The following is a 72,089-nucleotide window of genomic DNA, read 5'->3' as shown; positions in this document are numbered from 1 at the left end:
TCTAGGTTCCTTCACTGATTTAGTTCTTTGCCTAACTCCCTTCAGTGATGGATTGAGATATGGAAGTGTAAGCTGAATAAACCCTTTCCTCCTCAAGTGGCATTTGGTCACAGTGTTTCATCATAGCCACAGAAACTCCAACTAAAACAGAAGTTGGAACCAGGATCATGAAGTATGGCTATCACAGGCATGGCCATGAGTTTTCAGGAACATTCGGAAAGGACTTTGGAATTTTGGGCTGGGAAAAAAAAAACAGAATGCTCAGAGCTCAGTGAAAAGTTTATAGGGTCCTAGAAGATAATGCTGAGAGCAATGCAGACAATGGAAGCCTGGCTGTGAAGTTAGAGAGGGAATCACAGACTCTATCATGGCCATTCATGTGACATTTGACTTAGGAATCTGTGGAAGTGAAACCTTTGCTTTTCCCGGGACAACCAAAATCTTCTGGGAAGTGCTTCTTCAGGACACAGAAGCAAGCTATTTTACAAAGGCACCCGAGCTTGCACCTCATGCCGCTAGCTGAATTTGGTAGGTATGAGAGCCCTTTTGGTAGTAGTACTTGTCATGAAGAGAAGGTGAGGCTTGACACTGTGAGAGGCCGGAACAAGCCGGTGAGAGTCCAGCCTCAGTAGCAGTGGAAACCTCAGGATTGAAGGAGTCATGAAGAGAGACTGAGGCTTGGCACAGTGTGGCTGGGTTAGAGTCCCTGAAAAAATTGCAGGAGAGTGAGGTGCAGCCAAGTTGCATAGGAGACCCAAGAAGTTTGAAATACATGGAAAAAATAGATAAAAAGGACAGATATAAAGCTCAGGGGAAGATCACAATAATAGCATGGCTCAAGAAAGAATATCAGGGACGGAAGACAAGGAAGAAGAATTGGATCATTAAATTAGAGTCAATAATATATTAAAAATCATAAATGGAACATAAAAGACTATTGGGCTGCCACAAGAACTCTAAACCTGAAAATTGTGGACATAAAAGGAGAAGCATTCCACATTAAGGGCATAGAAAATATTATCAATAAAATCATAAAAGAAATTCCCCCAATTCTATAGAAAGAGATGCCCATGTAGGTGCCAGAGGAACACAGAAGTCCAAATATATAGGACCAGAAAATAAACATTCACATCTCTTACTGTAGTCAAAACACTAAATATAGAATGAAGAATGGATATTGAAAGCTGCAATAGAAAAGGAATGACTCAAATATAGATGCAGGCCATTAGAGTAACAGTCAAATTTTCAGTGGAAATTCTAAAAGCCTTCTGGCATGGAAAAAGTATTTCAAGTTCCAAAAGGCCGCAGCTGCCAACACACTCTACTACTACCCCAAGAGCAATTATCTGTTATAATAGAAGGAGAAATAAAAACTTTCCATCATCTTGTGGGGGTGGTAGAAACAGGGCAAAAGAACGCTTGTCTCTATGGAGGATATTGGAGGAAGTACTCTGGACTGAAGAGAAGCACAAACATATCCAAGAAGCCAAGGAGGAAAAGAATAATCCCAGGAGACGCAACAAGTAAAAGAAGATACTATACAAATCAATGAAATAACAGAAATTAAGACATATATTTTAAGAATAAATCAGAATATCAACCAAAACACACAGACTAGAAGGTTAAATCAGAAAAACAGACCTCTTCTTTTTGCTGCTTTCAAGAAACAAATTTTACTCTTAAAGACCAATATTACCTGAGGGTGAAAGTATAGACAAAAAATTTCCAAACAAATTGAATCAGGAAGCATTCATGCGTGAAAATGCTAACCAATGACAAAATAAATTTTAAACCAGAAATAGTGAGAAGAGATAAATTAGTTTGGGATGATTAAAATACCAACTAAACCATTAAGACGAGATCAGATTCTAAGCATATATGCACCAAACACAGAATCAACTAGATATAAAATTACATATTAATTAACACACTTTAACATAGCCTAATGCACTAACAGTAGATGAGTTCAACGTCCCACTGTCACCAATACACAGGTCATCCAGACAAAGGATAAATGGAGAAACCTTGGAGTTAAATGACATCATTTAACAGAGATCTAAAGAACTTTGCATTCAAGTACTACAAAATACATAATTTTCTTTTGTACATGGAATTTATTCTGAAATAAATCAATATGAGAACACAAATCAAATCTTAAAGGTTATAAAAATTGAAACAACTTTTTGTAGTTAATGTAATTACAAAGGAATAAAGCCAGAAATCAACAATAAGAAAACTACATAAAATACACAAATTCAATGACAGTAAATAGCACATAATTGAATGATGAATAGGTCATTGATGAAATCAAGAACGAAAAGATGAAATTCTTAGAAATGAATGAAAATGAAAATACAATATACAAAACCTACAAAATATAATGAAGGCAGCCGTAGGAGAAACTTTTATAACTATAGCTGCCTAATTACAAAATCTGAGAGATCTCTAATTAAAAAAAAACTTCATGATGTATTATAAGATATTGGAAAAACAAGAACAAACCAAACCCATATTAGTCAATGGAAAGAAATGATTAAGATATGGACAGAAATCAGTGATGTAGAAATAAACCAACAATAAAAGGAATTACTTGGAAATGACCTTGGATTGGTTGAGTATGTTATTAGCACCTACAAAGCCCTGGGTTTGATCCTCGTATTATATAAATTGAGTATGGTATAAGTTCTAGGTGGATTACATCTATAATCCCAGCATTCAGGAGATTGAGGCAAGAGGACATGAAGTTCAAGTTCAGGAAAGCAAGATGGCTCTGTGGGTAGAAATATCTGTAACTTAAAAAGTGATGAAAACCTGACTTCAATACTGGGAAACAATGTGGAAGGAGAACTAAGTCCCAAAGTTATCTTCTGAACTACACACACACACACACACACACACACACACACACACACACACACTAATTTAAAGCAAAAAGAAATACAGGTTATCCTCAGGAAGAGTTTAAATCCATTTTAGGATACACAAGACACTGTCTTAATACAAACAAACAAACAAACATGACAAACGAGACTAAAAAAATTCTTGGCCAATTTAACCAAAAGAAAGAGATGAAAAGACATAAATGAATTCAGATGATGAATAAGAGTAGAAAGAAAAAGGAAAACATATAACAACTCTTATAACAGATGCCAATGAAATCTAGAAAAATCATACGTACATATCTTAAAAACATGTATTCTACCCAATTGTAAAATCTAAAAGACCTGAATGCATTTCTAGGTGACTTGACTTACTTAAACCAAATGAGATAAGTGTGTGTGTGTGTGTGTGTGTGTGTGTGTGTGTGTGTGTGCAAAAACAGTAATAATAAATCTCCTGACTAAAAATGCTCTGGTTGAATTCAAAACAGAATTTTGCCAGACCTTTAAAGAACTAAAACCTATACTTCTTAAAATATTCAATAAAGCAGAAAATAATCCCAAAAGTCCTCTATAAAACACTTGTAAACCACATTTGAGAGTATATTAGAAAAGATTGTCCACTGACATTAGTTTGTCTTCATTTCAGGGATGCAGGGATGGACGCAAATACACAAATCAATACTGTAATTCGTCTCATAAATGGACTCAAGGACAGAAATTGCATAATACAGGAGATGCAGGACAGGCTTTGACAAAACACACCCTCATTATAAAAACTCTGGACAGATTAGGGTTGGGGGTGGATATACCTGAACACAGTAAAGGCTGTGAGTGCAAACCTGTAGTCAACTTTATGCTAAAAGAAGAAAATTTTAAAGAATTCCCACTAAATTCAGGAACAAAAGAAAAATATGCACTCTCTTTATTTCTAAGCAATGTAGTGCTCAAGATTTATCAAGGTTAATATTAATTATCAATGACAACATCACCAAGGAAACAAGCTTATTTGCACACCCTTGAGGGATTATCTAGTTTACATTAGTCTCTAGCCAGGCTTGTGGAGGGTTATCTAGATCAGGTTAGCCTCTGGTCAGGCATGTGGAGGGTTATCTAGATCAGGTTAGCCTCTGGTCAGGCATGTGGAGGATTATCTAGATCAGGTTAGCCTCTGGTCAGGCATGTGAGTTTGAACAGCAGTGTCTTGCATGGTTGAATAATTCTGCTTTCAGAAGCCATAGGTTTTTAAACAAAAATCCCAATGCCTGGTGTGACATCTTCCTAAGAGTTGTTGACCAAAAAGGTTCCAGAGGCTTCCATTTCTCCTGGTTGCCCATTATAACTAGGTGGTAAGACTGTATTGCTGAGATATCACACATGTTGGATGAATAACACAGAAATGAAGCCGGAGGTAAACTGGAAGCTTCCTTCCTGGTAGCTAATGTTCTTAATGCTAAAAGGTGCATGTAGGGATAAGCCCTCCCCTTGGGGGCGGGCTGCCCTCGGGCGTATGTTTACTGATATATTGGGCAGGCAGAGGCTGCGCGCCCCTTCCCTTCCTCTCCTGTCTCCGCTGGCTACTCTGCTGGAACCTTGGTTTCGTGAGTCTGGTTTTGTTATTAAACTTGCTCAAATACCTATTATCTTTGGTGATTATTAATCCGACCGCTGCATTTGGCACCCACGTGGGGCACAGCACCCGCTCTTTAGACCCGCTGTGTCCACAGCAGATCCTGGGCGGAGGCGGTCAGCCACTCAAGGCTGCCGACTCCCCCGCCAGCAGCCGCACTCCCCCGCCAGCAGCCGCGCGGCCCCGAACGCGATCGCCACAGCGCCTGCTTGCGCAATCGCGGCCCCGAACACGGTCGCCACAGCGTGTGCTTGCTCGCCCGCCCGCTTTAGGTCAGCAGGCACGGCTTTGTTCCAGCGATCGCCACAGCTCCTGCTCGCCTGCTCGCCCGCCCGCCCGCCCGCTTCCGCGCACCTCCCCCACACCGGTTCTAGGCTGCTGCGGCTGGCAGGCAGCTCTTTGTGTTCCTCTCGCAGAGCCAGAGGACTTAACCCCTCCCTCTCTGCCTTGGCGTTTGGAACTGAACAGGGAAGCTTAAATATTTGCGGTTTTACAACACAAACCGCCACATTGGGCCCCAAGGGGTCACTTTGCATAAATTTCAGTCTTGAGGTTCATTTCAGATCAACTCTCCACGTGGATTCAAGTGGACTCTTTCGCCACCTCTGGCAGGAACCAGTCATTACAGGTAAAATTTTTTTTTTCCTTTTATAAATAAAATGTCTGACAATATCACCGCTCCCAACTTCAATAACCTTTTTGAGTGTGCCATGTGGGAGATCCTACAAGAGGTGTCTAGCACCCCACATCTATGGATCCTTCTGGGATTAGTAGTTTTCCTTGGTTTTAAGTGGTTTGACAACAAAAGTCTGATAGAGTCTTTAAGAGACGAATCCAGGATTCTTAAGGCAGAGGTTGAACATCTAAAAACTATTGGAGATGAATCCAGGATTCTTAAGGCAGAGGTTGAACATCTAAAAACGATTGGAGATGAATCCAGGATTCTTAAGGCAGAGGTTGAACATCTAAAAACTATTGGAGATGAATCCAGGATTCTTAAGGCAGAGGTTGAACATCTACAAACGATTAAGCATGACAATGATCTTCTCATGAATCAGTTTAAAGTTCTACAGGAAGAGAACAGAACTTTGTTTAACAAGACAATGGTGACTGAAAAAAACTTAGAAAAGGTTCAGGCTGATATTAAGGAGAAATTTATTATTATGGAAGAAGGAACAGCTGATTTAAATCGTAAATTTCATCAGTCACTTTCTGAAGGGACTGAAACATTATCTCAGAGAATTAAATCGGTTGAATGGGAAAATCAACTTTTGTCTAAAGCTTATGACAGAGTGGTGGAAAGATTGTCAATACAAGAAGGCACGGTTTATGCCATAAAAATCATGTCCAAAGATGAGAACTTATCTCTAACGGACAAACTTCATACTTTAGAATCCTCAATGAGGGCTTTGGAACATAATTCTGGACAGGAGATACAGACATTGCAGAAGGCAATGGTGAATAGAATTGAAAAGATTGAGGAATTTCTAAATTCTGATTCTGATGAGGAAGAACAAACGGTAGAAAGGAAAGTTTTAACTACATCTGTGGGTAAATCCCTCCGGGACAATTTCCACAAATCTCTATCTACACCTCTACCTGCCTTTCCAGTAATAACGACAGAGAAGGTGATTGGTTCCAAAAACCCTAGGATCCTTAAGGAAGATACATGGGAGCCTGTCCGTATAAATGATCTCAAAGAAATTAAACAGGCTGTCACGGCTTTCGGGATGCACTCCTCTTTTGTTAAAGAGATGCTAAAATCTTGGGCCATAATGAGCAGACCAACGCCTTTAGACTGGACCCAGATGACCTCTGCAGTCCTTGAGAGTGGGACGCATTTAAGATGGAAATGCTTATTCAGGCAAGAGGCTAGACTTTTAGAACAGCAAGAAAAGGCGAAGGGAAGTGACATCTCCCTAGATAAAATTCTAGGTGAAGGACTCTTTTCCGATCCTCAGGAACAAGCTAATTTGGATGAAAGCATACTCTCCATATGCACTACAGCAGCCTTAAGGGCTTGGGACAGGGTACAAGACCCAGGACAGAGAATGGAATCATTTGTTACGATTAAACAAGGTCAGAGAGAACCCTTTAGTGATTTTTTACAAAGACTTACTAAGGCTGTACAAATAGGGATACCTGACCCTGACACAAGACGTATAATGATTGAGTCTTTGGCTTATGAAAATGCAAATGTGGAATGCAAAAAGATTTTGGGGCCTTTAAGGTTCAGATCAGCACCCTTGGAAGAATGGGTCTTGCATACACTGGATGTTGATACATTTGATTATGGCACTGAAGCATGGGTAGAGGAAGCAATTTCCAATGGTAAAAGGAGACATCAGAATACCAAATGTTTTAATTGTGGCAAAATGGGTCATATGAGAAGGAATTGTAAACAACGGACCTTCAGAAACAATAATAATGCGTCTTCTAGAAATAACAGAAATAGAAGGACTCAGCCTTCAGGTTTATGTAGAAGATGTGGAAAGGGTAGACATTGGACGAATGAGTGTAGATCTACAAGAGATAGACAAGGAAACCTGATACAGACGGGAAACGTGAGAGGGGGGGCCTCACAGGCCCCCATGGCAAACATGGTCCAGTCATTTCCAGTTTCTGCAGAGAACGTGCCTCGTCAGGACAATTAGGAAACCTCATGCCTACTGTTACAAACGATAATGAGCAGAAAGATGAGTTACGTGTGTTTTGGCAAACTTCTATAAATGATCAAAGACCTAAGCTGAAAGTGTGTGTAAATGGCATTTTTATTACTGGCCTGCTGGACACAGGTGCTGATGTAAGTATCATTACCCCAGAATCTTGGCATCCATATTGGCCTCTTCAGAATGTAAATGTTCAGTTCCTGGGAATTGGAACCCTATCTCGAGTAAGACAGAGCACGAGATGGGTTGAATGTATAGGGCCTGAGGGACAAATAGGGAAATTAAGGCCATATGTAGCCAGTATTGCAATGAATTTATGGGGTCGTGACCTATTACAACAATGGAATACCCAAATTAACATTCCTGCTAATTCTAGAGCCTATATTTCTGAGAATAATATTAAAAGATATTACAAACGGAGAAAACCGGCCATTCGGGCCGTACAAGAACAAACAATTGAAACTCCTTCAGAGATACCAACAGCATTGCCTCTAAAATGGTTGACTGAGAAACCAATATGGACAAAACAATGGCCTCTAGCTGAGGAAAAGTTACAGGCTTTAGAACAGCTGGTACAAGAGCAATTAGATGCTGGACATATAGAGGAATCTACCAGTCCTTGGAATTCTCCTGTATTTGTGGTTAAGAAAAAATCAGGTAAATGGAGAATGGTGACAGATCTCAGAGCTATCAACAAAGTTATTCAACCTATGGGTCCTCTGCAATCTGGAATCCCTTTGCCCTCTTTATTACCAAAAGGATGGCCTCTTATAGTTATTGATTTAAAGGATTGTTTTTTCACCATACCTTTACAAAAAGAAGATAGAGAAAAATTTGCCTTCACGGTGCCTACTTACAACAATTCTCAACCTTCCAAGAGATACCACTGGGCCGTCCTCCCCCAGGGTATGTTAAATAGCCCCTCCTTGTGCCAATATTTTGTGAACCAACCATTGCAAATAGTACGCAAGAAGTTTCCTGAATCTATAATATTCCACTACATGGACGACATCTTGTTATCCGATTCAAACATGGATACCTTGAACAGACTGTTTGAAGAAATAAAGATACTTTTACCTAAATGGGGATTGCAAATTGCTCCTGAGAAGATACAGAAGGGAGATTCTGTTAATTATTTAGGTTATAAAATAGGTTTGCAAAAAATTAAGACACAAAAGGCACAAATTAGGAGAGATCGCTTACGGACTCTTAATGACTTTCAAAGACTGTTAGGAGACATTTCCAGTCTACGACCAACTATTGGGATAACACCTGATCTAATAATTCATCTGAACAAAACCTTGGAAGGTGATAAAGATTTAAACAGTCCCAGAGAATTAACAGCTGAAGCAGAAAAGGAACTGACGATGATTGAGGAAAAATTACAACAGGCACATGTGGACAGGGTGAATCCAGAGCTCGATTGTATTCTCGTCATATTACCATCCAAAATTTCTCCTACAGGAATTTTAATGCAGAGAGATGATATTATCTTGGAATGGATCTTTTTACCACATAAACCAAGTAAAAAACTGAAAACTTATGTGGAAAAAGTCGCCGAGTTAATTATAAAAGGAAAGCTGAGACTTCGTCAATTAGCAGGCATAGACCCAGCAGAAATTATAGTGCCTTTCACTGCTGATGAACTAAAGAAATTATGGGAAGATAATGAACCATGGCAAAGAGCTTGTGCTAGTTTTTTGGGAGATATTAATAACAATTATCCAAAAAGCAAGAGGCTTAACTTCATAAAGAGAACTTCATGGATCCTTCCTCGAATCGTCCGTGATGCTCCAATAACTGGAGCCCGTACATTCTATACTGATGCCAATAAAACAGGGAAGGCAGGTTACAAATCGGAAGACTTGGGTAAGGTGGAACAAAGTCCTTATGATTCTGTCCAGAAGGCAGAATTATATGCCATTCTTATGGTGCTAAGGGATTTTAGAGAACCTATTAATATAGTTACTGATTCGCAATACGCAGAAAGAGTTATTTTACATATTGAAACTGCTGAATTTATACCTGATGATACAGAACTAACCTCATTGTTTATCCAGGTTCAAGATTTGATCAGGAACAGGCTCTGCCCTATGTACATAACACACATCCGATCCCATACGGGTCTGCCAGGTCCTCTAGCACAAGGTAATGCAGACATTGATCAGTTATTGATTGGTAGTGTGCTACAAGCCTCTGAATTTCATAAAAAACATCATGTTAATAGCAAGGGTTTGAAGAAAGAGTTTTCTATTACATGGCAACAGGCTAAGGAGATTGTAAAGAAATGCCCTACTTGCTCTTTCTATAACCAAACGCCACTGCCAGCAGGGGCTAATCCAAAGGGCACCCATAGGAATGAAATCTGGCAGATGGATGTGTTCCACTTTGCAGAATTTGGCAAATTGAAGTATGTTCACCACACCATTGACACTTATTCAGGCTTTCAGTGGGCAACTGCTTTAAGTTCAGAAAAAGCTGATTCAGTAATCACTCATTTATTAGAAGTCATGGCTATCATGGGTATACCTACACAAATAAAGACGGACAATGGTCCTGCTTATGCCTCTAGGAAAATGAAACGGTTTTTTGACTATTACAATATCAAGCATGTTACAGGTATACCATACAATCCTACAGGTCAAGCAGTCATAGAAAGATCAAATCGAACTATAAAAGATATGTTGAATAAACAGAAAGGGGTGGAAAACACCCCCAGAAATAGGTTACATAATGCTTTGTTAACCTTGAATTTTCTTAACGCTAATGAGAAGGGGACAACGGCTGCAGAAAGACATTGGATAATGGAAAAGTCTACTGAACTAAATCAACCAGTTTATTTCAAGGATGTGCTGACCTCACAATGGAAACCAGGAGATGTGCTGCGTTGGGGAAGGGGTTTTGCTCTTATCTCCACAGGTGAGGAACAATTGTGGATACCGACAAAACTAATAAAGGTTCGGTATGAAGAAGAAAAGCCATTTGGAAAAGATAAATAACAATTCTTTCACAAGGTTGGCGAGCATACTGATGGTAAGGAATACAGATAGGTTGGGGGCAGGGTTCTTTTCTTATCTCCACAGGAAAATATTGATCTTCAAAGACTTTAAGGGACCCTGAATATTTAATTACTGATGGATGGATAATAGTTACGACCTACTAAGGATCAACTAACATTATATACATACCGTAAGTATTGATTTTTTATATATTTATGTATATATGTTTTTTGTTTTTTGTTTTTGCTTTTCCTCGTATCTGTGTCTTTCTTTATATGTCAGTATATGTCCTTGTTGTTAGTGTCTAAATTTCCCATAACAAGCAACAAATTTTCCTACAGTAATTTTTGAAGTTTCCAGGATGAAGATGGGGCCCCACAACATCAACTCAACCTGGTTTTTATGACGTCATGAATATATTGAATATATTTTTTTTTTTTTTTTTTTCTTTTCTACGTGCTAATAATTTTTTTTGGTACCAACTGCACAAGACAATTTCGAATGGTGCACATTTTTTGACGACACTCTGGCCGGACCTTCTCAAAGCGCTCAGGGACTAGTTATAATTTTCTTAGGCCAAAGGTTAATTTGGGAATTTTACCATCATTTGCTTTCACAGGAGCCCCTAAGGAGAACATCGCCCCCATGTCAGCTTGAAGCAATCTTAGAGGACGGCGTCCCCTCCCCCAACAGAGTTTGCCCTCAGGGTTAGGGACATCTTTTAGTGGTTGGTTTGGGGTTGAGGGGATGGGGAGATGTTTTATGGAGTTAGGGGTATGTTAAAAAAAAAAAAAAAGGGGGATTAACTGGTTTGATGGGATGATTGGTATTTGTGAGTTACTGTTTTTAGAAAATTGTATTGGTACTGTTTCCTGTATATTGACATATTGAATATTGAATGTGAGTGTTCCTACCTCTATTTTTGTATAAGAGTATACTTATATTGTATTGATACATCTACCATATCACAATGTACATTTCTACCTCTGATACTATTTATGTAATAACATTGTTTACATTTGATATGTAATGACATTGTTTACAGATGAAGATCATTGTCTTCATGTATTGCACAGTTGTTTATTTTTTTTTGTCTTCAAGTTAGATAGGTATTGAGAATTTTATGTTGTTCATGTTTATTTTTAGGTTAATAAGGTATTCTAGATACATAGAGATTATATTTAGTATAGATAGTATAATCTTCAGCCTCTTTAAAGAGCTGTAGAAAATGGCCTTTAAGCTAACCTAGAATTCTGTGCCGAGACACAATTACTCCTGGCGACACCACTCTACTCCCGAGAGAACGTTGAGCACCAAAGACACTCCACTGGGAGTTTGTCTTCTTGGCAGAATTGGCCTTTGGGTTAAGAAAAGCCCATACCTCATCTACTGACAAAGATATGAAACAGGATTTTCTTATCTTGCCAAGACAGGGTAGGATAATTCTAAGAAAATTCCTTGCATTTGATAATGGTATGTCAGTCATGCTAGGCCTTAGCCAAAGTTGGTTGACTCAACATTGCGAACGAGAATTTGGGTGATTGCCCAGGTAGTCTGTTGTCTCTGTCAATTATGGCACGCTTTGGATATCTCTCATTTGTTAAGTAATATTTATTCCCTTCTCGGATCTTTGACGGAGTTGAAGATTATATAATTGTAATTACTCTCTACATTATTTAGACTCCTTGAGATAGAATGTCCGGCAAAACTTTCATTCTCAATATTGTTTGTTATATCTATTATTTATTATTATTGTTTATAGTTGTATTTAGGTTAGTTCTGTCTTATTTAGACAAAAGGAGGGAGATGTAGGGATAAGCCCTCCCCTTGGGGGCGGGCTGCCCTCGGGCGTATGTTTACTGATATATTGGGTGGGCAGAGGCTGCGCGCCCCTTCCCTTCCTCTCCTGTCTCCGCCGGCTACTCCGCTGGAACCTTGGTTTCGTGAGTCTGGTTTTGTTATTAAACTTGTTCAAATACCTATTATCTTTGGTGATTATTAATCCGACCGCTGCAGGTGCATCACAGCCTGCTAAGGAGAGTCCATTAATAGTCTTGCTCAGCCGTGGACTGTGCACACTACAATAGTAGCCATCGGACTTGCTTTGCTAATACAATAGTGGCTTGACTATTTGGGGGCTGATCAACTACTTTCTGATTGGATTTGAGGACTGCTTCATTTGAGATAATACATGCCTATTACTGGGTAGGTCAAAAGCTTTTGGGAGGATCTACAATTGATATTTTGGTAAAGGAACATGTAGTCAAATTTCCTTCTAAACATTCAAGCTTATACTCATAGACTAATGCTTCTCTTCACCTTGGTCAGAAAAGCTCCTTTTGTAGTAGGTGATGGTTAAAACAGAAACTCATTACTGGTCACTGTGTTGAAAATAGGTAGACTGTAGAGTACTCGGTTCTGTGTGGGACATCTATACCACCCCACCAAAGGCCCAGAGAACACTGTGTAAAAAGGGGCAGGAAGGCTATATAAACAGGAGGCTCTCAGCTGGGCATGACATGACTCATAAGTGACTTCAGCTACAGTTACCTGCAGAATATCTGCACAGAACTGGATCTATTGACATTCACCATAAGTGGGGGAGGGACTGATGAAGGCTCCTACTGCTCCCTGAGAACTATTAGTGAGTAATCGCTGCCATGGCAAGTAGTCCCCTACCCATTCTCACACAACAACCCTAATTAAATTTAGTGACTTAAAAAAAGAAATAGAAATAGGAGACAAGATGGGAAGAAAAATGGGCTCTGTAATGGGAGGTTTTTCATCCCACCTTGTCCCGCAGCCACTTTACCACTCAGAGGCTTAATATTAATTACATACTGTTTGGCCTATTGACTCAGGCTTATTATTAACTAGTTTTTAAAGCTTAAATTAATCCATTTCTATTAGTTTATATTTTACTGCGAGGCTTGTGGCTTGTCACCTCACACCAATTACTTCAAGAGGATGATGGGCATCGAGGAGGCTCATTATGGAGTAGCCATTTGGGCAAGAAACTGCTCTTGCCTGGACTGCTTGATGTGATGCTCTATAAAATGATCATGCAGGACCCACAGAGAAATAACTGCTGAACTTGCCTAAAGGTGAGATGATCCTTTGGGGTTTCTGTTTTCATAGAAGAGTCTGCCAGACATTCTACAGGACACAGAAGAAAATGACTGACAAACTGCCAATATAGGCAGAACTGTCTATGGAATTTCCTGCTTCATGGAAAAGTCTGCTGAATACTATGGGCCTGAGGGCTGAAGATGAATGCCCCAAGGGTACAGAAGAAGTTTGGCGACTGTCTAGGCAATGAGATGTCTCTGTCAATTCTAGAGTTTCGGAAGTTGCTTACAATGTACTTCCTGTTTACTTAGATAATATTATATCCTTCTGAAGTCTTTGATGGAGTTGAAGAGTAGATAGTTATAATTATAGTTTTCCTTAGTTATGATAAAAGATAAAGTAGATATAAATATTGTAACTGTAATTTTTCTTGATACATGTTTTGTTATATGTAATTTTCTGTGTTAAAGTTAAAACCTTCATTTTTATTTAAACAGAAAATGGAGATAATGTGGGATTCTCCTCTGTATGCTGTGATTACCATTAATTAATAAAGAAACTGCTTTGGCCCTATAGTAGTGCAGAACACACGTAGGCAGGCGGGAAAAACTAGACTGAATGCTGGGAGAAAGAAGGTGGAATCAGGGAGAAGCCATGGAACTGTCACCAGAGACAGACAAGCTGAAACCTTGACAGTAGGTCACTGCCATGTGTCGTTACACAGATTTATGGGAATGGATTAAATTAATATGTAAGACTTAGTCAATAAGAAACTAGAACTAATAGGACAAGCAGTGATTCAATTAATACAGATTCTGTGTGGTTATTTTGGGAGTCTGGGCAGCTGGGAAATGAACAAACAGCCTCCTACAACAGGATAAATGGGTAGATTTTTTTAAATCTACTTTTTTAAACCAAAAAAGCAACTATTAGTCTTAAATATTTTACATTGGTATAGATTTTTGTATACTGATACAAATTTAAAGTTAATTTTGTTTTATTGCATGTATATTTCTCCTCTTGCTTAAGGTACTGTGTTTATGCAGCTCATTCAAAAATGTAATATATAATTAAGAAATACATACAGGTTAATAGTCATCTATAATAATCAAACTTATACTAATGTTAGGTATGTTTTCAAGGTCATAAGCAGATATATTTATATAGATAAATGGTATCTAAACACGTGAAAAACCTACAGAAAATGGCATTAAATATGTTTACTAACCTAAGATTTTCCATGACAGTGAGACATTTCTGTTCCTGAAAGCACCAATCTACTTCAGAAAAGATGATGGGCATTGAAGAAACTCCATATGGAGTTTGCTTTCTTTATGGCAAAAACTAGCCATCTGGGCAAAGAAACTGCCCTTGCCTTAATTATTGACAGTATACTCCCTGCTTCTCAGAAGAGTCTGTCAGATATACCAGGTCTGTAGGCCTGAGTTGAATGCTCCATTGCCACAGAAGAACCTAAAGTGGCTATCCAGATAGCCAGATGTCCCTGTCATTAGGTAACATTTTACCCTTCTGGTGTCTTTGTTGGAGTTAACGACTAAATGATTAGACTTAAAGTTCTGCTTAGTGAGGATAGAAAGTGAATTAGGTTCAAAGCTTTAGAGTCACCAAGAGAAGATAGATAATTGAGTATTTTCTCTAAGTATGTCAAATACAAATGTGCCAGATACTGTAACTGTAATTCTGACTTAATAACTGTTTTGTTGTATATAATTTTACTATGCTAAAATTAAAACATTCCTTTTTAATTAGGAAAAAGGGGGAAATGCTATGGAATAATCCCTTTGTATACTGTAAAGATCTGTCACTCAAGTTGGTTTAATAAAACGCTGACTAGCCAGTAGCTAGGCACAAATACAGGTGGGACAACCAAACTCAGCATGCTGGGATGATGGAAGGCAGAGACAAGGGAGATGCCAGCTGACACAGGAAAGAGGACATGTAGAAAATGAAGCAACAAGCCATGAGTGCAGAGTGCAGATAAGCAATAGGAGTTAATTTAGTATAAAGGTTAGCTAGTAACAAGTCTGAACTATTGCTTGAGCATTCATAATTAATATAAGCCTCAGTGTGGTTACTTGGGAGTGGCTGATGGGAAAGGAACCAACAACCGTGTCTCTTCACAGCAATAAAAACCCTAATTAAGATACTGCCTCTTGCTTTCTACCTCAGTATTCCTCTTCTACATTCATATCACAGGTATATTACCTCCAGCTTCTCTCTCCTTAAAACTTCCTGCTCACCTCTCATGAGAACCCTTCTAGTTTCCTGACCTTGTTGTACATTCCCACATAAATTTGCATATATAAAAATTAGAAGGCAGGGGCTGTCAAGAGGACACAGTGGATAAAACTGCTTGCCTGATAAGCCTGATGACCTCAGTTTGATCTCTAGACCCCACACACTGGATGGACGTAGAGAACTGACCCTCTGAAGCTGTCATCTGACCCCCCACTCATGCTGTCACGCTCATGCCACCAAACACACACCAATAATAAATAAATTAAAAACTGGAAGTACAGAAGCAAATCATCACACCAGAAAGTGAAAAAAATCAATCAGTTTTTCTGAGCCTGGGTTACTTCATTTTTTTGTATTTTTGCAGTCACATCAATTTTTCTGCAAATTTCCTAATTTCATCTTGTAGTTGAATACAATTTCATTGTGTATATGTATCACATTGTCTTTATCCATTCATCTCTTGATGAATGTCTAGAATGACTTTGTGTTCTAGCTGGTGTGAATATATCAAGCATGAACAAGGATGCGCCGTGTGTATCTCTGTGAAAAGATAGAGTCCTTTCAGTACATGACCAGTAATGGTACAGTCAGGTCATATAATAATCCTATTTTTTAGCTTTTTAAAAAAAATCTCCAAATTGATTTCCGTACTTGCTGCATGAATTTATAGTTCTGCTAAGGGAAATAAATGTTTATTTACTGACATACAAATATTTGCTAGTTTTGTTTTCTTAGGAAGAAACATTCTGACTACATGAGATAAACTTTAAAGTAGGTTTATTTTTCATTTCATTGATGGCTAAGGATATTAACCACTTCAAAAATATTTATTAGCTATTTGAATTTATTCTTTTGAGAACTCTGATTCCACAGCCCATCTTTATTGAGTTGTTTGTTTCCTTATTTTTCAGTATTTTAGTTATATTTATATTCCAGGTATGATACTGTCTTTTAACTGGGGAATCGAGACCATTAATTATTCAGTTATTACTGAAAGGCTATGATAGTTTCTGTTATTTTGATGATTTGTAGTTTGGTGTCTTTCTATTTTCTCCAGTTTTACTATGGTTCTAATGGGGTTTATTCACTAGTCTTCCAGGTGTGTTTATCTTTCTCTTTAATCTGAAGGATTTCTTCAAGTATCTTTGGTAGAACTGACTTATTTAGGGTCCATGAGTTCTGTTAACATATTTTCATCATGGAAAGCTTTGCTTTCTCCTTCAATTCTGACATAGTTTTGCTGTGTATCTGGGTTGGCAATTGCTAGTCCTTTTCTTCATTCTCTCTCTCTCTCTGTCTCTGTCTCTCTCTCTGTCTCTGTCTCTCTCTGTCTCTGTCTCTCTCTCTGTCTCTGTCTCTCTCTCTCACACACGTACACATATACACATACATTATGTATTGAGAAATCTGCTTTTATTATGGTGGTTTTTCTTCTTCTTTTATACTTTCTTTTTAAATTGAAAATAGATATTTTTCATGCAATGTATTTTGATTAGTTTCCCCTCTTCCAACTCCTCCAAGATTCTCCCCAGACCCAAATTCACACACTCTTTTGCTTTCTCTCATTAGAAAAGAAACAAGAAAACAATAGCAATAGTAATAATAATAACAACAACAATAATAACACAAATAGGATAAAATGAACAAATTAACTGACAAAACAAAGATCTATAGGAAAACACATATAGATGCAGAAACACCCACACGGAAGTCCCATAAAAGCAAAATTGGAAACCATAATATGTAAGAAAAATACCTGCGGAGTTAAAAAATATTCCCAGACAAAGCATTATAAGATAAAACTAAACCTCCCAAAATTCCACCAAGTTTGTTTTGTGTTGACAATCTACTACTGGGCATGGTGCTTGCCCTTAAGTGTTATCTGTATACCCAGTGAGACTCCAATGGAGAAAGCCATCCTCCAGTATTCTTCTTCAATTAGAACATTGTCTTTTTAAAAAATCACTATCAATGAGTAAAGAAACAATAAAGTATAGTCATGGTCAAATAAAAAATTAGTCACCTCTCTAGTGCCAAACATTCTAGGAGGTCACTGACCATAGTGTGCCAACTAATACATTAGTTACATTGGGTTTGATTGGAGTGGAGAAAGACAAAAGAAAAGACACAAGAGGAAAAAAATCAGTAACTGATATTGAGTTGACAGCAAAAAAGTGGAGAAAGGAAATGTTCATAGAAGAGAGAATGGTGAGGGCAAAGGGGGCAAGGAGGGGCAGGCAGCCTTGGTTAAGACAGACAGGTGGGGCCCGAAGTGAACCAGTGAGTGAGAGGCTGTTGGACAACAGGAGCCAAGAGAGATCAATGCCTAGATCAAACGGACCTGTTTTCCTCAAGCTTCCCGGGCTTCTCAAAGTGAAGTTGAACAAAGAAAGGTAAAGAGGAAAAAAGAAAAACCTGTGAAGGAATACAAGCCTGACGAGACTTCTAGATCTTTGGCCCGGCAGAGTCGCAGTGGCCTAGATGACATCATGGTTCAGACTGGAGAAACACAGTACGTCAGTGTGGATATGTGGGTACCGTGTATAAATGCTTTACAGGAAAATTCGAACGGACCGTAGAGAATATTGGATGGCTCTGGAAGGTGAAATGAAACCAGGGAGAGAGTTACTTCTTTCCCCTGGAGCGGAGGAGATAGCTGAAGGAATAGATCTCTGACTTAGACGATGCCATTGGAAGGCTGTAAAATCGGAGCCATGTCAAACCTGCACTGTTGTTAGTTTTTAAAAATCTGTCCTTTTCACACTGGATTTTGTTTTCTAAGTGTTGTCTTCCAAGCTGTTGTATTTTTGGATTGCAGAACAGTTTGTAAGATGAATACTTTTCTATAAATGTGCATTATTAAAATGTTGTGAGTGAAACTAATTGTCAAGTTTATTAAGGAAGATAGTTTTGTGCCCCTACCTACTGTAAAATAAAATCAGATCATTATAAGATAAAAATGAAAGGAAGTGGTGAATATATACAGTCAAATGATAAATGCCTTTCATAGCTCTGGGGAGGCTGAGATACAGATATTCTGAAATATGATGTTTGGGGGAAAGGGAAATTAGCAAAGGAAGGAGATAGGAAACAGAATTAAATGTGGATATGTGGGCACTGCACTTCAATGTTGTCTAGCCTGTCTGCTGATTGGCTGGCGTCTGTTCTGATAGCAGACTGACTATGTTATTCCTAATTTAGCAGGAGTGTCATTTGCTCTGTTTTCTGAGAGTGTAGAAGAAGGAGAGGAAAAAAGACACAGACAATATTTTGATACAGACAATATTTTAAACAAAATCAGAAAATCTCTCATCTAAAGGAGGTGCCTATCGAGATACAAGAAGCATACAAAACAAAAAAATGGCACTATGAAATGAAATTTCCCCATGACATTCTGTCAAACACTAAATGTATAGAATAAAGAATATGAAAAACTGGATCTCTGTGAGTTTGAGGCCAGCCTGGTCTACAGAGGGAGTGCTCCAAAGTTACACAGAGAAACACTGTCTCAAAAAATCAAAAAAAAAAAAAAAGCTGCAATGGAAAAAAACCAAGTAACATATAAAAAGGCAAACCTATAAGAATTTCCTAACTTTTCAAGGGAGACTTGGAAAGCCAGAAGGGATTGGACAAATGTGTTCCACAAACTCTAAGAGCTCACAGATGCCAGCTCAGACTACTATACCCATCAAAACTACTAATCATAATCAAAGTAGAAAGAAACATATTCCTTATAAAACCAAATTTAAATAATTTCTAACTACCAATCCAGCTCTTCAGAGGCACCAGAAAGGAAACCTCAGTCTGAAGAGGTTAACCACATCTAAGCAGGCACGGGAAGAAATAATTTCAGAACAGTAAAGCATTAGAATACAATGCTCATTATTAACCCTTAATGTTAGTGGTATAAATTCTCCTCTAAAAAGACACAGACTAATAGATTCATTTTTGTTGCATTCAAGAAACACACCTCACCATCAAGGATAGATATCACTGCAGGGTAAAAGGATAGAAAAAGATATTCCATGCAAACAGACCAAAAATCAGGTGTTGTCATTTTATCTGACAAAACAGACTTTAATCAACCTAATCAGAAGAGAGAGAAGGAAACTAAAGAGTCATCGAAGGAAAGCCCCACCAAGAGTGTATTGCAGTTCTAAACAACACAAGGGCACACAAGTTCTTAAAAGAAACACCACTACAGATGAAATCACATGTGTGATCCTACACAGTGATAGTGAGTGACTTTAATACTTTACCTTTGCTAACAGACAAGTCATCCAGAAAAAAAAATAAGACTTGAAATGCTGGATTTAAATAATATTATAAATGAAATGGGCTTAGCCAACTTCTACAGAACACTTCACATAAACACACACACAAAAAAAAACTTTCCTCTTATCAGTTTATGGACCTTTCTTCAAAAGTGACCACATACTTGGAAACAAAGCAAATCTCAAAAGATATAAGATAAATAAAATAACACCCTTTATCCTATCTGATCCCCATGGATTAATGCTGGATATCAACAACAATAGAATGGCAGAGATTATACAAATATATGGAAAATGAGCTCACTACTGAGTAAAAAATTAGTTAAGACATACAACAAGAAAGAAATTTAAAATGTTTTAAAATAGAATGAAAATGAAAACATAACATATAGTTGAGTCCCATGGGACATAACGAAGGTAGTTCTAAGAGGCAGTAACCAACAATCATTGGTCATTGATATTTTTCAACATCAAAGTTCTCAATTCCCCAATTTAAAAAAAAAACACAGACTAACAGAACAGATTCAGAAACAAGATTCAGCCTTCTGCTACATCAAAGAAACGTACCTGGGGCAACAGGTTGGAAAAATACATCCCAAGCAAATGAACCTAAGAAGCAAGCTGCTATAGCCATTTTAATATCTAACAAAATAAACTTCAAACTAAAACTAACCAAAAGAGATTGAAAAGGGCACTACATATTCATCAAAGGAAAAACCTGCCAAGAAGACATTTAAATTCTTAACATCTATGCCCTAAACACAAGGGCACCAACAAGTTTGTTTGTTTTTTTTAACCTCTTAATTTTTTTTTATTTTTTATTTATTTATTAAAGATTTCTGCCTCCTCCCCGCCACCGCCTCCCATTCCCTCCCCCTCCCCCAATCAATTCCCCCTACCTCTTCAGCCCTAAGAGCAATCAGGGTTCCCTGCCCTGTGGGAAGTCCAAGGACGACCCACCTCCATTCAGGTCTAGTAAGGTGAGCATCCAAACTGCCTAGGCTCCCACAAAGCCAGTACATGAAGAAACATTATTACAGCTTAAATCACATTGACCCTCACACACTGACCGTGGAAGACGTCAATACTCTTCTCTCATCAATGACCAGGTCATCTGGATGAAAACTAAACAGAGCAAAACAAAAACTAACAGACATTCTAAAACAAAAGGACCTAGCAAATTTTCACAGAACATTTTATCCAAACACAAAAGATAAGCCTTCTTTTCTGCATTTCAAGAAACTTTCTCAAAAATTGATCACATACTTGAACATAAAAAATACAAGAAAACTGAAATAACTCCCTGTATCCTACCAGACTAGAATGGATGAAAGTTGGACATCAAACACAATAGAAACAACAGAAAGCTTACAAACCCATGAAAACTGAACAATTCTCTACTGAGTGAAAAAAGGTCAAGACAGAAATTAAGAAATAAAGTAAAGGGCTGAAAATATGGTGCAGCTGTTTAAAGCTAGGCTCACAATCAAAAACATCAGAAAGAAATAAAGACTTTCTATAATGAGTAAAAATAAATACACAACATACTCAGACTTATGGGACACAATGAAAACAGCACTAAGAGGAAAGTTTATAGCACTAAGTACTTACATAAAGAAAATCTCATACTAATAACTTAACAACACACTTGAATGCTCTAGAACAAAAAGAGGAAATCATATCCAAAAGGAGTAGTAGCAAGAACTAATCAACTGCAAGGCTGAAGTCAATAAAATAGAAACACACAAATATAAAGAATCAATCAAATAAAGTCTTTTCTTTGAGAAAAATCAGTAAGATCAACAAATCCTTATCCAAATTGACTAAAAGACACAGAGAGATTATCCAGATTAACAAAATCAAAAATGAAACAGGGGACAAAACAACAAACACTGAGGAAATCCAGAGAATCAAAAGGACATTTTTTTTAAAAAAAAAAAACCCTCTCCTTTAACAAAATGGAAAGTCTAAAAGAAAATGATAACTTTCTTGATAGATATCGCTTACTAAAGTTAAATCAAGATCAGTTAAACAGACCTTTGATTCCTAGTGAAATAGAAGTAGTCTCTGAAAATCTCGCGAGGGGGTCGAAAGCCCAGGGCCAAATGCTTTTAGTACAGAATCTACCAGATTTTTAAAGAAGAATCCATGTTAATATTCTTCAAATTATTTCACAAAATGGAGATAGAAGGAACATTTCCAAATTCTTTCGATGAGGCCATAGTTATCCTGATACCCAAAGCACATAAAGACCCAACAAAAAATAATTACAGACCAATTTCCTCTATGAACAAAGGTATAAAAATACTCAATAAAATATTTGTAAACCAAATTCAAGATACATCAAAAAGTCCATCTTCCAAGATTAAGTAGGTTTTATCTCAGAGATGCAGAAAAGGTTCAATGTGTCAAAATCAATAAGTATAATCTACCATATACACAAACTGACCAAAATACAAACAAAAATGATCATCTCATTAGTTGCAGAAAACTCCTTTGATAAAATTTAACATCCCTTCATGATAAAAAGTCCTGGGGAGATTTGTGATAGAAGAGACATACCTCAACATAATAAAGGCGGCTCACAGCAAACCCATAGTCAACATCAACTTAAATGGAGCGAGGCTCAAAGCATTTCCACTAAAATCAGGAATAAGACCCTCACCATACCTATTCAATAAGGTACCTGAAATCTTAGCTGGAGCAATTACACAAACAAGGGAGTTTAAGAGAGATACATATTAGAAAGGAAGAAATCAAAGTGTCATTTTTGTAGATATGATAATATACGTAAGTTATCTGAAAAATTCTACCAAGAAACTCCTACAGCTGATGAACACTTTCAGCAAAGTAGCTGGATACAAAATATACTCATAAAAATCACTAAACCTCCTATATAGAAATGACAAGTGGACTCCAGTAATATAAAATATCTGGGGGTAATTCCAATCAAGCAAATGAAAGACCTGTATGACAAAAACCTCAAGTCTTTGAAGAAGATGGAAAGATCTCCCATGCTCATGCATTGGTAGGGTTAACAGTAAAATGTCCATTCTACCAAAAGCAATATACATATTCAGTGAGATTCCATCAAAATTCCAACATAGTTCTTCACATATCTTAAAGAAACAATTCTCAGCTTCATATGGAAAAGCACACACAAAGTAGAATAGCTAAAACAATCCTAAGCAATAAAAGGACTGCTAGATGGTTTACCATTCCCGGTTGCAAGTTGTACTACAAAAGCTATAGTAATAAAAACAGTGTGGTATTGGCACAAAAGCAGGCACATTGATCAATGGAATTGAACTGAAGTCTTGAACATAAATCTACAAACATATGGACACCTAATTTTTGATAAAGAAGCCAGAAATACACACTGGCAAAAGACAGCTTCTTCAACAAATGGCACTGGTCTAACTGGATGTACGAATGTAGAAGAATGCAAATGGATCCACACTTACCACTTTGCACAAAACTCAACTCCAGATGGATCAAAGACCTCAAAATCAGATATGCTTACTCTGATAGAAGAAAAAGTGGAGAATAGTCTTGAACTCACTGACAAAAGAGAAGACTTTCTGAACAGAATAATATTAATGCAGGCACTAAGATCAATAATTAATGAATGGGCCTTGAAATCGGCTGAGAAGATAAACTATATGCAGTCATAGCTCTATGAATTTTCATAGAAGCTGTACATGTACTATCCCCAAACAATCTGGATGCTTTCAGTGAATGAACTATCCCACATTATACTGATAAAGATGGGAGTTTAAAAGAGAAAATCCCAATGGGATACACACCACATGCCACCACTCAAACTGGTAAAATTATAGTAACTAATGATATTTGTGACTACTGGGTTTTAAGAGGTAAAGAATAGGTGTGGCTATAAAAGGCAATGCAAGTCAGAGTCAGGTCAAGAGGATGCTCAATACTTTGATTGTCTCAGAGTTAATAGCCTGGAAGACATCTTGTTATACTTTTATAAGATGTTATCTTTGGGGAAACTAGTCGAAAGGCAGAAAGGACTTCCCTGTATTAGTTATTCCAACTGTAACCACAACTGTTTCAAAATTAAAAATTTAAAAACAAATAGCAACTAAATATTACCTAGCCGAAGCACAATTAAACTCAGAATAATAGCTAGATTAAAAATAATAAAAAGGAAGAAAGTGAAACAGCAGATTATTCTTAACCAAAATACAAATAGACTGACTATTTTACTATAGGAAGGGGTCTTAATCATAAGGACATAAAATCCTAATTATGTAGGCTGGAGAAATGGGCAATCAGTTAAAATCACTAACAGCTCTTCCAGAGGACCCAGGTTCAACTCCCAATGCCCATAGGGCAGCTCATAATTATCTATAACTCCGTTTCCTGGGTATCTGACACCCTCTTCTGCCTTTCATGGGTGCTAGGCATGTACATGGTATACAGACATACATGCTGGCAAATATCCATGAAATGAAACTTTAAAAATTCTAAGTCTGTGTATACTAATTAAGAACATCAGAAAGAAATGAAAACTGAGTGCAAGAAGAATTACTCAAATGCCCAGTCATTGTTGAGATGTCCCCTCACTCAAAAATGGATAGGGAGGACGAGAGGTGGTGGTGTACGCTTTTAATCCCAGCACTTGGGAGGCAGAGGCAGGTGGATCTCTGTGAGTTCAAGATCAGCCTGATGTACAAGAGCTAGTTCCAGGACAGGCTCCAAAGCTACAGAGAAACCCTGTCTTGAAAAAACAATAAAAAATAATAGAAAAAGTCAGTACAAAATAAGCAAAGAGACAGTTGATTTGACAAACACTATCAGCCAGTATGGCCAATTCAGTAATTAAAGAAGAACAAACTGCATGTTATTCTCAAAATTCATGAAACATTCTTCAACATGGACAATATCATGGTCCACAGAACAAATTTCAACAATTTAAAAAGGCTCAACAAATAAAAAGTATATTCTCTGACCATAACAAAATTAGGAAGTCAATAATTTATAAAATATTCAAATATTTTAAAACCACATGATAAGTTTCAATAATCATCCATAGGTTAAAAAATAAGGTTAAGTTAAAATCAGAAAATATTTGCTTTGAATGAAAAGGAAATCACAGGAGATTAGAAAATGTAGGTTAAAACTAAAACAGCTTGAAATTTATGATAAGACATGGTTATATTTTAAGAATTTCAATGATCTTGAATAATTTATTTCATTTCTCATCTAAGATATTATTTTAAAAAAGAAAGGCAAATTTCAGTCTAAAGCAATGAGATAAGACTATCTAACAAAAAAAAGGTGCTAGACTATCTAACAAAAACCCCATATTCAGGCATGGGAAACATCACTTCAAGTTTTTTGGTCAGGGGAGTTTAAGCATCTCCTGGATGTATATAGACTATTGCCATTGCCCTTGGTTTCTTCCTGGAACTTAAAGCTACGATCTCATGGCTGAAGGCACTACACACTTCACCCAAAAGATTTAGAAGAATTTAGCTGGAACTGGCCTAGAAGTCTTCTTTCTGAGAACTAGCTCTTATAGCATCTAAAAATACAATACAGGCTACCAAGGAAGAAAAACAATTAACAGTACCATCAGCTCTAAAATCTATGGATCACAAAAATGGGCAGCATGACACGACGTCCCCAAGGATACAGTGGTGACACTTATTTCTTAGGGTAATCAACAACCATCTAATTGTACTTAAGGCCTTTTAAATAGAAGGTAATTCACCCTCTGATACTGGAAACCCATGAGTGGTAATATAATGGACCTAAAGAGGAATCTATAACTGGTATTTCCCTAAACCATTATAACTCCCAGCTGCATTCTAATTTCCTCAACTGCAGTCTAAATCTCAGCATACATGTCTGCATATCTGCAGGTAAGTACAGCTCTCACTCCTCATCAAAGAACCTTCTTTGTGTAGCGGATGAGAACCACTGCTGAAAGCCACTGCTGAAAGTCAGGATGCAGAGACCAGCTGGCTGTGGGGTGCCCACAAATACAGCTACAGTATAACACCCATACTTAGGGCACAGGAAAGAGGACCAAAAGTAGACAACTAACTCGAACAGATATTTCATGTGACTACACAAATGGCCAATTAGCTTATGGAAAGAAGCCAAACATCAGGATTCAAACTGTAACTCTGCTGAATCCACAATGATTCTTCCTATTAGAATGTATATGTGGAAGGTATTATAGTTCTAATATACTGATAGCAGAGATTTAATAGCATGGAAGCTGTTAATAAGGGGTCCTAGCTAGGGTTACTAACTAATGAAACACCATGTCCAAAAGCAAGTTGGGGAGGAAAGGATTTACTTGGCTTATGTTTCTACATCACTGTTCATCACTAAAAAGGAAGTCATGGCAGGAACTTTAGCTGGGCAGGAACCTTGCTGTGGGAACTCCTTCAGCCAATAGCCTTTAAGATACTGGCCCACCTTGGGAATGGTCAAATGTAAAATATACACACACACACACACACACACACACACACACACACACACACACACACAGATGTAAAAATGTGCGCTGCTCCTTGGCTGCTGGATTCGGTTCCTGTTCCCCACTCATGCAGAGGACTGCTGATCTGTGAGTCTACTCCTAACTAATGAAACCTTTATTATACTCCATTCTGAGCTAGTGTGGAACTATTTTATAATCAGTAACAGACAGCACCCAATGTGGGGTAGCATATTAAAGGCTATTGGATGAAGAAGTTCCCACAGCAGAACCTGGAGGCAGAAGTTCATGTAGTGATCATGGAGGAGTGCTGCTTACTAGCTTGCTCCTCATGGCTTGCTCAGCATGCTTTCTTATATAACCCAGGACCACCATCTCAGGGTGACCACATCCACAATGTGCTTGGCCCTCCAACGTCAACCACTAATAAACAAAATGCCCTACATGCTTGCCTATAGCTTGATCTTCTTAAAATTAAATTTACTCATTTTTTACATCCTGACCACAGTTTCCCCTCCCTTCTCAACTTCCATCCCCTATCCCACTTCCCCTTCAATCCCCCCCTCCGTTCCACTTCTCCTCAGTTTCTGGTCAGAAAGAGACAGACCTTCCATGAGTATCAACAAAGCATGGCATCTCAAGACTGAGTTCTTCCCCTTGTATTAAGACTGGGCAAGGCAACCTAGTATGAGGAATAGGTTCCTAAAAGTCAGCCAAAGTGTTAGGGACAGCCCCTGTTCCTATTGCTAGGAGTCCCATAAGTAGACCAAGCTACACAACTGCCACATATATGTAGAGGGTCTAGGTTGACTCCATGCAGGCTCCCTGGCTCCTATACCCTGATCGTATAGAGACATTTTCTCAGTTGAGTTTCCCAACGACTCTAGCTTATATCAAGTTGACATATAACTGGTCAGCACAAAGGAAAACATATATCTAATAAATAATTTAATCATTCAGTACTCAGGTATTTGCCCAGAGCATATACTCAGTAGAAAAACCTATGCATAAATGTTCACAAGAACTTTATTTATAAAAGAAAATTGGGAATTATCTCTACAATTCCCACTAATGGTGAAAGGAGCAATGCTTTGTATTATTATTCATTCAAGTATATTCTTCTAGTATTCAAGTATATTCTTCTAGTATAAAGGAATAAACTATCACACACATAACTTCAGATAATACCCTGAATACAATTGCCTGATTTCATTTTTATAAAATCTAAAACAACACAAAATTAATCTGCTTATAAAAGAAACAAATTGATGACTGCCTGGGACATGGAGAAGAAAAAGAGATAGGGAGAGTTTCTGGGTCAGCAGCATGCTCCTACACGGACAATCGGTAGTATTCTCATAGTTGTGCACATAGATGTAAAATTTGCTCAAGGTATATACTTCAGATATGGTCAGCCCATTTTAGGATATCATATCTCAATATTAACAGTTTTTAAAAATGCAATTTAGAGATGAAAATTTTCCATTGAATTTCAAAGTTTCAAGGTATTTTCAAGGTAACTCTTGTAAGTTTCTACTCACATCTGTTTCTGAAGGACCCTTCCTCAGAAAGTCCATCCTACTGTATTAGCCTGCCCAAAGATACCCTGTTCTATGTGTCCCTCTAATTGCATGCATGTGGGAAACCTCTAACAGCTCTGACGAATGGCTCCGAGTATATCAAAAGATGGTAGATTTTTCTATTCTGTGTACTGTGTATTGTTAATACATAGCCTGGAACAGTAGGAGGTTTGTTCAGTGGCTGTGCCAGGGGAAAACCTGGAGGGAGCTCTACAGAGAAACTGCAGACTTCAAGGGAACTTCTGAATTTGGAAATTAAGACAAGTTAGGCTCTCACCTGGGAGTCCATGTTTAGAAAAGCAGGGTCAGAGGCACAGCTGTTGTGGAGTGGGTGAAAGCAGGGACACTGTTCAGTTGGAGTTGGCGTGATTGGGAGCAGAGTACAATTGACAGGGAGCTGCAGGCAGTCCTCCTTCCTCCGCAGCCAAGTAAACAAGAGCATCCCTCTTCCTGAGCACTCAGAGGGAAACAGCTGAAAGCTAGGATCATAAAACCTGAAGGAAAACACAGCATCTGTACCAGTTGCAGAATTCTGTATTAGTCCTGGCTTATATTACTGACTGAATAACCACAGGGAGGGTACTTATTTAGCCTTAGAAGATGTAGCTTCCATGGCCCTAGAAAAGGAAGAATTTGAGAGCACAATGTGCATTTTATCAAAACTGTTTGTAATTTCATACTTATTTCTGTCACAAAAGATGACCACATTTCTCTGGAATAATATTTAATTTTCAATGGTTTTTCAATAGTTCTTATTGAAATAGGAAGAACATCTTTTGTGCACTACTTGACACTTAAAACCTTGACGATTCTGTCACCTTCAGAAGGTTGCCTTTAGAGAGAAAGTCGTGGTCAGGAAGCAGGAGAGCTACTAAACTTGGGACACATTACAAGGATATATGGTGACTGCTGTGATCAAGAACTCCAGGGGACTCTCTATCGTTCCTGCCAAGAAACTCCTCCAGCGTACAGCAATCAACAGAAACTAGGACACACAGGTTAACTGTGCCAAACAAATCAGAAAGAGGACAGAGAAGCAGGAAATATGAGAGAGAAAGGGGAGGCAGGGAAAGAGGAGTGAGGAGGAGAGGAGAGAGAAGAGAGAGAGATGGTAGAGGACGGCAGAGGAACCTCTTCAGCGAGGAGTCTTCTCAACTCTTCCTTGAGAAAACCCCTGTGGAGTTTCCAGACCAATAACTCCAGCAAAGAAAAGATCAGACTTTTATAAACCTTTGAAGGAAAAGGAGTTTTACATCACTTGATTCAGCTCAGCCTAGCATATGTAACAGGGTACATGGAGGAGCGAAGTCAGACACTCTTACCTTTCTGTCCCAGGGAGAGCTTCAGGGAGATATGGCCTGATGTGACTCTGGGATTCAACCTGAAAGTGCAGAACCATGTTCTAGCACTTCTGTCATCACAAGCTGCCCAGAGCGTATTTCTGCTGAAGTCTTTGTCAGTGCTAGAGTTTGAACCCAGAAAACACACTGTGCCAACATTCTACCAAAAAAATATATCCCCAACCCTTTTACTCAGAGACAGGTTACCCAAGCTAGCCTTGAACTTGCTTTGGAACCCAGGAAAGCTTTGAAACTATGACCTGCCTGCTTTGGCCTCCCAAGTATCTAAGAGTACAGGCTCGTGCCCTCAGGCTCTCCTACTTCTGATGCTTCTGATGCCATTTCTATCTTAGCCTGTTTAATCAAAACATTTGACGATGCCTGGCATCCTTCCTTCCCTTCTCTCTATCCAGCTTTGACCTCCAGTGGTTTTATTTTGTTACTCTTCTCTTTTTAATTTCTTCCTTACCGTTTCTTTTTATCTCTTATGGCAATATTTTATCTATGCCTTGGCCATCTTGTTTTTATAGCATGGAAGTTCAAACTTTATTCCTTTATAGAGCATGGAGTCGCCTAGGGTAGATGCGTGCAATAGATTAAAGGACCAAATTTCCTGCCTGCAGAATGTCAAGAAAATTCAAGCAAGGCCAGCTCAGGAAAGAAGGTAAAACCAAGGCAGGTGACTAGTGGACTTTTCTTTTTGTCCTTCTGTTGCTGTGATAAAATACTTGGATGAAAGCAGCTTATGGAAGAAAAGGGTTTGTTTAGCTTATACTTCCAGGTTATAGTTTAATCACTGAGGGAAGTCAGGGCAAGAACTCAAGCAGGAGCTTGAAGCAGAAAACACAGGAAAATGTTATTTGTTGGCTTGATGATTTAGCTAATCTAGGAAGTAAAACTATGCTCACAATCCCCCCAAAAATGGAGTATGGATGTTTGCCTTTATTTGGTGTGTAGGTTACAAGTTGTTATGGATAATGGTCAGGAAAAAAGCTAAACAAAGGAGATTAGATTCAGGTTCTTGTTTTGAAAAGAAAAAAAGGGAAAATGCTGTGGGATGATGCTGTTATGTACTGTAAATATTTGTCATTCATATTGGTTTAATAAAATTCTGATTGGCCAGTAGCCAGGTAGGAAGTATAGGTAGGGCAACCAGACTAGGAGAATTCTGGGAAGAGGAAAGGCAGAGACGCAATAACCAGCCAGATACAGAGTAAGCAAGATGAGAACATCTCACTGAACAAATGTACCAAGTCATGTGACTAGACATAGACAAGAATTATGGGTTAATTTAAGTTGTAAGAGTTAGTTAATAATAAGCCTGAGCTAATAGGCCAAATGGTTTATGATTAATATACATAATATAGTTTATTTGGGACTGAATGACTGAGGGATTGGGCAGGACAGAAACTTCCATCTACACATTTTGCAGAGTGTCTAGATCAGTTCTATGCAGGCTCCCTAGTTGTTGGTTTCGTCTATGTGAGCCCCTATGAGCCCAGGTTAATCAATTCTGTAACTTGTGGTGTTCTTGAATCCTCTGTTTCCTACAATCTTTTCTTCCTCTCTTCTGTAGGATTCCCTGAGCTCTGCCTAATTCTTGGATGTGGGCCTGCATCTGTCTTCATCAGAAGCCTCTCTGATGACTATTGGGTTAACCACCAATCTATGAGTATAGCAGAATATCATTAGGCATCATTACACTGATTTTTTTCCCCTGTAGTCTTGTTTTGTTTTGTCCTAGGTCTCCGGGTCATCCAGCTTGTGGATCCTGGTGGTCCAGGCAGTGCCAGGGGTGGACTTACTCTCCTGGCATGGGTTTTAAGCTAGACTAGTCATTGGTTGGCTTCTCCCCCATTTTTTAAGCCACTTTTAACCCAGCACATCCCATAGACAGTACAGACTGTAGGTTGAAGGTTGTGTGGCTTGGCTGGTTTCCTACTCCCTCCACTTGAAGTCTTGCCTGGTCACAGGAGATGGCCAGTTCAGGCTAAGTATCCACTATTGCTAGGAGTCTTAGCTGGGGTCATCTTTGTAGATACTTGGGAGAGTCCCTTGCACCAGGTTTCTTTTCTAATGAGAGACAGTAAGGAGATGAATGGAGATGGGAAGGGAGATGGAGAGTTATTGGGAGAAGTAGAGGGGCTGGAAACCATAATCAGGATATATTAAATGAAAAGAAAATCCATTTTTAATAAAAAATAAAGTTATTTGTGAAGTATTACTTTATTTAAAAATGACAACCCCCACAAACATGTCCATAGACCAGTCTGATCTAGATAATTTTTCAATTCAGGCTTTCATCTCTGATAGCTCTAGGATGTGTCAAATTAAAAATTAAAATTAACCACCCTAGATAGAATGGATGGAGAGGAGCAGAAAGAGGACACTGAGGTTCTCATCCTTGTCTCTCAGAGCTGTGGCAGGGGAAGGTGAGGTAAGCATAGTGAACTGTGTGAGAAGAGGCAGCACTACATGTTAGGGGACAATGTTAAAATGACTGCTACTTGGTGCCCACCAACCAGAGCAGGGTCAACTCTTCTGCTGGCTAATAACCTACCTTTTACATAGCTTCACATCGACAGTGTCTAAGTTTCAAGGCTGGGAACGTAACTCAGGGTGGAGTTCTTGCCTAGCAATCTCAAGGCTATCGCTTCCATTCCCAATACCGGTTCAATAGGCATCGCTACAAGAAAACACATACAACAGGAAGCTTCTTGTGTGAGAGTGTGTAAGTTCACTACTCTCGAGACTAGTCATGCCTTTTATTTTACGACAGTGAAATTTGTTATACAAGTAGCATAATATGGTTGCTGTTGTGGATACAGTTTTAATATCTTTCAGAGTCATTTTTAAGGTCCATTTGGGTTCCCCTTGGAGCTGTTTATTTACGAGGTTATTAACATTTCCTTGAATTTAGGGTATATGGGACTTCAGCCTCAAAAGATTAGTATCTGGAGGAAAGTAGGTACTGAAATTGAATGTGAAACACTCAACAGTTTGCCTGTCACGGTGCAATAGATCTTTTTTAAAGGTTCTATTTAAAGACACATTTTTTTTTTATTTTCTTATCAATGTCAGTAAAACAAAAAATTTGATTATTTCATTTAGCCATGAAAGAGAGGTCTCTGTTTCTCAAGATCATTCTAAAATTTCTCAATGGGATGTCCTGCACAATATTCTCAAGAGCCATAACATTTTATGGTAGTTTAGTTCGTGTAAAGCATTCCCACAGATGCCCTGCCAATGGTCAACTTTAATATTGACCATTTTAGAAGCTCTTGGGCTTTCAAACCTTTGTGAGAAGAAAATCAAATAAAAATGTGTCCCTTTTCGCCACAAATTTGTGGCCCTGGAAGAATCCATTGCCAGTTTATCTTTAGTCTACGGAGACTGGATCTACCAACGTTCCAGAAGCCATTTCACACCTCACTGCACTCGGTAGCAGGTGCTCTTCATCCCGTGCTGAGGGAACTTGAATGGTGAACTTCAAAGCATTACTGTGTCTGTGTCTTTTCAGAGACCGCCCTAACGACAAGCCCCCACCCGGAACTTACTAGATACAATCAAATTGGGAGCCAGATTTAAAAACATCCTGTGGTGGTTTGGAAAAAAAAAAACAAACAATCAAACGGCCTGCCTAGGCCCACAGGGAATTAGGAGGTATGGTCTTGTTGAAGTAGGTGTAGCTTTGTTGGAGGGAAGATGTCACTAGGGGCTAGGTTTTGAGGTTTCAGAAGCTCAAGCCATGCCTGGTGGCTCACTGTCTCTTCCCGTGTCCTGCAGCTCCAGAGATACAACTCTCAGTTCCTTCTCCAGCACCTGGATGCCACCATGCTTCCCGCCATGACAATAATGGACTCAGCCCCTGAACTGTAAGCCAGCCCCCAATTAAATGTTTCCTTTAGAGGTGCTGCTGTGGTCATGGTGTCTCTCCACAGCAATAGAGCCCTAACTAAGACACACACCAGCCCTAAGACAGTCACTGAACTCTCGATTTTTAGTCCCGCACGTTGTACGTCTTCACTGTGAACTTGGAATCATAGGAATCACTGCACAGTTCAGAGCTCTGCTTGTGGGACCCAGTTTCTCCAGGTGGCCTTGAGCTTGTCACTTAATCTGTCCAGTTATTAATCTCCTGTCCTAATAACTGAGGGACTCAAATTATGATGATTTCTAAGTTTTTTTTTTCTGACTCAAAATCCCTATGTTCCTATTTCCAGAGAACTATAAAGACCAGAGAAAAACATCACTAATAAAAGGAGTGCAACTTCAGTCTTCATTCCTGGGACATAAACGTGCACGTCGATACTAAATGAGGTAGTGGGAAATCAGAAGCTCTAAGATCTACTTATTCAAGTAGAAATAGTAAGCTATCAGTTTTGACTTCCAGCCTGACTTAGCCTTAGGAATAAAAAAAAGTAACTAGCAGGACAGATTCTTAGTTTAAATCATCATAGGGATTTGTTAGAGAACCCTCCACAGGGCCTGATCACTGACAGCTTGTGCAGCCATCCCAAGATGTTTTCCAAATCAAACCTGGGGGATACTGACTACGGGTCTCCAAAATCTCCAAGAAAGTAGAAGCCCATATTCCAAATAGGTGTCAGAAACTACAATGGGAAAAAGTTTACAATTTAACCTGTTTCCCTTTCCTCTGCCAGTCTAGCGCTTATAAGCCCCACATGGAGCTGACAATTCCTCACAATGTAAAAAGGGCTTGATGAAGTGGCATTCGGGCCATTATCAGCAAGTGCTTCCCTGCATGCTTTGCAAATCAGTCCCACCTGCTGCTGTGGCTCCCTGATGCCTCCTACTTAAAACCACTGCAATGAGTCCCAGTTGGCTGTGAAGGACGGAGAATTTTGAGACCAAGTCACATGAAGGGTGCGGCGGAGTCTAGTTCGGACCACCTAAGTTTAGGAAATACGAAAAATATAGTGTCTTGGAAGCACGATGGCCAAGGTCTTTGGTGGGCGACTAGATTAATAAGGTAACGCAAGCAGCTGACATCCGGAACAGGCGGTTGCAGCCCTGAGCACAAGGATGACCTTCCACACTGGGTTGTTCAGGGAGAAAGGGCGGGCGGAAGTGGCGCCGGAAGCCCGCCCTGCCCTTCCCCACCACGGGCTCCGGACCCCTTCTGCGCACCCCTCCCCCGCCCCCAGCGCGCGCGTTCCTTGCTGGTTCCTCGCCCGCGCCGCTCCGGGTCTCGAACGGGGTGACGCGCGATGACGCCTCAATGGTCGCCAGGCAGTCTCGGCTTGGCGGCGCGGCGCTCGTGGCCGCTGTTCGAAGCGCCTCTCCTCCAGAGCCTGGGCTGCGAGTGTGCGTTGGGCGGCCGAGAGGCCGAGAAGCATGCGCGCCGGGGGCGCGGACTGGTTCGCCAAGCTGCTGCTGGCCCTCGGCTGGCTGCTCCTGGTGGGCCTGCAGGCGTCGCAGGCAGAGAATGTCACCGTGGCCCAGGAATCTGGCGTGGTCCGCGAGGCCGAGAACGAGAGCGAAGTGGACGAGGAGGCCGAGAACGACAGTGATGTGCCAGAGAATGAGACTCCGGCCGAGCCGGAGGAAGAGGGTGAGGGCAGTGGCTTCTTAGGCACGGGAGGCCCCTGAAGAGGGCAGAAGCCCACCCTTTTCCTCAGAAAGGAATTACCAGTGTCACCTTCTGTTGAGTTTTCTGGCGTACACATCAACCCCGAATTTATTACCCACTATGTGCTATGTGCATCTATAGCCTTTAAAAAAACAAGATGCTCATGTCCAGGGCTCCAGGAAAATAAGCACGAATATTGAAATTGCTATAGAAATACTTTCCAAGTGTTACTTTGAAGAAGGGAATCACATTTGTGATTAATGAGGTACCCCCTCACCATGGGGAATCGTGGGGTGTGTAACCATCTTCTCTTAGTAGGTTTTTTTTTTGTATTTGTTTTTAATTTCCAAAATGCTTGTCATCCTCTTTCTTTCCTGTTCTTGAAATGCTTGGCATCCTCTTCCTTTGCTGTTCTTGAGATGGGAACTCAAGGAAAGTCGGGATTCCTTTTGCTGTGGCATATCTATATGAACATCCTGACAAAACTGTACCGAAGCTCCCATAATCTTGGTGCAGCCCTCAGCACCCTGACAGGAGGCCATGTAGTATTTGTCCTTCAAGGGACCGAGGCAGTAGAAAATGAAAAGATTCCAGTAATGATGTTGTTGGCTGAAGATGTGTTCACACAAGAGAGAATAAAACAAAGCTGTGTTTGGTTCTGTAAACATGGCTTCTACTCCTGGCTCATTAATAGAAACAGTTGACATATTCACGAGCAACTCACATGCTGGGAGGTCAGTGGCAAGTCCAAGTCGACAGACGTCTAAAGGAGGAAGATCCTAGCCCCACCAACGGCCCAGCAGACATTGTCTTGATATCCTTGTTTTCTTGTGTCTTCTCAGTCTATACATATAGCATTGGGTAGTGCTATCCTTTTATTTCCTGATGACAGGCAGTGACTCTTAGCATCAGAAAGAAATTGGCTGAGGTTATTGGGGATCCTTCCTTGACAACCTTGCAGATCTTGAAGAGCTCTTTGACTTTGGAAATGTGAGAAAGGACTATAGAAGAGACGACGTCCTAGGCATTGCTTCTTTTCTTTGAGTGAATAGTTTTAATATTAAACTGCCAAAGGGAAAATTCTAGCTATAAAGTCCTAAGTAATGTTGAGGCGAACCCCTAGTGATGGATTTATAATCCCTTATATTCAAACTCCAAAGTTGAGTGCACTTATTCTTGTAGGGCTTCACGTTCTGCATTGTGGACTTCTGAGAATTCATGTGTCCTCTGGAATTTTAGATGTACAGTTTCATGCCTAAGTGCTTTTTCTTGGAGAGACTAACCCAGAACTATAAACACAGGTGAAAGCTATATGAACATTTCAGAACCCTGGTAAATTTCATGATCGTTGTAGCCTAGAAGATCTGTAAAAGTTGTTATTGTCATTTACTAGCTAGTGTATTTCTTTTTCTTTTCTTGCTTTTTACTTTTAAGTCTGCTTTCAGACAGTTCACAAAAATAAGGGCTGGCAAAAGCACTTCGTGAGAAGCTTAGGTAGAAATTTCAGTCTTGTAACCCTCTGATTCCTACCTTTGAAGCTATATACTCTAAAACTGGGCAGAGAGCTTGAATGCACCTAAATTCTCAACTATTAAATATGAAGCTGGAATGTGTCCATCATGGAAGTTCAATTGCTGCTTCCCTAATAGAGTCCAGTTCATTATTTGCTGTGGTTCTTTTTGCACTATTGTCAAAACACAATACTTCTGCAGAATATGAAAGGCACACATTTCTTTGGAGAGAATGCCATTTTTGCTGCGTAATTGCAACGCATTTACAGTTTTAGATTTGTAAACAATTGGAAGATTAGTCAACGAGTTTTATTCATGTCAACATCATCTTTTTTCTCTGAGTCCCCACATAGAGTCCTGCTGTCATGATTTATCCACTTACAAATCTTGTCAAGTTAATTTGATGTATAAACACGAAAAAGGAAAGAATGCTGCCCTTGTGAATTTTAGGAAAACAAGATGATTCAGGTTTTTGTAGCAGGATATTTCAGGAGGAAACCCTTCCTCTTGGGAGATGTACTAAATGTCTTCATCTTTTAGAAATTCCATGTTAAAGAAAATCCAGGCTGTTATTCACCCACGATGTCATGTGTCACTGAGGTTTAGATTTTGTAACTGTTTTCCCTTTACCTTTACATTGCTGTCTGTCTCTGTTCATCATTGTTTACTAATTGTAAAATGTTTTGCCTTGTTTACTTGACCATCACTAACAAAAAAAAAAAGCAAGCAAAAAAGCAAACAGTACAAAACAAAACTCCAGTTGTCAAACCCCCAACTTTGCTGACGACCAAGGGGGGGTTCCTCTAGAGCTTGTTCCATGTTCCTGAAAGACAGTGCAAAGCAGGGAGAGATGGAAAGAGATGGTGACCTCAGAGCTTTGGCTTATTTCACAACTGCTCTTCTTTCTAGACAATTCCAATCAGTTGTCAGTTTATTAATTTTAGGTTTTTAAAATAAAATGTAGTTGGAAATATTGATGACCAATGATGAAATGATAATATTTTAAGATAAAACATACAACAGGGTATGTTAGATTAATTTACCTCCTTTTTTTTCTGTGCTTTATATATCTTTTAAAATATAAACGTTCTATATCAGTATGGTCTTTGGCTGATTAAAGAGTAAGTAGACATACATATTGAGTTATAAAATCAGTTTTACTCTATTAAATTACAACTGGGATTGATCCTGGTGGCATAGTACTATATCCCAGCTACTTTAGAGGCTGAGGCAGGAATGTTTTTAAATTACAACTGGGGTTGATCCTGGTGGCATAGTACTATATCCCAGCTACTTTAGAGACTGAGGCAGGAATGTTGTAAAGTCAAGGCCAACTTGGTATACAAAGTAGATTCAAGCCCCTTCCCTCACTGGGTGACTTAAAGAAACCTGTCTCAGCTGGGGCAATGGTGGCCTGTGCCTTTAATGCCAGCACTCAGGAGGCAGAGGCAGGTGAGTCTCTGTGAGTTCAAGGCCAGCCTGGTCTACAAAACTACAAAGCAAGTTCGAGGATGTCAGGGCAGTTACACAAAGAAACCTTGTCTTGAAAAATCAAAGCTCAGTGTGGAACACTCATCTAGCGTATTTGAGACCCTATGTTAATACCTAGTAGCAACACAATAAAAATAAAGTAAAAACTATGTCTTTTAATCTAAGACAGAATACGAGTCCTGAAGCATCAACTCTACAGACGTTAAGTCTCAAGGTCCTGGTTGCACCCCGATGACGTGTGCCACTAGCCACCCTGTGCTGCAGAGTGGTTGCCCACAGGCTGGGAGAGACACTCTGGGAGGCTTTAGTAATCCCTTCTACATTCTTGCTGGCTTTTGAGCTCACTGTTGAGCTCATTAGTGGCTTTTTACTTTTTCTTCTCTTGTGACATGCCACACAGTATTTCTGGGGAGTGGAGAATTCAGCCTATAGCACTTTAATTTCATCTGAGGTTTCATTTTGTTAGAGTTGACAGTTCTCCCTCCCCACCACCACTTCAGGTCGAAACTTAACATCACACGTATTTTCAGGACCCCAGATTCAGTCTGCATGTTACTAAGGTTCCTTTTACAGGTTATTAAAATTCTGAGGAAGACACCGACCTTTAACACATTCTTCCTGCTACGTTGACACCAACCATTAATCAGCATCTGTAGACTTAGGGATGCACTGATAGTCAGACTTTTTCGTTTCGTACATTGTTATATATAACAGGAAACTTTGACAAATGCCACATGGAAGTCCCACACAGGTGCCATTTTCTTGACTCATCATTGTAGGATTTATAAGTCCAGTTTTATAAAGCGACTAAATGGCCCAGTGAACATTTAATACATCACAAATACTAAAGTTGAAAGAATCTTTGGAAGTTGTCTGTTCCATCTCCATGTCCTCCTTTCCCCCTCTGAGGAAACTCAAGTAAGAAGGAGCTACTTATCTTCCCAGAGTAGCAGAGGTAGTGACTGCTGGTTCGAAGTGGTCCAGTGCTCATTCTCTTATACTTGCTTTTATGCTCAGGAACCAGTTTTTAACTTATGTCTCATAATGTGCCAACTGAAAGTGTTCAGGCATCCCAAGTATTAAAACGTCAAATTCAAATTGATCATTGTGTTAGCTGAAATCATTTAACAAAGTCAATGTTGATTTAATTATATGTCTCCTATGCTTTCTCTGTATTAACAGTTCTGTATTTGATGCTCTCAAATACAGAACAAAGTGTTTGTGAAACTGTTAATGTTTCACAATATTGAAAATGGGAAAATTAGAACTTGAAATTAATAACTACAAAATGAGTTTGAATTGAGTTAACTGTTGTGTCTTATGTGGGTCCACAGTCCTAAGCAGTTTGTAGAATATTTCAACACAGTATTTCATTCTATTTTAATCATCAAGTAAGATAGGCTTTGCATTTTTTTACAAAGGGTTAATTAAATCTGACAGAATTGAGTTGCTTCAAATTCATACAGTGAATTAGTGGCAGAAGCAGTATTTTGGACTTCAAGTTGGATGTGATTTCTGTGTGATTTGTTGCTCAGAGATCCAGTGTCTTAACATTCTCCTTCAGCAGCCCATTGTGTATTTTTCTGTTGAGATTTGAGTCTTAATCTGTGTTTTTGAAGACTTGTTTATATGTTAGAGCTATAAGAACTCAGGCTAAACTTCAGAATGATTAGGGAAAAAAGGAAATATCCTAGCATGGCAATTCATACCTGTAATCATAGAGAAGCCGGGACAAGAAGACCACTGAGTTAAAAAGGTCATCTGTGCTGTGTAGCAAAACCCTGTCCCTGAAACAAAATCCCAGATCACAAAAGGAAAGTCACAAGAAAATGTGATTGATAACCAAGACTACTTAACTTCTCACATAATTAGATATCCAAGTCATTACATAATAATTGTATGTATTATAGACTATCCTCCTGAATAAAGCATTGGAATGGATTCTTAGAAACATTGACATCTGCCATCTACACCTGCAAAGTGAATGAATGAAATATATTTGTAACTTTTATAATTTTGATGCACATTTGGTATGAAGATTTATTTGGAAATGTAAATTGCTTTGTATTAGTTTATTTCTTTTTCCTTCCTTATAGAAAGTAGAGAATATTTTAAAATGGTTCCCAAAGTTCAGAGACTGCTGTGTGTATATATTATTATACTTTTCCAGTTATATTTTAAGTCACTGTGTATTTGTTAATAAAAAAGAAAATTCCTGTGTTATATATGAGATCAAAAGCAAAATTTTAAGTTATTTCTAACTTGATGAATGTTCTTAAAGGGGGGTAGTCTTTCCTTGATTTAGAATGGTGATAGCTGTGTTTATGTGAGGAGCAGCTTTGCTTTCCTGGTTTTAATAGAACATTTTAAAAAATCCTCTATTGCCCATATGACAATTACCTGTACCCTACACCTCCCAATAAGATGTTTTTCACTTTTAAAAGTTTTCATATGGTTAAATAATTTTTTTTAACTTTATGTTTAGTTCAAAACAAAACAGTTGTCAAAGAAGTCGAATTTGGAATGTGCACAGTGACCTGTGGTAAGTAGCAGAGACCAGAGGAATAGCTTGTCATGGTTTCTACCAAGATGAAATGCCAGTTATTTGTAATTCCTGTACTACTTACCCTTTCTTTGTGTCTCATTTCTTTCTATGCCTTTTACTATAATGTACATACCGTACTAGGTAATTGCTTCAAAAGGTATATTTTCAGGTTTGGGGTAATTTTGCATATAAACTATTTTCACAAAACTAAAACTTTGCTTCACAGATGTTCAAAGATGAGAGCTCTTCGGTGTGTCTGACAGATGCCTTCCCACACTTCTTTGGCAAACCTGCCAAGAAATAAGCTTATTTGCAATAGACTATTATAATTACTCCATTTCTCTAGTTTGTACATTATATTTTGGAGAAAGGGGGTGTTAGCTTTGCAAGATGAATAAAGATGAAAGAATGTGACATTGTCCATTCTATGAGCAGAAATTTTAAACAGAATTTCTTATGTAGGATTAGGACTCAGGTTACCTGTGCTATGTAGACCACTGGTTCTTAAATAGCTACCCTAAGTAGGTTAAAATTACTGGACTAACCCAAGTTTCTGACAACCTAGGGCTATGGGTAGGCCTAAGACTTTGAAGTTGTGATCAGTTCACAAGGAAGCTGATCTTGCTAGTACTGGAAGTCCCTTAGTTTCTTCAGCCATTGCTGGGAATCTGCATCATGAGAAGACAACAGATAATTAATAAATTAATTTTTTTATTCTAACTTGGGAACACGACAGTGATGAGATTATAGTACACATCTACAGAGACTTCTTTTTAGGTCAAAGATTTGTAAATTACCAGAACTGACAATTTTTTACGTGGGTGCTAAAGCATTCATATATAACCACTTTCAAGTATACAATTCAGTGGCCCGAACAACACATCAGCATTATCCGTAGAACATTTTCAGTACCCCAAAATAATTCCAGTAGACAGTATTTCACACACTCATACTCCCAGCTCCCGACAGGCACTTTTTCCTAATTAGCTTAAAATGGAGTCTGGCCTTAGCTTTGTAGTAACAGCCAAAATGACAGGAATCATTATGAGACAGCCTGAGAGTATCCAGTTGTCATTTGTCTTTTGTTGTTGTTGCTGTTGTATTTTCCCCGGTAGATTTATTTTTATAACAACTCCAACCTTCCTTCTCCTGATCTTGTGGGGGTCCACTTTCTTAGCCCTCAAAAGTGCAGCATCTCCCAAGAATTTGTTAGGAATACAGGATTGCAGACTTTTTCAAGACTGGGTCGGAATTTGCATTTTAAAACGATCTCCAGGCTACTTGCATGCACTCTTCCATTCCTAAGCCACCTGTCATCTTCAGCTATTCCTTTCCTTGGAATTAGCTCATGATTAACACCTTGTTAGGGGCTAAAGAGGGGAATCCAGCTGGGAAGATGAAGACGGACTCTGCCTAGCCCTTTACACAGCTCATTACAGGACAGGAGTAAAAACCAGCGACACTCTAGGACCAGCCAATAACAATTTGATTTCTTGCCACAAAGTGTGTGACAGTTTCGGAAAGAGTATCTTCCTGGAAATAGAGGTGTAGTTAATAGTTTATCCCATCTATAGTTAATACAGAGACTTTATCAATACAGCATTATTAAAAATTATTTTAAAATATTTTTATGATAAAATATGATTTTGGAATTTCTTCCAGAAACTCCAGCCCCAATCCTGGAAAGTTCCATGATCACAAATTTGTGTAATCCTATGTAGTATATCATCAGATTTTATAGGCTGTAGGAAGAATAATTTAGGTATTCCTAAAAGAAAAAATTCTATCAATTTAAAACATGAACAATTATAAATGAGTTCTGATTTAAAAGATACTGAAATGTAAAAATTTTGTGTTTTAGCCAATGAAAAATTATGCAGGGAAGTGAATTTATTAGCATACTAAAACTTTCAAAACGTTCTATAATAAAGAGGACCTTATTGTAACATTTTAAAATTTGCATGTGAACATAGAACCCTTTTTCTGATGGGAATCAGTATCTTAGAAAACTTTCTTGGGGAAATACTGTTTTCAGAAATAACTGGAGTGAAGAGTCTACAAAAGCTCCACATGTTCTCATAATGAACTTAGGAATTTAATTTTCATAATTAAGAGAACATTCTCAAAACAAAACTAAAGAAAATACAGACTGGAATGGGAAAAACGACCCTTTGTGGTTATTTTTCTTTAAACATTTGCTCATTTTTTAAAAATAAAGGTGTTGGAATCAGAGAAGTTATTTTAACCAATGGATGCCCTGGAGGTGAATCCAAGTGTATTGTTCGTGTGGAAGAATGCCGTGGACCTGTTGATTGTGGCTGTGAGTTGAGTCCATATTTGCTGAAGGAGGGTTTATGCTGGGGAAATATCTTTTTATTTTATTTTATTTTTTTAAATTTTATTTATTTTTTATTTTATTTATTTTTTTAAATTTTTTTTCTGGGGAAATATCTTTAACCTCAACCTACTACTGAGTACAAGGAGACAATCGACTGATAAAAAGAAGTAATAAAAAATTAAATACGCTTTCTCTAGACAGAGTTCTAAGTAGCCCTGCTTTTGATATTCATTTCACTTGTGTGTAGAATCGGATATGCTGGAGCTTTACTGTGCCTGGGGTCTGTATTCGAGCCTGCCCTGGAGTGGAACATGTCTGATGCTATGGCCATGACATTTTATCTGTAGATTGGTAAACCTTCAATTGGAACTTGGAGCTCTTTGTATCAAATTATGCTTTTCTGACATTTCAACTTCTCTAAGTGAGCTTTCATAACCCTAAATTAGAAGTCCTGGGCAGATCACCAGGTTCAAAGTAGCATATCACTGAGTTGAATGTCTTTTCCTCTCCTGCACTTTTTCTGCATGTAGATAAAGAGTCATGGTATCTCCTCACCTGCTTCTTTTGGTGACTTCTCTAGAATTGGACTCCAGATTACAAGATTCAGGGTCCTCAGCATTTGACTTTTTACAATAGTGTAGCATGTAAGAAGGGGTCCCAAAACAATACAGTAGTGTTCTTTACCACTGTGGGGAGATAGGATTTGAGACCTGAATTCTAGCCTGCCTTATGTTGTCTTTTCAGGGATCTTCAGATTTCATGACTTTGGATCTGTTTACTCAACTGGAGACATTTGGCTTTTCATAGCCAGCCTAACCCTCATATTATGTATAATATATGTTGATGTGGATGTATGTTTATAATGTATGTGCAGTGTCTAGATAGGGTTGTTTCTTGGTTGATGATATAATTGATTGATGATGTAATTAAAAATTGTTGTTAAAAAGGTGTATGAACAGATAAAGCAATTTGCTTTCTAATGGTACTTATATGTTTATGTTTTCTTCTTTTTCAGGGGGAAAACCAATTTCTGAAAGCCTCGACAGTGTTAGACTGTCATGTGTCCATATATCTCCCGAAAATCGCTTCAAATATCTGTGGAAGCTTCTAAAGTCAGATCAAGTAAGTAGAAACTGTGTATAATCGGGTGTTTTTTACTGGCTGATAACATCTGCTACCTAGTTCTGATATTTTAAGAAAGCAATTTGAGGAAATTGAGTTAAAAAATCATATAACTTTATTATTTGAATTCATTTTTTTGTCAGACAAAAAACATATGTCTTAGGGTCATCTATAATTATAACATAAATTTACACACTTTAGGATATATTCTCTTTTGGAACCAAGATTATTTCTGTTTTATATGGCATTCTAAATAATAGTTAATATTAATTAAAGGTATTATAAATGCCAGATAACTGAATGATAAGAGTTCATTTAAAAGACATAAAACAACCCTATAAATTTTTTAAAAAAATAAATGTGTGTCATTTTACAGATAAGTAATTGAGGTATAGAAAGTGTCTCAGAAGCCAGGCAGTGGTGGCACACGCCTTTAATCCCAGCACTTGGGAGGCAGAGGCAGGTGGATTTCTGTGAGTTAGAGGCCAGCCTGGTCTACAAGAGCTAGTTCCAGGACAGGCTCCAAAACCACAGAGAAACCCTGTCTCAAAAAAATATAAAAAAATAAAAAAAATTAAAAAGCAAATAAACAAATCATAAATAAATAAAAAATAGAGTCGTAAGTTTGCTTTTCTGTTGCTGTAAGAAAACACTAACCAAAATCAAACTGGAAGGAAAGAGTTTTTTCGAAGCTCAGTTCCAAGTGACAGTTCATTACTGAGGGAAATCAACGCAGGAACCTGCAGCAGAAACATGAATCCTTGCTTTCCATACCTTGCTCAGCTTACATTACATTCCTATACAGCCCAAGACTACCTCCTGTTCAAGGGCGACATCACCCACAGTGGTCTGGACCCTCCCACATCTATCATTCATCAAGGAAATGTTCCCCAGACTTGCCAACAGGCCAGTTAGGTAGAGGCATTTTCTCTACTGAGGTTCCCTTTGGCCAGGTGACCCTAACTTGTGTCAAGTTGAGAAAAACTAACCAGCACAAGAAGTACTGTCCATAGTCAACAGGGTTGAGACTTGAAGTCTAGATTATCTGGTTCGAAATCATATGTGTACAGTTCATTACATGCTCGGGGAAGAGAGTGAGCATTTTTTTTTTTTTTTTTTTTTTTTTTTTTTTTGAGGACTGTTTGCTTGTGCTGTCAGCTTATTGTGTTTCCCAGTGATCCAGCGAGTCCTGCTTGTCTTGCACTGTCTCCATTTGTAATCAGTGAACCCAGTCAAGAGTATTCATACATTTTGTTTCTGTTTGTTTTGATTTCCATAGCAACCTGTTATACTTTCAAATGATTCAGCAGTCCTTGACATACAAAGAGAACTTCATCCCATGGCTTTCGAGTGTGACACCCTGGACAATAATGAAATAGTAGCCTCTATCAAGTTCACAGTCTATACAACAAGTGGTAAGTATCTGGCAGTGTTTTGGTTTGCTTTTATCTCAAACTTACTTTCAGGAAATGCCTGATGAACTTATGAAAATACAGATTTCTGCCAGCTGCACCCCAGAGCTTCTGATTGAATAGATCTGTATGGAGCTGGCATACGAATTATCAGACAAAGCTGTTCCTTTAAAACCCAGTTCTGGGCACTGGCAGCTCTTCCAGATGTCCTCAGTACAATCTCCTATACTCAGATGGTGGTTCACAAGAGTCTTTAGTGGGATGTGATACCCTCTTCTGGTGTGCTGACATGCATCCAAGCAAAGTGCTCATAGACATAATGAAGTGAATTTTCAAACAAAAAGAATTGACCTTAAAAACAAAACAAACAAACAAAAAAACACCAGACCTTCAACTTGAAATATATTGGTGTATTTATTTCCATCATGAATGTGAGGATAGACAAATGGATTCTCATGCATGATTGCAGGAAAAATATAATTAAAACTTGTGAAATCAGAGCATTTCTCTTTAGAAGTTATCTATTTGAAGTGTGTGTGTGTGTGTGTAGCCCTGGCTGTCCTAGAACTCACACTATAGACAAGGCAGGCCTAGAACTCATCTGCCTGCCTCTGCTTTCAGAGTTCTGGAATTAAAGGTATGTGTTATCATGCCTGGCTTTGGATTGTATTTGTGATGATTCAGTATTAAAGTTCTTAATGTAGTCTTGAACATGACTTTGCATATTAGAAATAGTTACTTCTGATAAATAAAGTATATATGCATGTTCATTCAGTTTGACCTATGGCATCCTCTATGTCCAGGTAACTATTTCCTTGGGTTTAGTTGCTCTTAACCATATTTAATGCTGTTGTTGTCTTTGTTGGTAGGAGTATCTGGTCACAAGCTCTTTTGAGAACTCACTTGTGTTAGGATTCTCTAGAAGAACTGATTGAATGAATATTAAGGAGGGGATTTAGTAGAGGTTTACAGGCTGTGGTTCAGGTAGTCCAACAATGGCTGTCTCCTTATGGAAGTCGTTCAGCCCATGAGTTTGGATGCCTCAGCTGATCTTCCAACTAAGTTAGAGTCTCAGAGAAGTAGATCCTACTACCAGCAAAGGCATATGTCAGCAGGACTGATGAACTTGCCAGCAAGAGTGAGGATAGGCAGGCGAAAGCAGATGTTTCCTTCTTCTATGTCGTTTTGTGTGAGCTGCTGCTAGAAGGTGGGACCCAGATTTAGGATGAGTCTCTCTGCCCCCAGTGACCAAACCAGGGACAATCCCTCACAAGTGTACCCATCTCCTTGGGTTTTAGTTGATTCCAGATGTCGTCCGTCAGTTGACAACCAAATTAGCTATCAAATCATTAAAGCTCTAGAGAGCTTGTATTTTCAGAGAGCTGTTTTTATAAACCTTCTAAAAGTGATAGGTAACTTTAGGGGCCTGTGCTTTTTGGAGCTGTTTCTCAGTCTGAAAAGCTTTTGTTTTAGTCTGGAGTACCATGCCATACAATGTCCTTTATTGAAAAGAAAATAAGCTGCAAAGGATTTTGTAGAGGTTTTAAAAATAAATGTTTGCTAGTTAAACTTTCTTGGTGTGTTTTTAGATTGCAATTTGCAAAATATCTTCAGGTAAAAGCTAATAACCACTGTATTGAGATATCATTGAAGAGATAATTTCAGTAGTGGGAAACTATTACAAAAAGCACAAGAAGACTGTACAACTGAGGACCATCAAGCTTTATAAACATTCTCAACCTGCCATAGTTTATGATGCTATATGTGTCTGCCCATTTGTGTCCTTGGTTCTCACTGCCTGGCCCTTAATAGGTTCCTTTTAGTAGTTAGCACTTTTCATAATAAGAAAGGAACATTTATTTGCTAATGTGTAAGCTAAGGGTTAGAAAAGAGACCCCGAATCCTTGTTCTTGATTGAGGCAGTGTTGACTTTTGTTTCATAGCAGCCCAGGGATGGTGAGGTAGCTCTGCCAGTTACTGCATGCACACTTAAACAACAAAATACCCTCAGAATATTTCAGTACCTATTAGTTTCTCTGAAAAATGACAAGTTGCTCACAGACCTTTTCACTTGTTCAGCCATTGAACAAATGTTTTTCTTACAAATAGCCATACTCTACCATACCAAATGAATCAAATATGCAATAGAAATGTTTTTAGGATAAATGTAGCTGATAGAAAATTCTTCCAGATGTAGTAATGCATGCCAGCACAGAGACAAGCAAATCTCTGTGAGTCCCAGGTCAGCTTGTTCTCCATAGTAAGTTTCAGGACAGCTGGAGCTACATGGAGAGAGAGGAAAAATTCCCATCCCCATTTTCTTCCTCCTTTTTATATAATTTTCACTCACAGTTATTATCTTTATATATGGCATTGTTTTGGGATTTAATTGTATGCCCCTAAAAGATAATGTGTGTGCTAAGTTCTTAGTACTTAGATTGCAGATATACTTGAAAAGGGACGATTGAATATGTCATCAGTTAAGATGAGATTCTGGCTGGTGCCCAAATAAAAGAACTCTGGATAGAGGAGGGAGGAAGGGAAAAAGAAAAAGAGGGAGAATTAAGAGGAAGGAGGACAGAATAAAGGATGAAGGAGGAAGAGGAATGAGAAAGAGGTACATGGAAGCAGATCCAGGCGGAGACCACAGAAGCTGAGAAGGTAGCACAGTAGCCCCCCCCCCCGAGCTTTCAAGAGACTCATTGAGCCCCACCAGTCACACACACACACACACACACACACACACACACACACACAAACACACACATTATTTATGGCTTCCAGGATATGAAGCAAATTTCTGCTGTTGCCAAGTTACCCAGTTTATGGTACTTTATTTGTAATGATAAGAAACTAATATGTACATAAGCTATGTTTACTTAAAACATTAACTATTGAAATTTAACCCATTTTTCATTAGTTTTAATTTCATTAAATTTTTTAAGAAAACTTTAAGATGAAATTCAGCCTTCTGAAGAAAATTAGATGTATATGTAGTCCACATGGTCCTTGCAAGATGACCGCTCTACTCAGTGGAAATCCCCCTTTTATTATCCATCCTCTTTTGACTGATATTGGGTACTAGTGAATTAAACAAACTCATTTTGCATTTCTCATCCAAACCTGGCCCTAAACATTGCCTCTCTGTTTTAAAAATCTTCAACTTTCTACAAACCTGAAGTCATTAACTTTTTGTTAATCTGATAATATTGGAATAAAAATATAAATGCACCTTTGCAATCGTGCTTGGGATTGTTTAAAGGGAAATCACCAAATTGTATTCATACTGTTTGACTACTGAGAAAAGCTGGTTATAATCCATGGCATTAAGAGGATAAGAAGAAATCCAGACAACTGCTATGCAGGAGACCACTTCTCATGGAGTGGTAATACTAAAACTAAAATGTTTAAACAGCTCATGATTTATACAAATAATTAAACCTCCCTGGTCCCTGTTTCACTTACCTGTATAATATAGGATTTAGTCAAATACCCTTTTCTATATGAATTATTTTTGTGCAATTTTAGAATTTTGGGATTAAAAGAACCTATAGAAAAGCTAATCACATCCACAAAATATATTACCCAGATATAAGCTGTCTCTCCACCAGTTTATAGTATAGTGATGCTATAAAACAGCCTGTAGACAGTTCTGCTTTCTCAACAGCCTTATCTGCAGAAAGGAAGCTCCCGACTTAGGAGCAGTGTGTGAATATTTTATGGAGAACAGTGAGTGTCAACCCCAGTCTTAGAGTTAAAAACCAGAGCTGTATCATAATCCTAGGCATAAAACTGAAGTCTGAGAAGGAGGAACTGGGAGAAGCTCCTCATGATTCAGTAATAGGCAAGGTTTCTTAGCTGTGACTCAAAACAGTCACCATAAAAATAACATTGAGTAAATCACACTGCGTCAAAGTTAAAACTTCAGCTTCCCAAAATAAGTCACTTGGAAAATGAATAGGCAGAAATCCAACAAACCTTGCCACGATACTCAGTTTGAGAAAGTTCTCTCTAAGTTTGTTAGGAAACTAAGTGTACCCTTACCCGATTGTCAGTGATTACTCTTTTATTTACCTCAGAGAAGTGGAAACATAGATCCACAAAATAGCGTTTACAGGAGTGGTCCGTTCAGATAGCCATTTCCCGTTGATTTCCAGCGGCAGTCACGTGTGTCTCTCCTTTCAGAACTACAGATGAGAAGGACAATCAGGCCAGAAACTGACGCAGTTCTAGTTTTCGTGCTGACCATAGGAGTCATTATCTGCATATTTGTGATCTTTGTGTTGATCTTCATCATCATAAATTGGTAGGTGAATGGCCAGGATACACGGTCAACTTTGATTGACAACTTCCTCAGCCCCCACCCATTTGTCGTGAAGCCCAGATCACTGCCCCGCGGTGTCTCCTCTATGTATCTTGATGCCATCTTCTTTCATGCTACCCCAGCTTGTATATGGATGCTTTTAAAAACATCATGACTTTGCAGCCATGGGAGAGCTTTCAGACGTGTATTTTATAATTTTACAAGGAAATTTTTTAAAAAGAAAAAAAAATGAATACCTTTGTCATTTAACCATAGCTCTCACTGCTTTAAAACTTGGCTGTTGCAGCCTCCCAGTTCACATAAATGGACAAGAGAAAGTCTGTGTGTGCATTACAGCCCACAAATCTGGGAATTCAATCACAGTGCCAATGGACTCTTTTAAGAAGTATTGAACTGTGAATAAAAGGCCCTTCTATATAAAGGAGATATCAACATGAACCTCATTTACTTTTGTTGCTGTGGGTTTTTTATTGTGGCTTTTGTTTTTGTTTTTGCTTTTTCCTCCAGGGCGGCAGTGAAATCCTTTTGGGCGGTGAAAGCCTCAGCCACTGAGATACACTCCGAGCCGAGTTCTATGAAATACAAAGATTCGACTTCTCTTGACCAGACACCAACAGATATGCCTGGACGTGAAGATGATGGTTTAAGTGAATGGAATGAATAATGTATGGATGACATATGAGAAACCAAGGTCAATTAGAACATATCAGATTCATTATTGTAAAAATAAAATATATACTGAAATACTTCAATGACGTCGGGTTGAATTTACCTCAGTGATGGTAATGTGGTGTTGGACAGAGCTGTTTATTCAGTCCAGCTCTCAATTCAATTGTCAAATTTTCTTTTAATTAGTTCTTGGTATGCACTGCTTCAGATAATAGCCTGAGGTCAGTTATATATACAAATAGCTTCTGATCTCTTTAGTCACTTGTGAGGTCATTTGCCTTTTCTGTCCTAAAAAAGAAAAATATAATATAGAAGTTTCTTTGGAAAGTAAGCTTTTCCTACCTGGGAAAACTAGATTGAACTACTAAAGTAAATCATACTTCATAATCACTGCAAGACATGTAGTGTATAAAGCATCGTGTGTTAATTTTGGATGTTCTTTCTCTGTCCTTTCCTTAGTTTGGATAAAGGTTTGCCTATTTTGTTGATTTTCTCAAAGAGCCAACTCTTTGTCTTATTGATTCTTTGTATTATTTTGTTTCTATTTTGTTGATTTTAGCTCTCAATTTATTTTCTGTCATTTAGTCCTCCTGAGTGAGTTTGCTTCTTTTTGTTCTAGAGCTTTCAGGTGTTCTGTTAATTTGCTACTGTGGGATTTTTCCAGCTTCTTTATGTAGGCATTTAGTGCTATGAACTTTCCTCATAACACTGCTTTCATTGTATCCCATAAGTTTGAGTATGTTGTGCAGTCATTTTCATTGAATTTTAGTCTTTAATTTCTTTCTTTCTTTTGTTTTTGACCCAGTGGTGATTCACTTGAGCATTGTTCACTTTCCATGAGTTTGTAGACTTTCTGCAATTAGTGTTGTTGTTGAGTTCTAACTTTAAGCCATGATGCTCTGATAAGACACAGGGGTTATTCCATTTTTGTTTTGTATCTGTCGAGATTTGACTTGTTACTGAGCATGTGATCAATTTTAGAGAAGGATCCATGAGGTGTTAAAAAGAAGGTATAAGGTATATTCTTTTGTGTTTGGGTGGAATGTTCTATAGATGTCTGTTAAACCTATTTGAGTCATAACATTTTAGTTCTTTTATTTCTCTCCTAAGTTTCTGCCTGACATACCTGTCCAGTGGTGAGAGTGGGGTGTTGAAATCTCCTACTATTAGTATGTGAGGCTTGATGTGTGATTTACGCATTAGTAGTGTTTCTTTTACATTTGAGGGTGCCCTTGTATTGGGGGCATAGGTGTTCAGAATTGAGAATTCATCTTGATTGATTTTTTTCCTCTTACAAATATAAAATGTCTTTATCTCTTTTGACTAATTTTAGTTTGAGGTCTATTCTGTTATATATTATGACAGCTATTCAAACTTGTTTTTTAGAGCCATTTGATTGGAAAATCTTTTCCCAACTCTTTACTCTGAGTTAATGTCTGTCTTTTTAGTTGAGGTGTGTTTCTTGTATGCAACAAAAGGATGGATTCTGTTTTCAAATCTACTCTGTTAGCCTGTGTCTTTTAATAGGCAAATTGAGTCCATTGATATTAAGGGATATTAATGGTCAGAGATAGTTATTTCCTGATATTTTTGTTTTTGTTATTGGTGGTGGTATTGTGTGTGTGTTTCTCTTCTTTTGGATTTTCTGGTATAGGATTATCCATTGCCTGTGTTTTTGTGGGTGTAGCTAACTTCCTTGGTTGGAGGTTTCCTTCTAGCACTTCTCTAGGGCTGGATTTGTGGATAGGTATTGATTAAATCTGGTTTTGTCATAGAATATCTTGTTTTCTCTGTCTATATTGATTGAAAGCTTTGCTGGATATGTTAGTCTTGCCTGCCATCCATGGTCTCTTAGTGTCTTCATAATGCTTGACCAGGACCTTCTGGCTTGCATTGTGTCCATTGAGAAGACAGGTGTAATTCTGATAGGTCTGACTTTATATGTTACTTGGCCTTTTTCCTTGCAACTCTTAATATTCTTTCTTTATTCTGTATGTTTAGTGTTTTGATTATTATGTAGAAAGGAAATATTTTAAGGTCCAGTCTGTTTGGTGTTCTGTAAGCTTCTTGTATTTTCATAGGCATGTCCCTCTTTAGGTTGGGAAAGTTTTCTTCTGTGATTTTGCTGAATATATTTTCTGTGTCCTTGAGCTGAACTTCTTCCCCTTCTTCAATTCCTGTTATTCTTAGGTTTGGACTTTTCATGGTGTCCCAGATTTCTTGGATATTTTGTATTAAAAATTTGTTGAATTTAACATTTTCTTTGACCAATGAATCTATTTCCTCTATTGTATCTTCAATGCCTGAGATTCTCATTTCCATCCCTTATAGTCTGTTGATTATGCTTGCTTCTGTAGTTCCTGATCATTTACCCAGATTTTCTATTTTCAGATTTCCCTCGGTTTGTGTTTTCTTTATTACCTCTATTTCAGTTTTCAAATTTTGAACCATTTCTTTCACTTGTTTGATTGCTTTTTCTTGTTTTTCTTTAAGGGATTTGTTGATTTCTTTCAATTTTTGGTTTGTTTTTTCCTCCACTTCTTTAAAGGAGTTTTTCATTTCCTCTTTAAGAGACACAGTCATCTTCATAACCTTATTTTAATGTTGCTCTCTTCTGCTTCATCTGTGTTGGGATGTTCAGGTCCTGCTGTTGTATAACCACTAGTTTCTGGTGGTGCTGTATTGCTCTTTATGTTGTTGAGTATATTCTTATTCTGTTGTCTACTCATCTCTTCTTCCAATTGAAACAGGTGGGGCCTGTCTTTCAGGCGTGTCCCTTTTCCTTTAATTGGTGTAGTTGGGGTCTTTGTCTCCACTGAATGCTCCTTCAGGTATAAGCAGGGCAGAGCCTTTGGTGATTGTTCGTCCAAAAGCCTACGGGCCCAAGGCTCAGATGATCACTCCTCCAGGTTCATGTGTGGCTATGGCTCCAATGGTCATTTCTCCAGGTGCACTTGGGGCTAAAGCTCTGGTGACCAATAATTTCTGGAGGCCACTGCTGTCACTGCAGCCCTCTGCACTGGTTAGGCCTCTCCTGAAGGCCAGAACCACCTGCCATGCTGCTGAGGCCTCTCCTGGTGGCCTAGCCCACCCACTGTGCTGCTGAGGCTTCTCCTGGTGACCTGGCCAGCCTACTGCATTGCTGAGGCTTCTCTAATGTTGCCTCAGACTGAAATGGGTGATACTGCCTCAACGAATTCTCAAACTCTAAAATGCTCAGACCCAAGGGGTGATACTGTCTCTACAAATCCTCAGTCTGCTGTTGTCTCTACAAAACCTCAGACTCATAAAATGTCATTTGTAAACCGTGAAGTAGTGATAACAGCTAAGACTTGGTGACTAGTACATGTGCTCAAAGCAGTTTATTAGGTAATCTGATTGTGTTTGTGTGGAGGAAATACAGACGGCAGAACTAAACAAGTCCTTGGAGGTGACTGAGAAAATGATGTGAATTGAAAATTCATATTTCTCCTAGAACTAGTGACTTAGAGATTCCATCTATAATGACCACTCACAAGTACCTTCTTGTGATTAGTATTCTGGTGATAATAGAAAGAAAACCACTGTGATGCAGTTCAGCCAGCTAGGCAAGCAAGATGTTAAAGCATTAAGAATTATACTCACTAGTCCTTTCCAGAAATTGTTCTTAAGACTATATTTTGTTTTTCTCTGTTTAGATAAATTTTATATTAACTTCATTACTTTATTTTAGGATTTATGATCTACACTAGGCACAAGACATTATAAATGGGCATTTATTGTATACCTTGCTCTATGCCATAGAAATAGGGTATTACAAAATTACCCTGTTTATTTCTATTATATGGCACTTTTATCTGAAAGAAGCAAGGATCAACTGGTTAGAAAATGATTTTTATCTGTTGTGGGAATTCCATTGGAGACCTTAAGTGAAAAGAGATTGTTTTTATGTAATCTCCTAAAGGAAATTTTACAACACATACCTCAGACAAATGTTAGATAGCAATTAGCCTTCCAGTTCTTATTTCTTTGTATGTATAGTCTTGCACTTTTAGTAAAGAGGCTAAAAGTTTTTAATAGTAATTATATCCATCTCTGCTTTTAAAGTCAGTGAGTTCCATCTATATTTCCATGGACATTAGAGTTCAATTGTTGTGCAAGACTAGTTGTATTAAATGCTGTTTTGGGGCTATTTCTGACTATATGGTAGGACAGAACTTCTTAGCTCTTTTGGTTGGGTGGGGCAGTGTTCCTAGTACTGGCCAGTAAGTCATCAGCTCACATTCCCAAGTCCTGGGTCATCCTGAGGCTGGGACAATGACGTGAGAAAACTGGGAGCTCTGATGGCTTAGGTTCCAGAGAGAGGACTACATGCCAATAGTCAATAGTGTAGTCCTCAATCAATAGTAGACATCATACAATATAGCTCACTGTTTTAAGCCATGGAAATTCACAGATTATTTGATACAGTAGTTAATACTAAAACTATTCTAATTGACCTATGTCTTCTTATCAAGCTTTCAGTGTGCTACAGATCCCGTGACTCTCCAATGGGTGAACTATTTCCCCAATGTATGGAACAAAAATGAAACCATGCATGCATATAGAGGGTACTGCTCACTTTCAAGCAAAGCTGTCCCGAAAGGTTAGCATGTGAGGGAGCCAGGGCTCAGTTAGTGTGTCATTAGTAATGTATCACACACAGCAAATCATCAGCAGGCTTTGACAATAGTAGCACTTTCTATACATCTACAGTGTTCAGGCCCACTGCTGTGTTTTAAGTGAAAAATGTCCCCACCAGGTTCATTTTAATAGTATTGTTTGGGGGAGGTTCTGGAACCTTTAGGAGGTGCAGCATTGATGGAGCAAGGAGTTGGATGTTAGATTTTATAGCCTTGTTCTACTTCCTCCTTGAAGAAGTGTGAAGTTGATGTAACCAGCCACCTCTGGCTCCAACCACCTGATCCCATGCCTTCCACTCCATGTGGACCATCCCTCTGGAACTGAAAGCCCAGACAACACTTTTGCTAGGTTTTGGTTATTGTTTTATTGCAGTACAAAAAGTAACTAATACAATGGTATTTCTTGAATTCACCCTTCTCTCATGACTACTTTTAAGAGGAGCTGATACTATTACTTTATAATAGTAAGTTAATGCATATATTGTAATGTAGTAATGATCAAGTCCCGTCACCAGTAATGCGTTGTCTCAGTAAGAAGAGAAATAAAAGCACTTATTCTTGGAGTCATTTAACCAAGAATGAGTCTAGATTTGAATGTTCTACTTCACAGTCCCTGTGTCTTCCATCTTCTGTTGCCTGACTCTGAATCTGTGCTTGTCTGAAGGCTGTCCTGTGAAGCTGTTAGTCCCTATTTCTCTGTATGTCTACCACTAACAGAGTCTGTCTGTTGTATGAGCTGTGTGTCTGAAAGTGTGAGTAGTATCTGTTTACCTGTGAGAAGTATGAATAATATAGATAATATTACATGGGGGATAAATGGAATTTTTACAGCAATTTTAACAGGGTTTTATAAGGGATTAAGTCATTTGTTTCAACTTGCTCAGATAATGAACATCCTAGTTTATCAACCAATAACTGTAAGTGGTTGCTTCTAACCTTTATGGCACTTTGTGAAATTGCTTTCAACTTCTGTATTTTCTGCTTTCAGCAAATGGTACAAATGTGTTACTCTATCTAGGTCAGGGGCATAGAATAGTACATGACTTAAGATTTGAACAGATGCAGGGACTCACAGCCAAATGTTAGGCAGATCTCTGGGAATCCTCTGGAAGAGAGAGAGAGAGAAAGAATTATGGGAGCCAAAGGAGCCAAGGACACTACAAGAAAACCCACAGAACCAACTAACTTGGGTTGATAGTGGCTCACAAAGACTGAACCACCAGCTAGAAAGCTTGCATAACAATCTATGCCCTCTGCACAGATATTTCAGGTGTATAGTTTGGTCTTATGGGGCTCCAAACAGTGGAAGCAGGGGCTTCATGCCTTTCAAAATTGAGGTGATTTTTCTATGTTGGTTCCATCTGTACCTTACACAGCTTCTTCATTTATCTTTGTCTTCTGAAGGATTGCCATTTTGAAATTTATCACCCATCACTATGGTGATCCTTTGGCTGTTTCAAAATAACAGAACCAATGATGTAGTTACTTAGGCTTTGAGGTTTGTGCCATTTGATTACCTGTGATCAATGTGTTTGTATGATAGAAAACAGTTTGTCTTTGGCAGTTTCTGACTTGTTGAAGAGCAACGTTAGATTCTGAACAGCTAAGTCTTACATCCTGCACTGATTAGCACAAGCTCTTCACTGGTCTCTTTCCAGTTCCACACCCCAAGTGTGTAAATGGGGCCACCAAGACCTCTTTCCTTTCCTGCCACCCTGATCTTATCACACTCGTTTTTGACTTCTCTTCCCCTTCTAACCTCTCTGTGTCTCTGCACCTGTTGAAATAGGAGCGGTGGCGGGGCTGCGTCCCAGCACCCCGGCCGCCTGCTAGCTCATGCCCGAAATAACACACAAATTGTATTCTTTTAAACACTGCTTGCCCATTATATCTAGCCTCTTCTTGGCTAACTCTTGCACCTGGACTAGCCCATTTCTAATAATGTGTGTAAGCACCCCAAGGTGCGCTTAGAAGATTCTAGCCTACGTCCATCCTGAGTCGGAGCTTCATCGCGTGTGTCTCTGAGAGCAGAGCTATCTCGCGTCTGTCTGAGGAGTCTTACCTCACTTCCTCTTCCTCCTGTTTACTCCTCCCACCTACGTTTTAACCTATCAGGGCAAGCAGTTTCTTTATTTAATTAACCAATGAAATCAACAGATTGATATATGACACTCCCACATCATGCACCCACTTACCACTTTTCTGTGCCCCCTCTGAAGCCTCCATCCTTACACCTCACCTTAATCCTTCCTCTGAAATCTTTAACCATCAGCCTTAGGCTCTCAGAACTCCAGGACAGTACCCTATGTCACCCTGCCCTCCAGACTCCTCCCCCACCTCCACATCAGCCCAACCGCTATTCCAGCTGCAAAAACACCCACCGTATGTCCTCCTTGGCTTCCTAACTCTAATAACTATGTACTGCATGGCGCTTTCCCCAGAGTATACAAAGGATGTGTCCTGTACCATGTTCTTTCCTGTCTATCTCTAGGGCTTTATATTGTTTGTTCTGGAAGAACATGATTTCATTATGTCAGATGATTTCTCTTCCTTGTAAAGCACGTATTGGTGTTACCGTGGGGTATACTGAATAATAATACAGATATTGCGCTACCTCCCTAATGAGCGTGCTTAAACCTAACCTGCCTGTCTGGAAGGTTTTTGAGTTTTGTCTCAGCAATTCTTGAAAGAAAGCTGTATTTCTGTTTTTTTAAGGGTGAGGGGAGATTCACGTACAGAAGTGATGCTGTAGTATTTCTGTTGTCCTCAGCGTCCAGTTTTCATGGAGAAAACATGTATGTGAGTGGTTAAGAAACATGTGTTAGATCAGCATAAACAATTTTGAGCCACATTCTTCAAGAAAGACTCCTCCTGTCATTGTAGAAAGCAACAGCCAGCAGTGGCACCCGTGAACCTCACCGGTGCCAGCATCCCTGTCCGATTTCTGTGTGATAGCTTCGTTCTGGGTGGACGTGTGCACTGTTGGTTCACAGTGAAGATAAGCATAGATGCCGAAACGCGTGGGCAACTGTGAAGAACAGCAGGCTGGCTTTAAGTTTACAAAAGTATGATTTCAATAATCGCCGAGTCCCAAGCTTTGCTCCTAACAAAAACTTTAATATCTATCATTTATTATACAAAGTGTAAAGTTTAAATAGCAAAGAAATGTATATGCCCTTTTGGCATTTCTTTTAAATAGTGAGAAATAAATAAAGAAAAACTGATGTCCAGCATCTAACTTTGCTTTTCAGTGAGAGTCAGAAACTGTTAAAGACAAACTGTTCGCTATTATACAAACAACTTGATCACAGATAACAAAGTTACACTAATTTTATTTACTTCTGTAATGGCTTTTCCTCTCATTTGCCTCCATGTCAGCTAGTTCCTAGTCTGTCAAAAATCCTCCCTTGTATTTCAGGACTTCTGTTTTCCATCTGCCTCTCTGCCGTCCTTTCCCCAGGGTTTAAATCTCTCAGATGCCCACGTTCTCTCCAGCTCACACTGATCCCTAGACCTTCAGCTCCGTGTTTCTGGGGCAGTTCTTCATTGGTTACCACTCTCAATTTCAGGATGTGTGACACCGGAGAGGCTTCTTTATGGAAACACAGCTAAAGCCTCACCTCAGCTTTCTCCATGCCCTGAAACTAGGCTGGAATGTGGGCTTCCATCTGCTGCCTGTACTGTACAGCTCTCGCTGTAAGAAAGGGGAAGGATGAGATGAAGGATTCCCAAATAGCCACTTGGACAAGTGTGGATACCCATTCCAGACCACATACCTACTTCTAAACTATAGAATAGAGGGAAAACAAGCATTTATTTGAGTCAGTAAGTGATTTAACCTCGTTTTAATAATCTCCATTATGCTGAAAGTGGTAAAATCAGTTTCGCAATAGAAAATCATGAAAGATGTTAGGAATTAACAAGTAAAAAGTGAAATATGGAAGGAGAAATAAAATGATAATTCCCTTTTATATCCATAGATATGTGCTTTTGTCAACCTTGGTCAGAGAAGTTTTTATTTATTGCAGAGATTACTAGCTGTTCCAAGGGCTGAGAATAGGCAACCGTGAGTGTTCAGGCACAAATGGAGCATCTATATCAACCCCCACACACCCAAGGTTCAGGAAACATTGCAGAAGAGAGTAAATAAAGAATGTGATAACTGGAAGGTAGGGGGTGCTGTGAAGTGCTCTCAGGTGTGTGGCTGTTACACGAATCAACAGCAGCTGTGGAACCAATTCCTTACTGCATGTTAAGACAATGCAAAGAGCATTGCAAACCACAAAGCATCTGAAGAGTGGGTATGATGTTGCCCGTGAATATAAACATTTTGCCTAAAAGTATTTCAGCAAACTTTCCTAATGCCACGTGAGATTCACTTGAGTATAACAGTAAACCAAAGACCTTAGATGTTTCTTCACTTGTCTCATGATGCCATTGAACCTTACATTGTCTGTGTGAGGTCACCTGTAGTCCCCTTTTCAAGATGAAGAAATGAATTTGGAGGAAGTTGAAGGATTTACCTTCGTGGTGTGATAGAGTTTAAGTGGCTTTCTGACTTCACTTGTAGCTTCCTTTCCATGCACTATTGTCTTAGGAGTATAATACTTAAATGCGTATAGGACAATAAAATAAACAGCAATTATGGACAGAAGTAGGGCTGCTTTTTAAATTGTTGTTGTTTTGGTTTTTCGAGACAGGGTTTCTGTGTGTACCTTTGGAGCCTGTCCTGGCACTAGCTCTTGTAGACCAGGCTGGCCTCGAACTCACAGAGATCTGCCTGCCTCTGCCTACCAAGTGCTGGGATTAAAGGCATGTGCCACCACTGCCCGGCTTGGTTTCTAAATTTTTAATAAGCAAACACATGCAACCGAATAATATTATGCATCCGATTATATCTAGGTCAGATGTTGGGTAAGGTCTAACAGAAGCTCTGTTGAAGCTTTTAGAGAAATGGAATAAAAGTTTCGTGTTATGTCAGAAGTCTGAAACTCTAGAACCTGGCTACTGAAAACCAAAAGGAGGATAGCAGGTAGTTGTCAAAAACAAAGGATTACAAGTAAATAGAAATATGTGGACCTTATTTTTAAACCTAGACTGAAATGAAAAACCCTATGTAGAAAGGCAAGAAGTTATGCAAATGGAGAAATAGCCTTCTCAAGTAAGGAAATGGAACCAGGGGGCAGGAGGAAAGAGCTTGATACAGACACTTAAGGAGTAATTTACATCACTAATAGATAAAGACACATTGGTTGAAATTGACAAAACCCAGCTATTAAGCTGACCACATACAAAAAAAAAAAGGTAAAAGAAACACAAGGTACAAATCTGTTTACAATGCAAAGCCTTCTAGCAAAATGGAAGAATCAGATGAGAGTAGGTGATAAAAGTGTTTTTAGGTAGCAATTATAAGCAAGGAGCCACAGCTTGAAGTGGTGCTAATTCCCCTGCAAAAACAACTGGATGGTCTGTAGTACCGGTCAGCACATCAAGAGTCTCCCACTGGGTAATTAAGGAGGTTTCATATATGTCAGTGTTTTCCCCAAGAACAATTGTCATCATGTTATTAAGCTGATTAGTATTGATTTAACTATAATAATGTCACAAAGGACTTTATTCTGGTCCACAGGACCTCCCACAGAGATTTTCATTTCAAGGGGGAAGATATTGGTAACCACCATTAAAAACAATGATTTATAAGCTCTTCTGGTTTTGTTTTCCCTTGATAATGGAGGTGATTGCATCTATGTGATGTGGATGACACCCCCTCTCTGCTCCAGGAGTCTTTGTGACTCCTGAATACCTGTGAATACAGATCTGAAAGTTGCGTGAGAGTTCTGCTTTCAAAGAACATTGGCTTATGATTCAAAGCAAAGTAATTTTTGGTGGTAAGACAGGGTCAGTATATCCTATAGCCCAGTTATAAATTGTTCCAGAATGAGATGAGATTAATTCCTGCAAAAGCTGCTACAGGAGGTGGGGAGTGGGTAGCTCCTAGGGACAAAGGTTTCCCCTGGGTCATGAAAACCTGATTGGCACATGAGTAGAAGGCCATGACTACAGAAGGACCAACCAGACATCTGTCAGACATGATCCGCCCTAGTGACACACCTCCCCAACAAGACCACACATCCTACTCCTTCCCAAACAGTCCCACTATCAGAGGACCAAATATTCAAGTATATGAGCCAATGGGCACCATTCTCATTCAAATCACCACGGGAACCAATGGCAAAGCAGTTGGAAGCTTTTACCAATGCTAATCCTTAAACTGGGGTAACTCTGAACTTCCAGTTATTTTTGCCAATGCTATCACACTTTCTTAGTGGTTTAAATATATTAAGTTCTCTGATATGTCTAGAAAATTGTTCCAGTTAAAATTTATTTCAATACATGTCTTGGCTGGGTGTGGTGGCACACACTTTTAATCCCAGCACTTGGGAGGACAAAGCAAGCAAATCTCTGTGAGTTTGAGGCCAACCTGGTCTACAAAGTGAGTTTCAGGACAGCCAAGACTGTTATACAGAGAAACTCTGTCTTGGAAAAAGCAAACAAGCAAACACAAAAACTAACATGTTTCTTGTTTTGCCTCAATGAGGCATGTGTTGAAGTGTGCACTAACATTCTGCCTCAGTAAGTTCACTTAGGAAATATGACAAGGCAGGTCAAATAGCCAATACAATGTGAGTCTGTAACTTTTCTATTGCTGTGATGAAACACAAGAACCAAGGCATCTTATAGAAGACAGTGTTTATTTGGAGGTTTATTTAGAGGGCTGCCTTCTATAACGATGGGTACAGCATCAGAGAAGTTTTCTCCAGCAGCGGACAGAACACACATAGAAACCCAGAGCCAATATGCAGAGTGAGAGACATTGGAACACTCAGCCCTAAAAAGGATGTCACCATCAAACCCTTCACCTCAGGGCTCGGAGAACCCTGTGGAAGAGGAAGCAGAAAGAGTGTAAAGCCAGAAGGGATGGAGTGTGGTGCCTGCATCACACAGAACCTGGAATAGAATATCTATTCTATTCTAAATTAGCACTTTGTGGGGGATACTGCCACCCACACAGGGCCCTTTGGCCCTTTGAATGACATTTGTAGAAGCTTTAGTTTGTTGTTCATTTCTGGGAGCAGAAGATTCCTTAGACATTTTATCTATGCAAGCTGGAAGCTTTGCTGCCTGTGGTCTTTGCTTGAGAGCACCCTTTTCTTTATTCCAAAGCACAGTTGTCCCCTCCTTGGCGGTGTTACTCTCCCTAACAGTCTCTTCCAGCACCATCATTGGGTGTTAATTGAGCTTGCAGGCGTCCTTTTCCTCCATAAACTTCACCTTTTGTATTTCTTTCTGTTCCACTTGTTTTGTTTTATGATGTTCTGTTGTTGACCTACAACACAGTGATTACTAGTAACCATGCAAGACTCAGTATTGGGTGTTTGGAAATCTCCTTTACCAAAAAATTGATTCTATTACTTTAAAATTTATCCCCAGACATAGGCAGAAAGCAGCAATTTACTAAAGTACTACAAAAATAGTCCCCATCCCAGTGGCTAATATTTTCCTCCCCAAAACCTATTGACCCTGCCCTCCCTGGTCCATGTTGCTCTCAATACTGTGTTCCAAGCTCCTACTCCTACAACAGCCCATAGAGCTCTACTAATAGTGTTTATTGCTTTTCTAGTCCAAAGTGCAAATATCGTCCATGTTTCTCAAAAAAAAAAAAAAACCCACATTATTGAACTCTTAACAGCACTACTCAGTTAATACTTCCTGGTATTATCTTCTATATTAATTACTTGTCTGTGGCTGTGATAAAACACTATGAACTAGACAACTCGGTCTTTTATCGTTCCTCACTTCTGTGACGTTGGGCACATAGATAAGGGAGGATTTGGGAGGGGGTAGTTACTCAGTTTGGTCACGTATTTTCTTATCGTTTCTTCTAGGTGGTTTTTAAGTTCTTAATAATTATGAGTATGTCCAGCTAATGTGCCAGACACGGTTCTGTGTCCACGTTGTTAGTAAATCTCAAGGGGTCATTGGCAAAGACAGTCTAGTGGTAACTAATGTCTAACTTCCTATTTCTGGCCCCCAATTTTTCTTTCTTTTTATTTTCTTTTTTGGTTCCTCAAGACATGGTTTCTCTGTGCAACAGTCCTGGATACCCTGGAACTTGCTTTGTAGATCAGGCTGGCCTCAAACTCATTGAAATCTGCCTGACTCTGCTTCCCAAGTGCTGGAATTAAAGGTGTGTGCCACCACCAACCTGCTCCCAAAATTTCAAGGTGCCCATCTCATGGAAACAATGTCTCCTACATCACCTTGAGATAGACTGTCTCCAGAAAGACCTATCACACTTCTGAGTAAATGGAATTGATTGTCTGTGACCCTGGAACCTAATTCTATTTAGACACCTTACTTCTTTTCCATTTCTCAATAAATTTTGATGTAGAGACAGTTTGAAGTCTGTCTGAAAGACTAAGAAATATAAGCTAAAGATCATATCTATTCCTGCAGCCAGGCTTAGCCTGATCACAAAAACACTCTCATCTTCTGCTTGGCATGGGAAGATCCACAGAGAAGAGTTTTGATTTGAGCTAATATTTAAAAGAGTTAAGGAAAATCTGTTGGGCTATTCATGATTTGTGTAGACTTGGAGAGAATCCAGAGATAGAGGACCCAAGATGAACACCCTGGCTCTATACCTCCCCCTCTTGATATTCTCCCTGCATCCCAGTCCAATGGTATTCACTCCTAGTTCTCCTGGAACAAATCATTGTCTTTGAGAGTCTTATGTCCTTGTTTTAGGAAGATCTGAGTTCCCTTGCTTCTATCTGTTCAGCTCACACTCTATGTGGGTTTTTCTGTTGCTATGAAAAATACCTCAGAAAACAATTTCAGGGAGGAAAGACTGATCTGAGCTCAGGTTCCTAGCTTTGAGTCCATGATCTCTAGGTTCCATTCCTACTAGTTCTGTGTGTGGTGAGATATAATATCATGGCAACGAGCAGATAGGAGAGCAAAGTTCTTACTTCATGGTAGAAAGGAGGCAGAAATAAAGAAAGAATGGTCTGAAGACAAGATACAAACTTTAACATCATCCCTCCATTGCCACACTTCAGACTGCTCGTACCTCTCACTCCTAATAGCCTTTCCAGCTGTGTTTCCATCAGTGGGTTAATCTCTTTGTGAAGCTAGAGTGCTCATTTTCCAATCAACTCTCATAATTTCATCAGCTGGCCACCAATTCCTTAACAGCTGAGTTTGGAAAGGGGAAATCATCACAGCCATACTATGTAACGCGGCACTTCTATCCAAGTACCACAAATCAATAAATCTAATACAGTGCATAAACAGACTTAAGGAAGCCACATAATCATGTCCACAGATATAGAAAAGGCATTTGAAAAACGGCGACAATTCTTCATAATGAAGCTAAGACAAGTGTAATGCACTACAATGAAGGATATATATGGCAAGCCGCTAAGAACCATTGTACTCAGAGAGGTAAGACTGGAAGCATTTTCCCAAATTCGGTTACAAGGCTAGGGTGCCTTCTGTGGGAGAATGCTCTTGTACCCTGTAAAGATTTGTCACTAGTATTGGTTCAATAAAACACTGCTTGACCAGTAGTCAGCCAGGAAGTATAGGTGGGGTGACCAGACTCGGAGAATTCTGGGAAGAGGAAAGGCCAGACACAGAGGAAGCAAGATGAGAATACCTTACTGAGAAAAGGTACGAAGTCACATGGCTAAACATAGATAAGAATTATGGGTTAATTTAAGTTTTAAGAGCTAGTTAGTAATAAGCTTCAGCAGTAGACCAAACAACTTACAATTAATATAAGCCTATGTGTGTTTCTTTGCGACTGAACAACTACGGGACCAGGCAGGCCGGAAACTTCTGTCTACAAGTACCTATTCACTTTGTCCTTATTAAGTATAGAGCTCAAAGTGTTAACTAGAAAATACGGAAATAAACTGGAAAGTTTGATCAGTAAAAGCAGACCCAAGAGGGACCCAAGAGAATACCAGCAGCTTCTTCGCTATGGCCAGACTGGTTACCATTACACCTTTGGAGGAGCTGCAGCCACCATCCCTACAGCCATGAACAGGAAGCAAAGACCCAGAAGGCCCCAGCTGCCTCTTGTCAACCCATGAGCAGTGAATAACCAACCCAGTAGTCTCTTCTCCCAGTGCCCAGTGCTGCAAGCACCAAACCTAGCACCATAAGAAACAGGATAGGGAGTTCAGGCAGTTTTATATTCATGGTGCATGCTGGCGGGGACAAAAATGTCCTGGCAAGGAAGGCTATGGGACTACTAAAGTGGCTAAATAAAAGAAATGGATATGTTTTCCTCAACAGGAATGACACCAAGTAAGGGACTAACCCCAGGAGCTCTCTTCACAGGACAGAAGATGGAAAGACTTGGAGTTTTCTGATGTTGAAGGAAGAAAGGAATGAAGAAGTAGCAAATATTACAGATCCTGATGGGGTTCTAGTTCAAGGCAGTAAATACACAGCCAATGGTAACAATGACAGACACAGCATTTCCCAGGGCTGTTCTTGTACTTACCAGCAGAGGTACCAAAATAGTGAGGATGTGGAAAAGAGATCACAGCCTGCTCCTGAGGAGTGAGCCCAGCAAAATCTGCCCTAGTACAGGTGAGAGTCACCACCACACTACCTGCAGAGATCTTCTCAGCATCCACCGCAGATTCTAACGCTCCTGTGCAGGCAGATGTGCAGGCAGGGTATACAAAAGGAAGATGGACTAATGGGGAAGAACATGTGAGTGACTACGGACCACAATTTTCAGAGGCTGTTGCTGAAGAAAGCCTGGAGAGGATGGCAAACAGGAGGACAAAGAAAACAGAGAGATGAGACTCAAGGTCAGCAGCCATCTCAACAGGAGAAGGGAGAGGCAGGGAGAGGAGCAAAGAAAAATGTAGAGCTCAATAAAAATCAGTGAAAAAATGAGGAGGTGAGGGCAAAATAAAAATTTTAGTTTTTTAAAAAAAACATTTTCACTAAAATCATGAAAAAGACAAGGGTATTCATTTTCTTTCATCTTTTTTACTATAGTACTGGACATTTTGGTTAAAGAAACAAAAAAAAGAAAAAATACATGGGATATAAGTCAAACATGTCATTTTCAGATAATAAGACTACACATAAGAGACCTAGAAGACTCAAACAAACAAACAAACAAACAAACAAGCAAAAGCTTTTAGAGCTGATAAACATCTTTAGCAAAGTAGCAGGATCCAAACTTTAAAATTTAGGAAAAACAATTCTTTTCCCATAGCCTAAAAACATTACCTTTTAGTAAACCTAACAAAGATATGAAAGATCTCTGCAATTAAAACCTTTAAAAAAAATTAAGACTAAAAAAGAATTGAGGTAGTCACCAGAAGATAGGAAGTTCTCTCATGCTCCTGGGTAGGAAGAAACAATATTGTGAATGTAGCCATCCTATGAAACACAATCTACAGATTTATTGAATTTATTATTTATTTGAAACACAGTCTACAGATGTTTTGCAATCACAATAAAAATCCCAGTGACATTCTCTATAGAAATAGAAGACAAATAATATTAAATGGAAGCCCAAAAGACTTCTGCCGTGGTTTGAATGACAATGTCCCCCACAGGCTCAGATGTTTGAATATTTAGTCCCCAGTTGGTGGTGCTGTTTGTGTAGATTGTGTAGGTGCTGTGGCCCCGTTGGAGAAAGTATGTCACTGAGGGACAGGCTTTGGGGTATAAAATTCATGATAATTCCCAGTTCACTCTCTCTGCTTTCTGCCTTCTTGAAGATGGGAGTTCCCAGTTGTTCCTGCTACTGTGACTACCACTTGCTACCATGACTCTGGAGCCACAATGCCAAATTAACTCCTTTTTTATAAGTTGCCTTGGTCATGGTGCCTTATCACAGCAGTAGAAAATCAACTAATACAATTCTGAGCAAAAGAAGGCTTTCCTAAAAGTATCGCCTGCCTGATTTCAAGTTATTCTATACTGTGATAAAGGTGGTATGCTTGGTGTTGCTGCAAAAAGACCAATTAATGGGTTAGAGTAGAGAATGTGACTATATCCACTAGATCTTTGACAACAATGCCAAAAATACACAGTAGACAAGAAAGAATCATGCAGGAAAATTGGACATTTACAGGAGGAAAAATAAAAACAGATCTTTAGCCCTCACAAATAAACTACAAGTGGTTCAAGGATCTCAACATTAGGTATGAAATTCTGAAACTATTACAGAAAACTGAGGAGTACATGTCTAGACACAAACACAGGCAGGAGCTTTTTGAAAGAGGTTCTAATCACTCAGGAAATAAGACCAATAACTGACAAATGGGGTCTCCTGGAAGTAAAAGATTTCTATACAACAAACTGAGTTGTCAGACAGATAAAAAGATATCTTACAGAACGAAATAAATTTTTTGGCCAGCTGTAAATATAGCAGAATCCTTTGTGTATAGGTTACAAAGAACATAAAAAAACCCAAATATCCTTTCCTATTGCTGGTAGAAATATGAAGTAGTTTAGACACCATTTACTTTGTGTGATGGTTCTGTAAACATCTAAAAATAAAACTATCATGTGACCACTCTTGTACATATTCCCGAGTGACTACACCCTACTGCAGAGAGACCTACATGTTCACATTCCATGTTGTTTTATTCACAATAGCTTGGAATTATCTTACATGTCCATCAACTGATCAGTAATGAAAATGTACAGTTACACAATGGAATTTTATCCAGTATGAAAAAAATCAAATCATGAAATCTGAAGAAAAATTGATAGAACTGGATAGAATAATACAAAGTGATGTGACCTTATTGACCGAGGTTTCCTGTCCTGCATGGTTCCCATAGTTGTTAAGTCCCAAAGAAATCACAGAGGTCTACATTAATCACAAATTGATTGACCTATTAGCTCAGGCTTCTTATTAACTCTTACAATTTATATTAGCCCATAATTCTTTTCTGTGTTAGCCATGTGGCTTGGTACCTTTCTCGGCAATGCAGTCACATCTTGCTTGTTCTGTGTCTAGCTTCCTCTGTGGCTGGGTGAGGACTACAGACTGAAATGTCCTCTTCCCATAATTTTTGTTGCCCTGCCTCTCCTTCCTGCCTGGTTGCCCCATCTCTACATCCTGCCTGGCTACTGGCCAATCAGTATTTTATTAAACAAGTACAAGAAACAAGTCTTTACAGGGTAAAACCATTGTCCTACAGCATAACCCAGAGCCAGAAAGAAAAGCATCATGTTTCCTCCTGTATGTGGATCCCAGCTTTGACATTTTATGTTTGTGTGTTTAATTCAGAATGTCTAAAGGGGTTGGGAAGCTAGAAAGTTCACACAAGGTATGAGTTAATGGGGAAGAGATAATAGAACAATTTGGTGTTAAAATAGAAATGGGTAGTTCAAGTTCAGCCTGATCTACAGAGCAAGTTCCAGGACAGTTCAAAATAAAATAAAATAAAATAAAATAAAATAAAGAGTAAAAGTGGGTAATACTAGAGGGGTTATATGTTTAAATGGGGATGAGGGTTGGGGAAGGCAGGGATGGAGATAGGTTTATCTAAATTAAGGACATGTGGGAAAGCTTTATTGTAGTCACTATCTTGTAGGCTAATTAAAAAATATAATTTCCCACAAAACTAGTATGAGTAGACGTAACCTGCATGAGTGGAAAATGCTTCCTTCAAATAATATAAGTTACTAAGTTACAATTTCAATACCAGGCAGCATTCGGTCAGGAAGATTCCTAAAGCCCCTAAACAACGCAGGCTATGTATTGCCTTTGCCATTATTTACCCACCATAACCATATGGTAAGACCCGACTGCTGAAGATACAGGACACGTTGGTTGCAGGACATAGACAAGTCAATCTGGATGTGATCTAGATACTTTCCTTCCTGGCTAGCTTTCATAGTACTGAAAGGTGTTAGGAATATTTCCTAACATGAGCTCTCTACGGATACAAAAATCCCATTCAAGCCAAATCATAACAAGCCGAATTAAAGGATATCCAGGTTTAATAGGAATCCTGTACTCTCGTTGGGACACGACACCACAAAGGGACTTTCCGGGATGCAGTTTAAACAGATTGAGGGAGTGGTTAAGATTTAGTGGGCTGTCTTGACCCTCCTCTGGGGAAGGGGTCAAGGTTTGGCAGGCACAGGGGCAGGGTCTCCAAAGATGGAGGCCAGAGACCGGGACTTACAGAAGGTGCTGCAGAGACTTATGGATGAGAACCATCATTAACATTTTACCCACCAGTGCCCCCTGCATATTACAGTTCTGGCTTTCCCTGTGAGATGTTATAGCTCTTGTAAGAGCACCTTGACTGTTATGTAGTAACCAGCTGTTTCTGATTGAATTTGAGGCCTGTTCCGGAGGAGGGAGCATGTGCCTGCTACTATAAACCTAATCTAAAGCCCATGGTTAGGGAGGCCATAGGCTTTAGTGTGGTGAACTTACTATCAATATTTCACTAAAGGGACATCTTGCCAGATTGCTTTCTAAATATTTATTTGTACACCTATAAATAAGTGCTTCTGTCTACTTTGGTCAGAGCAGTTTCTTTTTCAATTGGACAGCAGTCAGTGCCAAGACATGATGGGCAAAGTACTGAGAATGAATGATTGTTGAGGACTCCATCCTAAATAGGGCATTTATGTCACATACATCACAAGGCTTGGCGAGCATTGTAGAAAAGGAAAGAAAGAAGGTAAGAGCCAGCGGGTGCCGGGAAACGTTGTCTGTCTGGGCATGCCGTCCAGTGCACTCCTGAACTCCCAGCAGCTAGTATTGCTTACATGAGACCTGAATGAGATTTGGCCATCCATCATCCAGCATTCCAACATTCCATAGCAGACAAGGACTCATGATTCTCCGCCCCTGGCAGAGAAGTTACTGGTAATTGATGGATCCTGGAGGAGGTTTCCATTTTTCTTCAGGAGTGTGACTGCTAGTAGTTTGTCCTTGGTCCTTTGCATGCAGGGCTTTGTAACTGGACTAAGCAGGTTGTAAAAAGAATAAGAATGAAAAGGAGAAGAGGAAGAAGGAGGATTGAGGGCAGGAGGAGGAGGGGGAGGAAAGAAGAAGGAGGAGAAGAAGAAAAGAAGAAGAGGAGGAGGAGGAAGAAAAAAGGAGACGAGGAGGAGAAAGAAGAATAAGAGGAGGAAGGAGGAGGAGGAGACGATGATGAAGACAACAATGACCTGAAATTGGAAAGGGGAGGTATTACTGCTAGGTCTGGGAAAGTGAGATGCATGATTTGGGTTGGGTATGATCAAGATACATTGTATGTATGTATGTATAAAGATGTCAACTAATAAATTTTGAAATACTTCTCAGAAAAGTGGAAAATGAAAATACATGTTTCTTAGCAACTTTGTAGGTTGAGACAACATCAAAGCAAGCAATCTTGAGAAGGACTCAAAGCCAAGAATGGCACTTGCTTTGCTGGGATGTCATTCTCCTGCCGCCACCAGGAACAGGAAATTCCAGCTTCTTTTCCACCCAGATTTCCATCTGGAGTTCTTATCTCTAAATCGTGCTTCAGCACTGAGTATACTCTTTCTGGATCTGCAGGTGATCTCCCATCAGGCCTCTTGCCTGAGAAGGTGGTTGTGCCAACTTCCATTTCTGATGGAAATGGTGAGAATGTTTTCTTGGGACATTTAGTTGTGCCGTACCTCTCCTCCCTGTGCTGTGTTACAGTCCACACTTTCCCCTCTCCTCCTTCTTCCCCAGGCAGTTGCTGGGTTTCTCATTGGAGAACCAGCGAGCATCTTTGTCTGCCACAGAGAAGCCAGAGAGATCGCCTCTTCTTTTACCTCTCATTTTTGTCCACCCAAATCAAAATTTAAGTGAGCTGTTTCTAAAATCATCTCAGATATAAAAACCTAAAAAGAATTTATCTCAAAAGTAGTACATTTGTTGTTGCTGCTAATGTTGCTATGCTCCCTCTGTGTACTAGGTATTTTTCTCTTACTGTGATAAAATACCATTTCCCAAAGCAACAAAAGGAGGGAAGTCTCCATTTTTGGCATATAGTTCCAGAAGAATAGAGTCCATGGTGATGAGAAAGACATGGTATTGTGGGAGGAGTAGGAAGCTGGCAAATCACATTTCCTTCACACACAGGAAAATGATTCAGTGAATAGGAAGTAGGACAAGCCTTTAAACCCTCATATCCCATATTTACTCATCAAAGCCTTGCCTCCTAAAGTGCTGTCAACCGAGGACGAAGTGTTTAAATGCATGAGTCTACAGAGGCCATTTTCCATTTAGACTGCCACACTGTGTCATCTGAATTAGAAAAATGCTCAAAATTTGTGCGGAGGAGTTAAGGGAGGGAAATATAATCAAGATATATGAAAAACTTAAATATATTTCCTTAAATTGAAAAATTGAATTCATGTTAGGACCATTTGTCCTCTACAGACTTCTAGAGATCAGCAGCAAGAATGTTTCAAGCCTATAGACGTTTTCATCCTGGACTCAGAAGTTACACCTAACTCTAACTGAGCTAAGACCACATCTTACATTCCATTCACAAATCAACATCAAGTGACCCCAGTACTAACACCAAACATCACTCAGTTAGTCCACTCTGTGACAAGTTGAGGTAACAGCGAACAAAGATCCAATCACTCAACAAAGGAGAGACCAGATATCAACACCATGAAACAAGTGACCCAATTCCACAGGCTTCCTTTCCATCAGAAGAGTTTGTTCTGTCAAATAATACAAATTGCCAACTAACAATACGCCTTCTCCAGAAATGTGTGCCCACTCTAATGTTACCCAAGAAAAGTAACTTAGCTGATGATTTCAAAATAAAAATTACAAATATATTCAAGAACCCAAATTAAGACTCTAAGACACAAAATGGGAATGAAATAGTTCAATATAAAATTTAACAAAGATGGAATTTCTAAAAAAAAAAAAAAAAACAAACTAAAATAGAATTTAAAATGAAAAACTCAAAATTTAAAAAAAGCTTAGAGGTAAATCTTACCAACAGATTCAAGTAGAAGAGAAGATAGCAAATCTTGAAGAAAAGGTAAAAAGAAGTGGATCTCTCTGGCAATTTGGAATACAATAAAAAGATCAAAACTATATTTCCTAGGTAGAAGAAGAAGAAGAAGAAGAAGAAGAAGAAGAAGAAGAAGAAGAAGAAGAAGAAGAAGAAGAAGAAGAAGAAGAAGAAGAA

The 72,089-nt window shown here is 39.0% G+C and overlaps 1 protein-coding gene across 2 annotated transcripts; it reads left to right on the top strand.

Moving 5' to 3' along the window:
- The first annotated feature begins 34,535 nt into the window (after positions 1-34,535).
- Positions 34,536-50,198, top strand: Spaca1 (sperm acrosome associated 1). Of its 2 annotated transcripts, none has more exons than XM_050145427.1 (7): positions 34,536-34,752; positions 40,258-40,314; positions 42,536-42,637; positions 43,671-43,777; positions 45,057-45,192; positions 49,375-49,495; positions 50,021-50,198. In XM_050145427.1, exons 1-7 carry the CDS (start codon positions 34,536-34,538, stop codon positions 50,175-50,177), a joined length of 897 nt encoding a protein of 298 aa, XP_050001384.1. In that variant the 3' UTR covers positions 50,178-50,198. The 2 variants fall into 2 exon arrangements, with proteins under 2 accessions (XP_050001384.1, XP_050001383.1); XM_050145426.1 differs by having other exon boundaries at positions 34,536-34,758.
- Positions 50,199-72,089: the final 21,891 nt, after the last annotated feature.

This window comes from Alexandromys fortis, unplaced genomic scaffold (assembly GCF_014885135.2).
Source record: "Alexandromys fortis isolate MF-2015 unplaced genomic scaffold, M_Fortis_MF-2015_v1.1 scaffold_2_26212498_36691700, whole genome shotgun sequence".
Classification (NCBI taxonomy): domain Eukaryota; kingdom Metazoa; phylum Chordata; class Mammalia; order Rodentia; family Cricetidae; genus Alexandromys; species Alexandromys fortis.
This window is presented reverse-complemented; position numbering and strand designations above follow the sequence as displayed.

Bases quoted from the DNA above. Each gene is read 5' to 3' on its own strand.
- Spaca1 (XM_050145426.1), top strand. From the start codon at position 34,536: ATGCGCGCCGGGGGCGCGGACTGGTTCGCCAAGCTGCTGCTGGCCCTC. The intron at 34,759-40,257 runs GCAGTGGCTTCT...CTTTATGTTTAG, and splicing joins GCCGGAGGAAGAGGGTGAGG to TTCAAAACAAAACAGTTGTC. The intron at 45,193-49,374 runs GTAAGTATCTGG...CTCTCCTTTCAG, and splicing joins CACAGTCTATACAACAAGTG to AACTACAGATGAGAAGGACA.